We start from the raw sequence: 72,089 nt of genomic DNA on the forward strand, positions 1-72,089 counted from the left end.
TGCAGATATATCTTATACTGTTATTTATTTTTTAAGTGACAGGAAATCTCTTAACCGAGTGGACCTAATAGTCTTATTTGTAAATCCTCTAGCAAGGTAACATTTTGAATGAGTGTTTGAAATCCTTTGACAAAGTCACTTCTAACAAAGTGCAAGATTCTAACAAATCTGAGGGAAATCCCTTAACCGGGTCACATCTAGCATTGTGTTTATGTAATCTGTAACAGGATTGGCTTTTAACCGAGCATACTCTAGAAGGGTATATTTCTTAGTGGGTCCAAAATCCCACAGTGGTTTTTCCCTATTTAGGTTTCCACATTAAATCTGGTGTTAAATGTGTTATGATGTTTTAAGTGTATTTGTTTATGAGTTTGAATGATTTACGATTATAGTTGCATATCAGTAAAGGCTACCAAGGTTGAATCTGATGAGTACAATGATTATTGAGTTTCTATGATTCACCCCCCCTCTCATCTTACTAACAATTGGTATCAGAGCTTTGGACTCTGGAAGAAAAGTTTAAAGGTACTTGAGGAAAGATTCAAAGATGCATAAAAGGGATGCACCAAAGCTGAACAAGTCTAGTTTCTCCACATGGCAAAAAAGGATGAAGTTGCACTTATCAGGAATTGGAGAATATGCAACATACTATCTGGAGAATGATTACAGTGCACCTAGCACCTACCTAATGAAAATGGAAGAGATAAAGGAAAAGCAAGAACATATTCAAGCAATGATTGAAATAACATCATCATTAACCGACTCAGAGTTCAATGATCTAGAAGGTTGCATTGATGCCAAAGCAATGTGGAACAAGCTTATATCTGTGTATGGTGGTGATGAACATGTTCAAAGAGCAAAAGTAGACAGTCTAAGAGGTGAACTTGAATCCATGAGAATGAATGAAGGTGAGAACATAACCCAATATAGTACAAGGTTAAAGGAAACTGTCAATCAAATTAAAGGAGTAGGAGGAACTATTGAAGAAAAGGATGTAACAAGTAAGCTGCTTAGAACACTTCTACTTGCTTATGTCATTCAAGTCTCTGCAATCAATGAATTAAGGTCTGTACCAAACACGCCAGTCTATTTGGATGCTACTATCAGTAAGCTACATGCATTTGAGTTAAGTAATTTTGATAACAGTGGGTCTTCGGTAAATAAAGTTGAATCTGCATTCAATTCTTTTCATCTTGGTGAATCTGATGATTACAATGATAGAATGTATAAGTATACTGAAGGAAATCATAGTGGAGCAAGTGAGAGATTTCACAAAAACATGGAAGAGGTACACAAACTATATGAGGAAATCAGAAAGCAAGAAGAGTTTGAAGCATTATTAGCTAGAAGGTTACCAAGAGGCAAAGGTAAGTATAAAGGAAAGTTACCTTTAAAATGCCTTAACTGTGATAGAATAGGATATATCACTTCTAACTATCCTGACAAAGAATCTAGTGAAAAGAGAGAATACCGAGATGACAAACAGAAAGACAACCAATATAGAGGACACCGAGACTTCAGAAGCAGAGATAGTAAGACATGCCTAGTAGCTGACAACGAATCCAACGATGACAAATCTGATGGGACTAAGATAGACGAAGTTGTATATGTGGCTATCAAAGATGGATGAGATGAAGAAAGGTATGAGGAAAAAGCCTTGATATCTCACATAAATAAAAATGATTCTTGGATCATAGATAGTGGATGCTCACATCACATGATAGGTGATAAACACAAGTTTGTTAAATTAGAAGACTATGATGGAGGTTATGTAAGATTTAGTAATGATGCATCATGTCTGGTGAAAGCTAAAGGTTCTATCACACTTCTTGACAATGCTAAATGTAATGATGTATATTGGGTTGAAGGTTTGAAATACAATTTGTTGAGTGTAGCACAACTAAACAATACAGGATACCGAATAGAATTTCAGAAAGGAAGTGTCAAAGTTCATGAAAAACATGGAAAGTTGGCTACTACCGGGACACAAACAAAAGGTAATACATTTCATCTTGACTCAACTCGGAACAATTGTCTGTATGCTAAAATAGAAGATACTTGGTTATGGCACAAAAGGTTTTGTCATGTAAATTTTGATAACCTGATCAAAATAAGTAAGAAGCACCGAGTAAGAGGTCTACCGAGCTTGGAAAAACCTGAGAATGCAATATGCCGAGGATGCCAGATGGGTAAGATGACAAAGTCAAGCTTTACAAGTAAGTTCTACACTTCTAAAGGAATTTTAGATCTCGTGCACACTGATCTCTGTGGTCCTATGAAAGTTCAAAGTTATTTTGGTGATAAATACTTTATATTATTTGTGGATGATTACTCAAGGATGATGTTAGTTATGTTTTTAAAAGAAAAATCAGAAGCCTTTCAAATGTTCAAATGGTACAAGGCTAGAGTTGAAAAAGAAACAGGAAGACAGTTGAAATGTCTAAGATCTGACGAGGAGGAGAATTCATTTATGATGAATTTAACCTATTTTGCAATGATCATGGTATAAAGAGACAAGTATCTGCACTGAGAACACCTCAGCGAAATGGGATAGCTGAAAGAAGAAACAGATCAATTGTAGATTGTGCCAGAACCCTGATGATAGCAAAGAGGGTACCTCAAACATTTTGGAGAGAAGCGATCAGCACTGCAGTTTACACCCTGAATCGAGTACAACTAAAGAAAGGAACTTTGAAGACACCGTATGAAATCTGGTATGACAAGAAACCTAATGTAAGTTACTTTAAAATATTTGGAAGTAGATGCTATGTTCACAAAGATGACAGAAATGGAAAGTTTGATCAGAAAAGCGAGGAAGGAACATTTCCTAGTTATTCTTCTAGAAGTAAAGCATTTAAATGTCTGATCAAATCATCTAACAAAATAGTGGAAAGTGCAAATGTGAAAATTGATGAATTTGCAGAAAGAAATGATGAAGGAAATTCCAAAGAACCAGAAGATTATGAAGAGTTTGTTTATGTTCAACCGAGAAGTCCCATCGAGAAAGTTGATGAAGAAAATACCCAGTTACCGAGTGATGAAGAAGATCATACAGATCCTACTGAGCCTATATTAGCCAAGTGTGTCAGAAGAAATCATGCATCAAGTCAAATTATAGGAGATAAGGATGATCCAATGATGACAAGGAACAAACTGAGACAAAACACGTCTGATATCTGAATTTGAACTGAGAATAGTAAAAGAGGCATTTAGTAATGAAGATTGGGTAAATGCTATGACAAAAGAGATTGAACAAATCAAGAAGAATGAAACATGGACACTGGTCCCAAGACCAAATGAGAAAAATGTGATTGGTACAAAGTGGATTTTAAGAAACAAGATAAATGAAAAAGGAGAGGTCATTCAGAATAAAGCAAGACTAGTTTGCAAAGGTTATGCTCAAGAAGAAGGAATAGATTATGGTGAGACTTTTGCACCTGTGGCAAGACTTGAAGGAGTGAGAACATTGTTGGCATATGCTGCTTACAAAAATTTCAAGGTATATCAAATGGATGTTAAATCACATTTTTAAATGGTATACTAGAAGAAGAAGTTTATATTGAACAGCCTGAAGGATTTATTGAAGACAAGAATAAAGATTAGGTATGTAAGTTGAACAAAGAATTATATGGTCTAAAGCAAGCACCTATAGCATGGTATGAAAGACTGCACTCTTACTTAATCAAGATTGGATTTATAAGGACAAGTGAAAACAACAACATGTATATGAAGAATGATGAAGACAATGGAATACTGCTTTCAGCCATATTTGTTGATAATATTATTTTTTGTGGAAATGACTCTTTATGCAAGAACTTTGGAAATGAAATGTGTAAAGAATTTGAAATGTCATTAATCGGTGAAATAAAGTATTTTATAGGTTTACAGATACTGCAAATGAAAAATGAGATTTTCATTACTCAATCCAAGTATATAAAGGAAATCTTGAAGAAATTTGGAATGGAGGATTCTAAACCTATAAGTACTCCTATGACTACCAATTGCAAACTATCAAAGAGTGATGAATCTGCATCTATTGATGAGACACTTTATTGATCTATGATTGGAAAGTTGCAATATGTGGTTCACAGTAGGCCGGATATAGCACATGTAGTAGGTATAGTTGCAAGATTTTCTGCAGATCCCAAAGAAACCCATATGACAGCAATCAAGAGAATTTTCAGATACTTAAGAGGCACTGAAAATTATGGTTTAGTGTATAAAAAGAGGAATGATTTTGACTTAAAATTATACACTGATGTTGATTGGGCAGGGAACATTGATGATAGGAAAAGCACAAGAGGTGGAGCTTTCGGAGACAGACTAGTAAGTTGGCTTAGCAAGAAACAAGGATGCAGTTCACAGTCAACAACTGAAGTTGAATATGTCGCTGCAGCATTGAATTGTACCAATATTGCATGGATCAAACAACTGTTGGAAGGAATGAATGAGAAAGTTCCTAAGCCAGTAACTATATTATGTGATAATACTAGTGCCATTAACATTTCAAAGAATCTGGTAATGCATTCTAAGACAAAGCACATCTCTATAAAGTATCATTATCTTAGAGAAGAAGTTCAAGAGAAGAAAGTTGCGCTGAAATATATTAGTTCAAAGGAACAAATAGCAGACATTTTCACAAAGCCACTGCCAAAGGACACTTTTGAGTATCTCAGAAGTAAGTTAGGGGTCCTACCCCTATCTAGCACTCACTGACAGAGTTCGGTGAAAGCACCAATTCTATGAATTTATAGATTAACTATTTATGAGTTGATGCTGATTTACACACTTTAGGAGGTTACCTAAAGTTGTGCAGGCAATAATGATTGAAGACAAGTTGCTTTGACCAAGACTGAGATGATACATTTGTATTTTCAGCAAGCAAATTACTTCACAATGGAAGAAATCATGAATTAGTTTTACTTTTTGGCATTGTTGTCAAAGGGGATAAAACTAATTAGTGAAGATTAATAGGTGAAGATGGGAGAAGACTAATGACTAGGAGAGAATTCAAGGATAACAGGAGAAGATTATGAGCAATCCAAATCCGAATCAATTGAAATAAAATCAAGTTGGTATTGCCATTAAAAGTTGGTTTTTCCATCAATACCAAAGGGGGAGATTGTTAGCATTTTACAAAGGGAGATTGTTGGTATTCTAGTAAGTTTGTTGGTATGAGGATATTGAGAAGGTTGTTGAAGATTATGGATATAACTGAGAAAGGATGATTACTGTCTTAATAATATTATTTTGTCATTGATGTCAAGCAATTCATTTTCTAATTCAGTATGATGTTGCCATATCTTAATGACTATATTTTGATAAGTATAAAGATGTCGGTAAGTGACACAGAAAGAATGAAAATGAAGGGGAGTAATAAGTTATTCAATGGGAAACTATTATCGAGTAAGACAATGATGAGATTTTGTTGTTTTGACTGTTTTGATATCCTATATATGTGTACTCATTGACTAAATAAGAATAAGAAAAAGTTTCATTCAATAGATGAGTTAAGGTTTGATACTGTTCTATGTTACCAAGCAAAGAAGCTAGTTGGTAAACCCTAAGGTTATCAATATCGGTTAAAGAAGGCAGAATGTCTACCGAGTAAAGGTTCAGTATTTACCGAGTAACAACCAAGTAATAACAGAATGCATTGGATGAATAAAAGCATTATTAAATGAAGGATTCCAATGAGCTGGAGATGTATAGATGATTGGTATGTCGTGCAAGAAGTTTGTTGAGGATCTATGACAATGAAAATACAGGAGTTAGATCTACAGCGCAGATTCATTGGTCATAACCTAGCACAAGTTCCAAGGAAGGAATAAAAGTTACAAGGCGAGATAAAACATTTTTAGATCGAAGGATACAATGAACCTAGTCAAGTTTGAGGATCTGATGGCTAAGATTGATCATGGGAAATGTGATCAAGGAGATTAAGCAGTTAGGAATTGTTTATAAATAAGAAATTATTGATGAACAATAGATGCGGGCAAATAGAAGAACAGTGATACTACAACAGTGATCACCGAGCACAGAAGATTGAATATTTGATTAAAGAATAGATTGAGAAGCCCAGTAAGGAGCAAGATAAGTCTTATGACAAGATTATTTTGAGCACATAGAGTCTGCTTTAGCATTTCAGATGTGAAGTTGCAGAGATATCTTATACTGTTATTTATTTTGTAAGTGACGGGAAATCTCTTAACTGAGTGGACCTAACAGTCTTATTTGTAAATACTCTAGCAAGGTAACATTCTGAATGAGTGTTTGAAATCCTTTGACAAGGTCACTTCTAACAAAGTGCAAGATTCTAACAAATTTGAGGGAAATCCCTTAACCGGGTCACATCTATCAATGTGTTTATGTAATCTATAATAGGATTGGCTTTTAACCGAGCATACTCTAGAAGGGTATATTTCTTAGTGGGTCCGAAATTCCACAATGGTTTTTCCCTATTTGGGTTTCCACGTTAAATCTAGTGTTAAATGTGTTATGATGTTTAAAGTGTATCTGTTTATGAGTTTGAATGATTTACAGTCATAGTTGCATATCAGTAAAGGCTACCGAGGTTGAATCTGATGAATACAATGATTATTTAGTTTTATGATTCACCCCCCCCTCTCATCTTACTAACACGTCCTTGTTTATAATTCTTGCACTTTTCATATATTTAATGTATTATTCCTTAGGTGCTTTCAATGTTACTGTGCAAATGCCATCGTCACCTCATTAGAGGTTACCCTTACCTGTATTGCCGACTACAATGTCGGCAACACGTAGCATGCAAACATCCTCTAGTGCACATCATATTGGCCCACCCACTATTGGTAGATCCCTCTTTTGCTTTATCTTATGTCTTGTGTTTATTTCCCTTCAAGCATTCTTTCTTGAATTCTAATGCCATTTCATAGTGGATTCATTTTTTGCAGGAGGAGATGCACATGAGGATGTGCCAGAGGCGGCTACTACTGATAACATACCATCATTTCCTGGATCTTCTCGTATTGCTAGTATGGGAACGTTGCAAGCCAGATTGGTGGTGAGTGACGAAAAAATGATTCCCTTAAAGATACAAAAGGTTTGAGGTACTTTAAAATTATTATTATATATACTCTAACTATAATTTACTTCATGATCACTCATTTTGGACTAATGATCCCATGACTTTTTTGTAGGCAATGATATTTTCTATAAACATCTTAGTGACATTGCATTGCAGATATTTAGGCCCACCATACGTAAAAGGTGGTACATCATATGTGAACTAACCCTAATCCACTTTTGATTTCATATCATTGCTAGAATAGTTTTCCTTTGATCCATTTCTTGAAGTGTAATAAATGTAGCTTCAGTTCATTTCTGAATCTAACAGGTTTGTTTTTGCTTTAAAAGGTGGAATGACCAAGAAAAAGGTTAAAAGATGAATTGAAAAACCAAATTGTTGAGTGGTTTGGAAATGACACCTTTGACAAAACCAAACTCCTTGAAAAAGCTGGCACATATCTAAAGTATGTGAGGGACCAATACAGGACCCATTTGGAGAGGAACCTAAAGTACGAGCGTCCCCCCATGATTCCAGAGAGGGATTGGAAGGACCTGATTTTGGATGCCAAGGAGAAAATTGAAAGGAAAAAAGGAAATACACCATTAGATGCCAGAAGAAGGTACGGGATACTATTAAGAATGTAACTATGTACTAATTAATTACTCTTTATATTTATATAATCTAACATATTTCAAACTTTTTATAGACTGAGTGACACGTCAAAGGCAACCAAGGAAAGGCAAGAAAAGCACGGGCAACACAAACTCGGCTCTGGTGGTTACATGAAACTTGTTGTACAAATTGTAAGTATCTCATGTAAATGAAATATTGCATCAAAATATTAATAAATTACAAATGTTTTTTTTTATCAAACAATGCAAGCAAAATTCATGGTACCAAGCAAAAATGCAGGGCTCTGAATTCAATAGAGTGCCCACAGAAGATGATAAGATAATTTTGTACCAACAAAGCTATTCAGTCGTGGTTGATCAACTATGAGAATTAAGTGGGCATACACAACATTCAAGTGCATCCGTCACATAGGTAAATATGCTAAATGGAAGTTATTTCAAATTGAATACTTTACCAATAATCTAATTGATGTTGAGTTCCAACATAAAGTGACTATATTTATTTTAAATAAGCAAGCAATGATAACAATGTGCATGTCATTGGAATGCAACCTGCTAATTGTGAAACACCACCTGCACATGAGTCCGAATGTGCATCCCAGTAGTGGAGGTATTCATTTGCTATTAAAATTTATTTATTTAGCTATTAATACAATTAAATATCTTAATTTGTAATTAGAGTAGTAATTAATGTAACCTTTTTTGTTAATATTTTAGAGCATGTAGTCGGTGGTGAGCAAGTGGAGCATGATCTGGGTACACAACATCAAGAACGTGATGTTCCTCACTCAGGTAAAGAGGACCGCTGTTATTGCTTTAACAAATATAATTGCAATTGGTGTTCAACATTAATGTAACCTTTAGTATTTCAACTCCAAATGATCTAGAGCGTGTTCAGTATGTTGAGGTTGAGGCTACACAAAATGATGTGGCCCCATCAGGTAAAGAGCACAACAAATATGTTCTCTAAATTAATGAAATACTTGTAACAATAAATTTTTATTTTTTTTGAATTTAACCCATTTCTTTGTTATTGCAAAGGACCCCCCTTCGCTTCAGTGTCCTCGTCCTCAGTATTGGACTAGGCATACATCGAGATCACAAGCAGTTGGAGGAACATTTGCAGAGGGGGGAAATGATGAAGAAACCGATGTTCCACTTAGTCTTTTCATAGCTTCAAAGAAAAAACAAAGAAATAAATGATTGTAATCTAACTTATTTGATAATGACTAATTTTTATGTGTTAGTGAATGTAATTATGTGCTAATTAATGGTTATGGATTATATGTGTTAATTAATATTGATGAATGTAGTGTGTTAATTAATGTTAATCAATGTTATGTGTTAATGAACGTTATGTGATATTAATGAATGAATGCTATATTTTATTAATGGTAGAAAGAAAGAATGAATGAATGGTATAAGATGTTAACGGGGAATTTAGAGTGATGTTAGGGGGGGGAGGGGCCAAATGAGCTTCCACCTTCATGTGGTTGGCCCTGTTAAGTAGAGAATATTAAACTATTCTTGAAACCAAGCGAAGCTCAACAAGATAACACACTTTTCAATATTTCATTATGTTGCATGGATAATCTTATTGAATAATGTATATTGAATCTTAATTGCAGGGTCCAACAGAGCCAACATGAACAACAACACCACAAGTTGCTGGGTATAATGAACTCCCATATTGTCTTATATGTACACGAACAAGATGAGTTGCTTCTAGTGTTGATATCCAAGGTAGGACTGCAAAAGTTATGAATATGCCTCATCCTTGTAAGTTTTTTTATTACTTGTAAGTAATGAATATGCCTCATCCTTGTAAGTTTTTTTATTACTTGTAAGTCATGAATATTGCTCTTTAGTTGATTAAAATTAAATGAAAATCTTTAATGAATACACAAAACTATATACATATGTAGGCACACCATGGTTGAGATGGTCCAACTCCCTAGTCTCACTCTACGACTAAGCTCATGCCATATCTAAATCAAAGACATCTCAAATACATCGTCGGTTGAAAGCTGCAAAATGCCATTTTCATACATAAGCAAGACATACACAATTGGGCACAATCACCAAGAGAACGGTAAAAAGTGTGTTTGAGATTGTATCATGGATGCAAAAAATCTCTTCATTAATCCTTGACTCATGATTGCTATAATACTTCTTTAGACTTCTCATGTCATTTGTTGCACTTCTTCACTATGTTGGACTGAGTTTCAACTATATATTTGCCTTGACTTATGACTGTACCTATCTTTGTCCTATCTTTGTAAGCTTCCTCTTTGAATTGTGGTTGTAGCTTTGATAATACCTATTTAATGTTGCACTATTTGTAAGGAGGACAACTCCTAATGCATGTTGCAAATTATGTTCTAGTGACTGAGACTAACCTTTTTGTACTTGATGTTTTTGACTAGTTGTCATAACCTCTGACTTTGATGCTTGTGCCTTAATAGAACTAGATGTTTCTTGTATGCATACTTGGTCAAGGATTGCATTATGATGCTATAGGGCTAAAAATTAAGATTATTTATTGTATTGAGTTGCACATTTGACATGAGTTTCCCTATGACTGCTATTCCTCTTGAGGTTATAAGGTGTTGTTCTTGTCAAGTTTTGACAATGCTGCAACAATAATGTGTTATTTGTTGTTAAGGTTTGAAAAGACCTTTTAGAAACTTATACCCTTCTCTTTTTCACTCAGTAGACTTGATTACTGTCATTTTATTTGGTACTAGGTATGACTACCTACTGGCTTTACTGTAGACTGCAATCTCTCTACACTATATTTTTTGAGTGTTGTTGTTATATACTTGACCATCTATTAGGAAAACATAGCTTGAAATGTCCAAAACAATTAATGAATGACTGCACTATCACCAATCTATCTTGAAGATTTGACTACTCTTTAGCTTATGATTATGACTATCATGATATTTCATGAGACTGCTCTATCCCCATATGAAACCCTTTGTTCCCACAAATCAATGCTTTGAACTTGACTACAACTTTATAGTCATCATTGTCTTTGTACAGTAAGCTTGCTACTTTCTCAACTTTTGATTTATTGGAGGCTCCTAGGATAGTTTCTATCTTATAGTCACAATACCTTGCTATAATTTGCATTTCAGATCACTGCTCAATGATCATATGATGTCTTTGTCTTTTGAATTTGACTCTCGAGCTTGCTCTATTTCTTGACCTTTTGAATAATTTTGGGCCACTATTCATTACTTTTATTACCCTATATGTAAAAGACCTTGCTCACTGCTTTAGGTACTTGATCTTTATCTAGTTTGTGTCAATCCTACTATTGCACCTTTTCTATTTATGATTGAGATTTGTTTTGGGATTAAAAACTCTTGATGATTTCACTAAATGACTTTTGCATGACTGTACTTTCTAAGCTATCCTAGGGAACAAAAGAGACCTAGGGATTTGCTCACTTCAAGGAAAAAGAAAATCTAGCAAGATAATAAACCCTTTTAAATAATATGTGGAACCCTTATGGTGAGCAAGAAAGCATTGACAAACTTATAGATGTTGTCATAACACAAAGCTGAAACTATATTATTTTTATAGATAATCAGATTTCTCCTTTAACCCGACTTTTGCTTGAATCATTACTATAGGCGTATCCAATGCATGATTTAAACAATAAGATACTAAAAATTTTAAAATAGGGTTCTGAAAACCCTACCTCCAAATGTGGATATCTACTATTATGACTATGACAATTTCTCTCCAAAAGCTTTGATGCTAACTTCTATCATGCCTAAACTCTGCATGTGGTTTGCATGGTGCTGGCATGAGGTGCTTTGTAAATGTCCTTATGGATTCTCTTCATATTTTTATGAAACTCCTTCATCGAAGAGGCAAACCTCTCATTCAAACTTTGAAGTAACCCTTTGACTGTTGCATGCAGTCCTTTTCTTATAAACCTTCCTCCTTGTGGTGACATGCTAGGACATAAACTGAAGGTATAGCTTCTGGAACTTGTTGAGCATCAAATCTGAATTAAGTAGAATATCTTGATTTGAGAGATTAAATCATAGAAGCCATCTATCTTTGGAAGAAATCATCATTTTCATTGATACCGTAATAACCCATAAGTTATCGAACAAGTCTAATAGCATTCTATTGAAATATCCAAAATTCAAATAGCATCGATGAGACCTAGCGATGTCTCATTGATATAAAAAGGGTATCGAAGGAAAGGTAACACCGATGAACTCTAAAAGGGACTCATTGAAAGCAATGATTCCATCAAAAGAGGATATCGAAGAAAGCAAAGATGGTTTTCATCGACGGGAAAAGGCTTCCGAGGAAATAATACCATCAGTGCAACATGAAGGAAACTTACTGAAAGAAGTGTTCTTATCCAAAGAATGATATCAATCAAACAAAAGGAAGCTACATCGATAAAAGATATCGATAAGGATATGAGTTTCGAGGAGGCTAAAAGGCATGTTACTGATATGTGTGGTTTTACTGATGCAACTTTATCGAGGAAGATTACTAATGAGCTCATCGATGAAAGATGATAGTGGAAGCAAATCATCAAAAGAAAGATGGCCTCGATGAAACAATAGACCCATTCATTGAAGGAGTGTAGTGATGTTGATAGAAAAAGTGTTTCGATGGAAGGATAAAGGAAGTTACCGAAGCCCAAGGTTTCTTCGACATGAAACCCGGTGGACATCAGATATATATCGATGAGGAAATAGGTTTCGAGGAGGCTAAAAGGCATGTCTCCAATATGCGTTGTTTTGTCGATATAAATTTATTGGTGGAAGACAACAAGAGAGGATAAAGAAAGGCTTCGGTGAGACAATAGATCCATTCATCGACGGGGCATATAGTGATATCAATGGAAGAGGTATTTCGGTGGAAAAATAAAGGAGGTCACCGAAGACCAAGGTTTCTTCGACATAAAAACCTGATGGATATCAGATAGGTATCAGTGAGGGGACAGCCATAGTGACCGAATACAACATTTCAATGAAGGGAGAAAATACCTAGTCGAAGAAATGTTCGAAACAAAAGTGTTAGTTGACGGTTATATGTTGAAAAGCCACGACGCTTGGTGATGATGTATACTCTCATATAAAGGAGGGAGCTTTTGTAATATGGAGGAAATTTAGAGAAAGGGGTATATTATAGCCTCAGGCTTACCACTATACTATTTTGGTGAATATATATAATATAATCAGTTGTTTTTCGTTTGCATATGTGAACTTTTAGTAGTGGGGAAAGAAGGAGGAAACAAAGACTGTTCCAGATTCTCTTCTATGATAGTCGTGCAAATGTTGCATTCGAGGGGTATTTGCTTCCTCATTTCCTCTCACATTAGGTATGTATCTATTTCATATTTGACTGAAATGTAGAGGTTAATCATGTATCACTAATTGTCTGTGGAAATATTACTCATTAAAAGAAAAAGTAAAATGAATTGAAAAGAATCTTGCTCTGATAGCTGTGAACATACTATCATGCCTAACTATGATCATTATGTCTTGCATAGCCGTGTAAATTCTACCTTGAGTATCCGATGTATAGCTATTGCATGTTCATGATCTTTCTTGTTAAGATAAATTGTAGAGCCTAAATGATTTACTCATTCATTATCAAGTCTTGAACTTAAGGAAGATAAATTTATTCACAGATATAAATCATGACGATATTCTGTTACTTTCATTGAATACACTGTCTTACCTTATTCATAAAAAAATTGAATACTGCATTCATATCTTGTGCATAGTATGGCTGAGTAGCAACCTTAGAGAATTCACTATAGAATATGATTGCTAGCCCACGAGGGCATAATAGTCAAGTATTGCAACTATTCTATGTTTATTTGTTTTCCACTCTTAACTCATAGTTCAACCGAATATGGTTCATCTTGGAATCAATGCACATTAGTTATAATTAGATTATAACTAGTCTCCATGGTTGCAAGACCTGAAGAAGGATTCTTATCATTAATTAGATGCATACTTTTGGGAATATACAAAGAAAAAAAAATATATTAGAACCATATATTTTGTTGAGTCATAATATGATGTGTTAATTTAGCTAAATAAGGGAACCGATGTTGTATTAGGTTTAATTCCATGATGACAGTTGAAGCTTGTTAGAGATAGGAGATTTGTAGCAGTTGGCTTGTTAGGTTATGTCACAATCCCATGAAGGTCCCTGTAAACTGTTAGTGTCAGTAGACATGAGACTGTTATGTAATGAATTGGATCAGCTAAACCTAGAAGTTCTATAACCAATGAATCAACTGACTCAAGTGTATGTTAATTATCTTACGATGGTCAGTTATGACCATTATTCTTAGTAGACATTAAGCAGTTTGCTAGATAGTTGGTTAGTAAACCAGTGAGTTAGTTGGCTCAAGTGTATGCTATTTATCATATGATGGTCGTTAATAACCATTATTGTTAGTACACATTAAGTAGATGGCTTGTTTAGATGGTTGGTAACTAGTGAATTTGTTGAGCTCAAGAATTGGATGTGCAAGTCGAGCAAGGGAGGTGAACACTAACAACGCATTGGTGCTTGCAATGTTAAAACCTTGGCCAAGATGGTGATGCTTTATCTAAGTGATTGTTAGATCACATGAACTAGATACACCTACTAGTCAGATGGTCATAGTAGTTAGGGGTTACCTATAGTGTGTGACTGACTAGTTGCATGTACGTTTTGAACACCAAGATCAGATGGCTAGATGTAAAAGAGACCCAAACCTTAGAATGCACCCTCATGAAGGGTTGGGTCTCTTCCAATTGGAAGGGGCATGGGAGACTGGAAAGTCTATGATTGAATGGAGAAGACCTTGATGATGCTCTCCCTATTCCAAACTATGTTGAGGCTTGATACAAAAAGTTTTAGTTGGAAAGTTAAATGAATTGTAACATCTAAACCTTTATCTCTTCCCTCAAAAATGAAACTTGCCATTTTAATTCCTTTCTCATATTGATTAGCTTAATAATATTTGTTCAATGTTTTTATCGTTAAAAGATTACCTTCCTTTTAGATAAATTAGTTAGATTCTTATTATGTTGAAGAACATTTAGTTAGTTTTCTCCTTCAACTGAAGTAGTTATGTTTTATTTTGAAATGATCAATTTTTTATCTTAATATAGATCACAATTTATTTTCTTTAAGTATAGAATTAATGGAATATTACATATGGTATCAGAGCAACCAAGTTCGACATTGAACCTCAGGCTTTCCACCTGTAAACAATAAGGTAGAAAACTGAAATGAAGCATTTTAGTGAATCCTGGAAGTGGATTCGAACCATTGCGGATTATTGCATTTTTCTATAGGCAGTTGATTGTGATATTATCTAAAGGAGATAAGGTTATTTCTGTTCTTCCAGTAAAACTTTGTGTTTCATATTGTAGATTTGAATAAAAGATTTACTTGCGAATTGTAATTGTTCCTTGTATTTCTTCCTTGGATGGTCTCTTAAGGTTAGAGTTAAATTAATTCAAGCAATTTACAATAAAGACATTGAAGTAGAGCTCATAAGAAACAGTAATTGACAGACTCGTCGAGAGGGGGTGGGTTTAAAAATTGTCTCATAAGTTTACACAATAAGTCCTAAATAAATATAAAGACTATGTAGCCCAAACAACAAAGAAAGGCATTGGTCATCTATAAAACACAACCCATCAATTCATACTTTCACATAAAGAATAATAGGAGTAGTTGAGTAGGAATTCTAGGGTAAATTAGCAATAGTGTATATATAAATTTCAAGCACCAAGATCGAATAGATTCTACTACAACAATCTTGAACTCGTCTGCTATATCTCCATTCTAGGAACTGATGCCATTCTGAGATAGGGGGAAGTCAGATGAAGACACTAAATCTGCTATAAAAAGCATTAGTTGAAGGAACAACTAGTGAGTAGGTATACCCGCTTAGGTCCTGCAGAACCCTAAAGTGAGAGAGTTAGTAACCAAATACATTCACTCTATAAGTTGGCCAACTCAATTGGAGGGTTTGATCATAGGAGTTAGCATTTCCTTATAACCTATCCAATCTGTTGATTTGAGACCCAACAGAACCCTAGCATAACTTCTAAAAATTGAATATAAATGGTTCTTTTCATTTGAAACAGAATGCAAACCCTAAAATCACATGAAAGCTTATACTTTTAGCTTTCTATTTCCCTCCAAGCTATAAATGAAATTGATTTTCTTCATAATCACATGGAAGGAGGCCTTTAGAAAACTTTTGTAAATAAATAAAGAATTTTATTTGTCTTTACATCTTTTGAATTAAAATGCCTTTTCCAGTGAATTATTTTCCCTCCAAACCTTGCATTGTGAAATCTCATCCTTTTAAATAAGCTCAACCTTATAGACACCTTCAAGGTATTTAATAAATCCTTTCTCTAAAATTTCCTAAATTCATGATAAGACATGAGGTATATAATAATTCTATTTTTTATCTCTTGAAGTCAAAAAATTGGTAACAAAGTCACGTCTTCAAACCTTAATTTTTAGATAGTTAAATGTCCATTTTACATTTCTAAAAAAATTGGAGGTCTTATGATATTCCACATGATGGCTACATGTTGACAAAGTTACCCCTCACAACTATTGGTCCCTCTCCCTAATAGGGTATTTGCATGAAAGCCCAAGTCCAGCTATGTCAAACCTGAGTTTGGCTCCTTCAGACTCAAGTTAATCATTGGTCACATGTAGAACATGCATTTGAAGACTTGAATGACCTTCCCTCCAAAGTATTTTCTTTTGGAAAAAACGTTTTCTTTCATGAAGTCACATGAATGTGCTTCTTTTCTAAATTTTTTACAATATAATCATAAGAATATAGCCCTTCTTTTCATTTATAAGGTACATTTGAAACCTTTTGGAGCCTTTTAATGAGATTTACAAAACAACAAGGACCTAGGACCTTAGAAAAGACTGGAATAAGCTTCAGGATATTAAAATTTAGACTCAAAGCATGAAGATGCTAACAAAAAAAAAACCCCTATTAAATGCAATTGACATATAAATGAAAATTGGATAACAAAAATAAATAGGGATATAACATTAGGTATTATAATAATATCATATGTGAAAATAACCAATAATAAAATCAAACCAAATGATATATAGGATTTAGTCATATATGTATATGTAGATATATAGATATATACATATTATGTATATGTATATGATGCTCTACAAAAAGAAGGATAGTTAGAAAAACCTATTTGATTGCTACACACATAAAGAGAAGCACAAGAAACAAATGTTAGTCATTAGGGTTAGCAAATCAAAGATTAAACACTATCCTAATCAAGTATATCAAGAAAGACACTACACAACAAATAAAAAGCTTAATGAATCTAAGAAAAGCTAAACTCTATGGTCTAACTACTAGAGATAGCAAGAAACTCTCCAACCAAAGTAGGGGAGACAAAACCAACAATCTCTGCTTAGGGATGAGCTCTAGACCCCAAATCTGAAGAAAGAAATAGAGCTAAAGTAAGTGAATTGGATAACAACAAGAATGTAAAGTGCACCCCTGATTTGCTAACCAAAATGCTCAAAATTAAATGAAAATCTTTAATGAATACACAAAACTATATACATATGCAGGCGCACCATGGCTGAGATGGTCCAACTCCCTAGTCTCACTCTACGACTAAACTCATGCCATATCTAAATCAAAGACATCTCAAATACATCATCGGTGGAAAGCTGCAAAATGCCATTTTCATACATAAGCAAGACATACACAATTGGGCACAATCACCAAGAGAACAAAGTGTGTTTGAGATCATTGTCCTAATTGTGGTGTGGTCACGAGGAGGTTGACAAATTTATGGTGATCTCTTCGTGACCACTGTAGACATATAAAAATGACCATATTCCTAAATGAATATTTTATGTTCATTTCTCTATTTAATTAAATCTAATTTAATTGAATCACCCACATTCTTCTATTTAAATTAAGTAAATTACTCAATTTCTTTAAATTAAATTCACTAGACTTCTTTTTACCATTTAATGAATAAATCATTTTATTCAATTAAATCCCGTCTATCCACTTTTAATTAAATTCAAATTTAATTAAACAGTTATCCTAAATTGAATAAATCTAATTTATTTAATTTCCCCAAATTGCAACCAAATTGAAGTAAATTCATTTTATTTCAATTAAATCCTATTATCCCTCCATCCACTTGCAAAATCCTACATCTCCCACTTGCCTCCTAAACCCTATTCCTAACCCCCTTCTAGACTCTTCTAAACACTTCTAATTAGCCTAACCCATCTACTAAACTTTTTCACATCCCTAAGCAAGGGGAGGTCACTTCTCAAATCCTCAAAGTCTTTGAAAACCTTTAAAGGCTTCAACCACTTAATTTTCCAAGTCTCCCAAACCATTAATGGTTAACTCAACCCTCTAGCATGATTAGAGACTTTCTCTAAACTTAACCTCCATGTAACCCAAGGGTCTCATCAAGCCTTCAATGCTTTGACCATGGTTATCCCTTAATCTTTTGCACAAAATTTTATCCTTAGGGTTAAAGCTTGATCCAATGGGTAATCCTAGCTTAAACTTTAACCCTTACTCCTAGGATAACCATGAGGTCTTCTTAGGCATTTAATGCCTCCAACCCCTTTTCTCAACCCAACCCTATGTTGACATTTCTCACCATTTCATTGGTGCCAATTACAAACATGGATTCCCAACTTTCAAACTTGGCCCTTGATTATATCTTTCAATCCTAACCATCCATTGCCCTATTTTTGCTATAAATAGAGCTCTCATTCCTCCATTTTAAAAATCCAAGTCTTTAGTATCATACTTATGCTCAAATACATTCAAGCTTTCATATTTCATATATGCTCATCATTTAGCCTCTCTTTTCAATAGGAATTAATCGAAATTTGCATGTTTAGAGTATTTTCCTTATCATTTAGCTTAATCATAGACTAGTATATCATGCTGGGATAGTCTTGTTACTAATCTTGTCATCTTATAATCTAGTTTATTGCATTTTTAGGATCATACATAGCTTAGGATATAGTTCATTCTAAAATCTATCAAAACATCCCTCATTCTTGCATTTGTCATCCCTAAACCATTTTGCTCAATGATCTAAGAGAAAAAATATTGGTGAGGGACCTTGTGAGATAGAGAACCACAAAACCAACCTTGGGAAGCTGAGCCATACTTCATGACTCCATAGCTTGCACCAAGAAGTTATGTGGGTGTGTGGACAAGTCTCCTTAGAACTCCATTTTTCACATTTTTAGTTCTATACACCCGATTTTCCCACATACAACCACACCACAATTAGGACAATGATCTCAAACACACTTTTTACCGTTCTCTTGGTGATTGTGTTCAATTATGTATGTCTTGCTTATGTATGAAAATGGCATTTTGCAGCTTTCCACCAACGATGTATTTGAGATGTCTTTGATTTAGATATGGCATGATCTTAGTCGTAGAGTGAGACTAGGGAGTTGGACCATCTCAACCATGGTGCGCCTGATCATATTAGCTTGAAACCATGTGCCTCATATTAGCCTCAAACCTATGCCCCTACTGTTAGGTGGTGGGGATAGAATATAATTCATTGTACATATCAATGACTGGATAATAATAAAAAAAATTTGATAAAAATTATCATCGTCGGAATTACGATGAATACCAAGCTTTTGACCGATGATGTAATCGGCGGACATATAGCATTCTCATCGGTGAAATGTTCTGAAGTCATCACACTTCCAACTCAAACCACACAAACATCTGATGAGGATGTTGTACGTGCGACAACACTTCATAGTCGGATGGTCGTCGATGTCTCCGAATGGACGGACGACACAAGCATTGGATAAACAACATCACCGTCGTCGTCTTTGCGATGAAATCTACTGATTCCAATGACTTCTTTGAGCATCGACAGAGTCCATTGGATTTTCATATTTCCAATGGGCATGGAATCGTCGACCAATCCGATGCCGAGTTTTTGACAGTTTATTTTGTCGGCACTTCAACGAAAATGTGTCGCAATTCCAACAAACGGTCGTCGGAAATCAGCTCCGAATGTACTAGTGATGGATTCACAAGATGCAAGCAATTCCTTCTACATATCATCAATGTGTGAAATTTCCTTATGAAGGACAAGAGATCACTATAATTGCAGATTCTAGTCAATATTGCAATAATTTGAAGCAACCACAAGATACAAGAGTTTCACATAACAGAGAATCAGTATATCCTACCAAATAAATTCAAGCAAAGTTATGGGAAACTTTTGAGGAAAAGCTCAAATTAAATGATGAAGGAATGGGAAAATTTTCTTTGCATAATTTTCCACTTTCCCCTAAGTCATATGGAAAGCCTATAGATATTCTATCAAATACATCAGAAAAATAAAAACATATGTTTAAAGGGACATTTCTTAGTGCTGGAACTCTTGAACAAGAAAATGAAGGCAAAGACATTCTTGGTTGGTTGTACAAGGATGAAGATAAAACTATAGCAATAGCAGCAGAAGTCAATATTCCCATAAAACAATATGGCAAAGGCTATGAAATCATGTAAAAAATGGGATATGAAGGAAAAGGACCAATTGGTAAGCAACATCGAGGTATTTCAGAACCTATTTGTCCACACTCGCAATCCAAAGAAGATAAATCCGGGCTTGGATATCTAAAATCCAATCAAAAGCAACATAATCATCCACAACAAAAGTGGAAAAAGAAATCAGTTTCTAAAGAAGAAAATTGGCAAGAAAAGCTACATCAAGCGACATAAATAGTAACAAATAAACAAAAGAAGCAAGAAGAACATGATAAGCAAGACAAGGAGATTACCATCAAGGGTAAAGAGAAATCTTGTCAACAAGTTTTGGACATACAAAAAAAGCAAAATCTAAACAAGATATTCCAGCAGCGGTAAAAATAGAGATGGTGGAAATCAAAGAACTTTTTGCACCATGTAACATTCTTGTATGGTATAATGGAGTAGTCCTAGATCATGATTCAAAGACAAATTCAAATGAGTATGATGATGAATACTAAGAGAGGGGGGTGAATTAGTATACAAATAATTACTGAACTTAAACACTTAAATAGTTTAGCAGTCAATCGGTATAACAGATTTACTAACAAACCGGTTAAGACAAATGCAAACCAAACAACAAATAAGGCATTCACCCACAAGAGCACAATCACCATAACACAAGATGTTTTGACGTGGAAACCCAAATGGGAAAAACCATGGTGAGTAAAAACTCACAAGTAACTATCTGTAGAATAGAAACCAGACCGGTTAAGGCCAGACCGGTTAAGGTCATACAAAGTTCTTCACTGGAATAGATCCTGTTAGGAATCTAGATCTTTGTTAGGAGATAAGTCTGAGTAAAGACTACCTTGTAAGAGGATTTCAGATTCATAGTTGTGAACCACCTTGTTATAGGATTTACAAAGGCTTTTCTGGGCCTACCCGGTTAAGGGTTTCAAACTTGTCGAAGATGTGAGTAATCAACAAGTGAGTGATCTAGCGAATAGCACAATCTGCTTGGTTAGATCCTTGATAGCTCATTGTTAATGCATTTCAGCATTACTTCAGACTTCAATATTTCCACACTTTGTTTCTTCACACAGATCTATCTCTTCTATGATCGCACATACAAAGAAAACTCATCAATCACCTTAAAACCATAACCACCCTAAAACCCTAGACATGATGTCCTTATAAAGGAATCTGATTTCATGTCAGTCCAATAGGATTACTTTGCAAGTTCCTAGGTTCAGTGCATCTGGACACATTTGGTAACAAAACACAAAATCACCGCCAGAGTGTCGGTGGAAGATAACTCATCACAAAAATACCAGTTGGTAAGTCATCACAAAGTAATACTGGTTCATACATTTAACCGATTACCGGTTGTCAAAATGAAGACTGGGAAAAATGATAACTGCCACTTTATTCCTTCATTCCGCTTGAGATCCTCGAACCGCTTGAGGTCTTCATACCGCTTGGGTCTTCATACTGCTTGAGATAGGTAAACACTTTCTGCAAACACTGATAGTCTAAAGACTATAATACATAATATCGGTTGGAACAAATACCGGTTGAGCATAACTCATACATACAAAAAGTGATCTCAAAGCAAGTGTGTGTCCATCAATGACAATCACAACATCATCAAAATGCCAACAATCTCCCCCTTTGGCATTGATGGCAACACTTAGGAAAATTTTGACATCTAAGTGTTTTACAACAAAATATGCCATAATCAAAATTACTCCCCCTAAGCATATACACTATCCCTTTTTGCAAAAAATACAATGTATACTACTCCCTTAAAGAGATAACATGAAAGTCTACATAACATTCATCAAAATTTTAACTACAAAATACTACTCCCCCTTTGCCAACAATGACAAAGTACTGCAGAATAACCCCTGTTTCTCATTGTCATTAGAATAATAAATGTTTATGACAATAATGAGTGAAACTTATCAAAAACCGATTTAAAATCCTGCATAAAAGTCTTCATGGATAATGACCATGACTCAATTAATGAGGTAGCATCCTCACTTTCTGTCTGTAATTGAGAGATATGTTCTTTCATGGCATCAATTGTGCTCATCTCTTGAGTGAGCGTTAATGCTTACAGATTAAGAAAGCACTTCTAAAGAATTTGCAGTCTGGGTAGTAAAACCAGTTGAAGTTCATGCAAATCTCTGGTTTGGTTGCTAATCTCCAACTCTATCCTGGCATACTGGAGCTGAAACCGATGAACAATTTTCCCATATGTAGTGAATGAATCATAGGGCATCTTAAAGGTGCTTATGTATGCCTACAAATCAGATTGCAATTTTTCCTTCTGTGCAAGCACATCATCACAAAATAGATGGGGTTGGCTGATTTTGCTTAACAATAGATTTCCCTCATCCATAACATCTCTTATGTTCTTCTATTGTCTTAGAAGTTCAGACTGGAGCTCATTCAGTTTCTTCACCAAGGCAGTGTTTAGTGCCTTTTGATGCTTCTTCTATGCATTAGCTTCAGCAACCTCTTCTAGACATTGTACTTGGTCCTCTACAACTGTACATAGAAGTTTTAGTTGGGCCAAAGAGGAATCGGTATTGGGGAGGTTAGTACTGGGAATCAAACTGGTAAGAGTTTCCACCGTAGTTTGAATAACATCTTGCTCCTTTTTCCTCCTTAATGCTTCTAGATGCACTTGTGCAATCTTAATGCTTTGGAGAAGCTCCAATTCATTTGCAGATTGGAGATCAATAGGACTTGTGATGTCAGCCGGTTTGGCTTGACCATCGGTTGCCATTAGGGTCTCCACTTGTGTGCTCTGTGCTACTTCCTTCTTCTCTTCGACTCTTTGATTTTCCTGTTCCATCTTCTTTTTCTCCTCTTCTTCTTTCTTTTTCTTTTCTTCTTCCTTCTTCCTTTCTTCTTCTTTCTTCTTCTCCTCATTCTTCCTTTTCTCTTCTTCTTTCCTTTTCTCTTCCTCTTTATTCCTCTCCTCCTATTTCTTCTTTTCTTCCTCTTTCCTCTTTTCCTCTTCCTTCTTCTCCTCCTCTTTCTTCTTCTCCTCCTCTTTGTTCTTCTCTTCTTCTTTCCTCTTTTCCTCTTCTTTTCTCTTCTCCTCTATTTGTTTCCTCTTCTCTTCCTCTTGTTTCCTCTTCTCTCCCTCTTTCTCTTTGTCAGCTTTCTTCTTCTCCTTTTTCTCCTTTTCTGTATCCAGAGTGATATCATCACCATCCAGTGCGTCCACATCAATAGTGTCCACCTGTTCTGTGGCTTGTTCTTCCTCATCATCTAATGCCTTAACCGGGTTTCCAATTTCTAGTTCCTGTTTAGCCTTACTATTGGCTCCAGCTAATTGGTGCATTTTCAGAGTGGCTTTGGCATGGACGTGTGTATCTTTCACCACTTCAGAGACTTTGCCTTCGAGTAACAAGAGTCTTCTTCTTCTCATAAAGAAGAGGTCTTTGTACCGGTTCACAACTTCAAACAATTCGAAGTTAGAAGCATCGAGAAAATATTCTGCAAAAATCTTATCTCTTATCTCCTGTTCTTTCTTGATGGCAATGCGCCATTTATTATCTAAAGAATTATATAAAGAATCTGGTGTCTCAGATCTAATGTCAGAAGGTGACCGGTCACAAACACATAGATAATTGACAATTTCCCGCTCTGCTTCTTCTCTCTCATTATCACTAAAATCATCAAAATATTCTTTCAAATCACTAAGAAATTTTCTTTTAATGTTCTTAATAGTCCTCTGACAATGTGTCATCGGCTTATAAGAAGACATATCAATATTTACCGGTGTTGATGAGGTAGGTTCATTGTCAGTTGTCTTTGCCTTCTTCCTTGTTTTCCTAGTCTTCTTAGGTTGTACTTCAGGTTCTGTATCCTCAGAATCTGGTGAGTTGCTTTTGGTCTTCCGCTTCCTTTTAAAAACTTTAGTGGGAGCAACTTCTGGTTTCTTCTTGGTAGGTGACCGCTTAGTCACTGTAGGACTTACTGAGGTAACCAGTGCCGATACTGATGGCACTATCTTTCCCTTCTTCACTGAAGGATCTTCAACTAGTTTTATCCTTTCCAATTAGGTGCTGGTTCTCTTCTTCTTCGGATCAAGAGGCGAGACAAGTAGGGTAGAGGCATACCCATCTAGCATGTCCTACATCACCTCATATCCCATGGGTTTAACTTTTTCTTTTTTGGGCTCCACCGCCTCCATTATGCACTCATATACTCTGATGGTAAAGCAGATGCCCTCTTCATACTTCTTAACAATATTGCCAGATATCATCATCCGCTGGCTCATCTTCCGCTTCAATTCATCAAAATATTTATTCAAGACTTCAGGATATCCGGTTCCCATTGCTTGAATACTTTCTCTAATTTGTTTGGTAACCGGTTGGTCAGTAGACCATTGAATATCACCGACTCCCAGAAAATGGCCTTGAAAGTAGAAAAATAGACCTACCAGAAGTTGTCCAAATTTGAATCTTAGGGCACTGTCCTGTTTGATAGACTTCAAGTTTATTAGAAGTTTTTTCTTCATACAAGTGCATAGATCAAATGACGCATCTTCTATGATCATTTTGTAGGTGGCATTCATCGTAGCTGCAGAGACAGAGTTTATTCTGCTAGCATAGAATGTCTGATACCCGATAACCATGCAAGCATACTTGACCAAATCATCCTTGATGGTGTTGACGGTCATTCCCCGTTGGTCACTCATAGAACCAGTGAGCTTAGTCATTTCAGTTTTGATGGCTTTTCTTAGGGTTGGCACCTCACGAGTGTTGCAGAAACCGGTGATGGCATGAATGGCTTCAGGCGTAATGTCATGTGTCCTTTCAAGATACATCTTTTCACCATGAACTCTGCTCAGGATGATGCGAATGTGATCTTTCATAAATTATTCAAGAAACTATACCGCATTGTGAAGTTTCTTCCTCTCTAGGATGTTGTATTCTGGTTTGATCTTTTTGTCATCCCTGCAGAACAGACCTAGTTGGGAATGGATCACTAGAGATCCTAGGTCTTCCAATTTACAATCAATGTACCCTGAAATATCACCTTCCACTATAACTCCAGCGGGTATCTGGGATAGGGCATTGTATTTCATCTTCCGTTGGATAAAATCCACTGAATCAATAGGTGCACTAGAACTGGAGTGCGATGCAGAAGCCATGATTAATTGATAAACAAGAGTTTCAATAAATACCTTTAGAATTTCAAAAATTAGGGTTTGTCAATACAATGAACACTTCACCACTTTGATTGTTTGAATACCGCTTTGTGTTCTTCACTTGACTGATTGTCACTATCTCCGAATTCTACTGCAAAGTTTTGAAATGTCTATAAGTCGCAAGTCGAATCACCTTTTGTCGCTCTACTCTTGAAAAATTCTTCGCTCGCAAACTGATAAGTGAAAATGAATTGAAAATCCTATTTAAATGAATTCTTCACCTACCATAATAAATGCTCCACCATTAGGGTATAAACCCTAATTTTTCCTTTTACCATTTCCTATCTTCTCCCAATTGACATGTAACACATACTGGTTAAGGTCTTTTACCGATATAGACCAGGGGTTTGATACATTTCACTAATTTGTTCCCCCTAAGCTTTTCTGAAGCTCACTTTGCCAGTTTAGAGACTTCTACACTAGGTGCAGAAACCGGTTCTTCCTGTGACACTTCTTCAGGTTTCTTCTTCCATGTTTTCTTCATATCCACTTGAACAGATTTAACATCAATATTTCCTTCCAAAGTGACCGGTATTTCATCCAATATGTTCTTTCTCATCTTGCAGATTCTGGTTGTGTGACCTAGTTTGTTGTAGTGATAGCATACCATTCCAGGTGCTCTCCATGGTCCATTGTTAATGTTTCCATTCTTCCTTTTGCATGTTGTAGTAGTGTGACTACTACCATGATAGATCATATAGGTTGCTCTCCAATCGGTTGCAGTTTGATAGCCACCACCACCTGACTGATGGTCATAGGCATTATACCAGTTTGGATTCTAGTTCATAGAGGATTCGAGAGAAACTCCTTGACTCCTTTGAGGATATCTTCCAGTGTTGTGTATAATAGACCTGCATTCAAATTCTCTATGCCCAAACTTGTTGCATGCATAACAGTTACCATTGAATCTATTGGTTCTAGGCTTATTGTTTAGAAAGTAAGGAAAATTATTTTAAGCCTCATTTCTACATACATTAGTAGTATGTCCTTGAGACAATTAAAGCAAACAGGTTTAAACTTTTTCTTACCTTTATCCTTTGGTGTCGGTTGCTTCTTTGGTGCTCCATCTTTTTTCCCAGATGTTTCACCTTCCTCATAATCAGAGAAACCAAGTCCATTGGTATTCTTTACCAGTTTAGCTAATTCAAGCTTTTGCTCTAGCTTAACAGTGCTCTTATTGAATTTGGCAAGTATTTCCTCTATCTCAGTGAGTTCCTTGGTAATAGAAACATTGGATTCCTTCAAGGTTTCATTCTTAAAGATAGCCATGTTTAGTTCACCTTACATTTCTTCTTTTTTCACTTTACTCTCTTGGAGATGAGCGTTAAGTGCACTGATTTCTTGCTCTTGGCACATCCTGATAGTCAGTCCTTCCAGTTCCTTTCTCAGGTTGGCATTAGACTCATTCAGTTTTTCAACTTCTTCAACTAGGGCTTCCATGTCCACTTCATCAAAAGAACTATTTTCAGTAAGCTCCATCAGTTTCTTAGCATGCTCTCTTCTTTTTTCCAAAGAGGCTTTATATTTGACTTTGAGTTCATCATAGACTTTCTCAGTCTGAGTGAGCCGATGAGTAAGTTCCCTCACAATGTATTTGGTGCAGGGGCACTAGGCATGAAGACAACTTGGAGGACACCATGGAAGCATGACAAGGAGGTGTATGGGTCTAATAGACTCAATTATGATGTCTTGAAGCCAATTATGGCATTTTATTGTAATGATCCTAATGTAATGATTAATTGTCCTAATGGACCTAATAAGGCCATAGGACCAAATATAGGATTTCATGGGTATAGAATTGGTAAGGGTCTCAAAGGTGTTTAGAAGTATTTGATAAATCATTTTTATCCTTTAGAAGTCATTAGGTTGGGGTAGAAGTCCATTTCATAAGAGTTTTAAATTCAAAAATTTGAAAATAGTGGCTAGTGTCATTTTTGGGGGAAAAGCTAAGAACTTGTTTGTTAAGAATTTTAATCATGAATAACTGATGGATTTTGGTTTGGGAAGTTAGGGGAAGGTATTATAAAACCTTGGAATTCCATTTTGGTGGGGTTGGATGATATAGTACGGATGTTTTACGGATTTAACAGAAAAAGTGAATAAAACCTTCATTTTCTTGCAATTTCTTGTGTTTTGTTGCTTGAAAGTGATTGATCTTTCATGGTATAAGCCTTGGGAAATCATTGAGCATTGTAATAAGTGTTTTTTAATGCTTTTGTAGAGGTTTTTGATCAGATTTTTCTATTTATTGTTGACTGTACTTAAATTTCTGGGTTTTGCCATTGGCATTGAAGACACAAAATGCAACTTGGAGCCATTCCTTGAATGTAGGAATCTGATACTCATGGAATGGGCTCCCTATAACTTTTACATTATTATTCTAACAATATAACTTGCAGGAAGAGTGAGTTTGTAGGTGATCACCGTGAGTTGGATGAAGGAGAAGTGAGTAGCAAGCATAGCAAGCCTATAGCAGCAGAAGATCTACCTTAACAAAGGGGTAGTTTAATGGTTGGATATATCTAATATGGTATAGGAGAAGGTGTATGAACCTTGATTAAGTTGCAGTAGTGCTGGGAGAGTGATTAATCAAGAAACCCTTGGTTTTGGGAGACTATTGGTGAGGGCTTTGGGGTTTGCACATTAAACAAGATCATAGAACCTAAACAATTGGATTTTCCTTGGTTTGGAGTCATAAGAAACTACTGTTGAGAGTTTAAAGGTTGGGGGATAAGTATTTTATATACTTGCTTTGTAAAAGTGTGGGTTTTTGCATCAAAAAATAGTCTAAGTCTTAGGACAGCAAAGGCATGGTCCAAAACAACCATACCTAATTTTTATATATGTTGTAGTAAGCTGAAAAGGGTATCAAAAAAGCTTTTTTTTTGTGGAAGTTATTTGGGAAAAATTGGAGAAACTGAATTAATTCAGCCTCAAGTGGGCTAATTGGGGCTCTAGGGCTAGTAGCAGGCATAGTGGGATTTAAGAGCATGGAGAAGTCTTGAAACCTTAAAACTAATTGAAACTTGTTTAATTGGGTTGGAATAAGTTGTTGAAGACACTAGGAGTCATAGTGGAGAGTTGGGTATTGATTTGCCCCTTTGAAGCCTTAAGGTGCCTTGGAAACACTAGGCAAATGCAAGGAGTGTGAAGCACTTGAAAACATATTTTATTGAAGTCACCTAAAACCCCTGAACCTCTGCATCAGATTGATATCAGAGTAGTGAGTAGATATTTTGGGAAGGTTTTGACAAGATGGCACCGAAGAATCAAATGGGTAGGGAAATTGAAGAGTTGAAGGAAGCCCTTGAAAGAGAGAAGAGGGAAAAGAGGGAACTTGAAGCAGCAAGGGAGAGAGAGGATAGACAGCAGAGAAGGGAGAGATTGCAACTACTAGCAAGGATTGAAGCCTTAGAGAAGAAAAGGGAACAACCTAGGATGGAAGAAAACAATGAGAATCTTGAAGCACACAATGAAGGTGGTGAACATGAAGAGACTAGGAGGGATGAAGAAGATCCTGAAGAGAGGAGGTTAGTGAGACTACTAAAGGCAGTCCAAGGTGGTGGAATAAAAGGTCATGTTGATTTACCTATATACCAGGGAAGAATGGACAGTGAGGAAGTGCTAGGGTGGATAGAGGCCTTAGAAAACTACTTTGAGTTGGAAGATACTGATGATGATAAGAAGGTGAGATTTGCAAAGGCTAAGTTGAGAGGTACTGCTTTAACATGGTGGAGTGGTGTGCACGCTGAGAGGACAGAAAGAGGATTGAATAAGATTACAAGTTGGGAAAGGATGAAAGCAATGATGAAGGCACAATTTCTACCATCTGATTTTGCTATACAAACAAAGAGGATGAGACAAAACTTGAAATAAAGAGACATGGATGTGATGACATACACAGAGCAATTTCATAAACTGAGCATTAGAGGAGGAGTAGAGGATGAAGATGAAAAGGTAGCAAGGTATTTGAATGGGCTGAGATATAATTTGTAGGATGAGATTGGGTTGAATGTTCCACAAACATTGGGAGATTGTTTTCAACTTGCAATAAGGGCTGAGGAGAAGTTGAAAAGAAAACAAGAGAGGCAAGGAGGCACAAGCGGTAGAGGATCCATGAGAGGAAGAGGAGGAAGGTCTGCAAATGAATCACAAGGACAAGACAATAAGGACAAAGAGTCTACATTAGAACAAAGAGGTGGTTATAGTTATAGAGGAGGAGGTAGATTTGGTAGTGGAAGAGGATCACATGTATTCACAGGCAGATGTTTCCATTATAATGAAGTTGGGCACCACTCTTTCAAATGTCCTAAATGGGATGAAGGAGACAGAGGCAAAGATAGAAGACTACACTTAGCATATGAAGAAAAAGACAAGAATGAAGACAAAGAACCATTGAAAGTCTATCCTATAACAGAGGGAGACTTTCTTATGATCAGAAGAGGTAAATTGCAGCAGCAAACATCAGATTAGGTATCCATCTTCAGGACACAATGCTTGAGTAAGGGTAAGATATGTAAGTTGATCATTGATTCTGGCTCACATGATAATCTTGTTTCATTTGATATGGTTTCTAAGTTGGGATTGCAAACATTTGATCATCCTAATCCTTATAATGCCACTTGGGTTAGTCAAGAGCAGCATGTAATGATTAGTCAGAGGGCTTATGTTGATTTCTCAATTGGTCCATATCATGATCATGTTTTATGTGATGTTATACCTATGACTTGTGGCCATATCATATTAGGTAGACCATGGCAATATTTAAGGAGGACAATCCATGATGGATATACAAATACATATTTGGTTCATAAGGACAGCAAAAGATATAGTTTAACACCTTTACCTTGTAAGGAGAAGAATGAACATAATGTAATCTGTTTTGGAGACAAAATTAGGATGTGTGTGCAGGGTAGTGAGGTCAAGGATACTGGTTGGATGAATCAAACTAAGTTGCAACAGAACAACAGTCCTAAGGAGCAGCAAGATTGGGACTTTAAGAGCATAAAATTTGGGGATGTTGATTGTCCTATGATTGAGCAGAGAGATGTGGTTAAACCTTTGAGTTTGCAGATGGTATCAGATCAGAACAGTGATATGAGAAGGCAAGAAGAGGTGAAGACACAAGGTCCTAGACAAAGGACTCAAAATCAGCTTTTTGATACTAATGCTTTTGGTAAAGTGAATGCAGGTTGTAGCAGGAGGAAGATTACCTTTGGAGAGTACCTTTTCCCTATTGAAAATCAGAAGACATCATCATTAGGTGGTTGACACAAGACTGGTCACTCTTGGGACAAGAGTTCTTTGTTTGGTGGGGAGTATGGTGCAGGGGCACTAGGCATGAAGACAACTTGGAGGACACCATGGAAGCATGACAAAGAGGTGTATGGGTCTAATAGACTCAATTATGATGTCTTGAAGCCAATTATGGAATTTTATTGTAATGATCCTAATGTAATGATTAATTGTCCTAATGGACCTAATAAGGCCATAGGACCAAATATAGGATTTCATGGGTATAGAATTGGTAAGGGTCTCAAAGGTGTTTAGAACTATTTGATAAATCATTTTGATCCTTTAGAAGTCATTAGGTTGGGGTAGAAGTCCATTTCATAAGAGTTTTAAATTCAAAAATTTGAAAATAGTGGCTAGTGTCATTTTTGGGGGAAAAGCTAAAAACTTGTTTGTTAAGAATTTTAATCATGAATAACTGATGGATTTTGGTTTGGGAAGTTAGGGGAAGGTATTATAAAACCTTGGAATTCCATTCTTGCAATTTCTTGTGTTTTGTTTCTTGAAAGTGATTGATCTTTCATGGTATAAGCCTTGGGCAATCATTCAGAATTGTAATAAGTGTTTTTTAATGCTTTTGTAGAGGTTTTTGATCAGATTTTTCTATTTATTGTTGACTGTACTTAAATTTCTGGGTTTTGCCATTGGCATTGAAGACACAAAATGCAACTTGGAGCCATTCCTTGAATGTAGGAATCTGATACTCATGGAATGGGCTCCCTATAACTTTTAAATTATTATTCTAACAATATAACTTGCAGGAAGAGTGGGTTTGTAGGTGATCACCGTGAGTTGGATGAAGGAGAAGTGAGTAGGAAGCATAGCAAGCCTATAGCAGCAGAAGATCTACCTTAACAAAGGGGTAGTTTAATGATTGGATATATCTAATATGGTCTAGGAGAAGGTTTATGAACCTTGATTAAGTTGCAGCAGTGCTGGGAGAGTGATTAATCAAGAAACCCTTGGTTTTGGGAGCCTATTGGTGAGGGCTTTGGGGTTTGCACATTAAACAAGATCACAGAACCTAAACAATTGGATTTTCCTTGGTTTGGAGTCATAAGAAACTACTGTTGAGAGTTTAAAGGTTGGGGGATAAGTATTTTATATACTTGCTTTGTAAAAGTGTGGGTTTTTGCATAAAAAATAGTCTAAGTCTTAGGACAGCAAAGGCCTGGTCCAAAACAACCATACCTAATTTTGATATATGTTGTAGTAAGCTGAAAAGGGTATCAAAAAAGATATTTTTTTTTGGAAGTTATTTGGGAAAAATTGGAGAAACTAAATTAATTCAGCCTCAAGTGGGCTAATTGGGGCTCTAGGGCTAGTAGCAGGCATAGTGGGGTTTAAGAGCATGGAGAAGTCTTGAAACCTTAAAACTAATTGAAACTTATTTAATTGGGTTGGAATAAGTTGTTGAAGACACTAGGAGTCATAGTGGAGAGTTGGGTATTGATTTGCCCCTTTGAAGCCTTAAGGTGCCTTGGAAACACTAGGCAAATGCAAGGAGTGTGAAGCACTTGAAAACATATTTTATTGAACTCACCTAAAACCCTTGAACCTCTGCATCAGTATTCCTGCATATCTCCTTCCAAGTGGTTAGACTTATAGAAAGGTTGGCTCTGATACCAATTGATGAATACTAAGAGGGGGGGTGAATTAGTATACAAATAATTACTGAACTTAAACACTTAAACAGTTTAGCAGTCAACTGGTATAACAGATTTACTAACAAACCAGTTAAGACAAATGCAAACCAAACAAAAAATAAGGCATTCACCCACAAGAGCATAATCACAATAACACAAGATGTTTTGATGTGGAAACCCAAATAAGAAAAACCACGTTGAGCAAAAACTCACAAGTAACTATCTGGAGAATAGAAACCAAACCAGTTAAGGCTAGACCGGTTAAGGTCATACAATGTTCTTCACCAGAACAGATTCTGTTAGGAATCAAGATCTTTGTTAGGAGATAAGTCTGATTAAAGACTACCCTATGAGAGGATTTCAGATTCATAGTTGTGAACCACCTTGTTATAGGATTTACAAAGGCTTTTCTGGGCCTACCCGGTTAAGGGTTTTAAGCTTGTCGAAGATGTGAGTAATCAACAAGTGAGTGATCTAGCAAATAGCATAGTCTGCTTGGTTAGATCCTTGATAGCTCATTGTTAATGCATTTCAGCATTACTTCAGTCTTCAATATTTCCACACTTTGTTTTTTCACACAGATCTATCTCTTCTATGATCACACATACAAAGAAAACTCATCAATCACCTGAAAACCTTAACCACCTTAAAACCCTAAACATGATGTCCTTATAAAGGAATCTGATTTCATTTCAGTCCAATAGGATTCCTAGGTTCAGTGCATCTAGACACATTTGGTAACACGACACAAAATCACCACCAAAGTAACTCATCACAAAAATACCGGTTGGTAACTCATCACAGAGTAATACCGGTTCATACATTTAACCAATTACCGGTTGTCAAAATCAAGACTGGGAAAAATGATAACTACCGCTTTATTCCTTCGTTCCGCTTGAGATCCTCAAACCGCTTGAGGTCTTCATACCACTTGGGTCTGTAGGTCCCGTAGACAACTGAGAGGCGGGGGGGTGAATCAGTTGTCAAATAAATTCAAACCAAAATCTTATTAACCAACTTAATGCTTAATACCGGTAAGACAGTTAAGTATGCCGGTAAACAGTGTTAACAAAAAATTGCTATACCGGTAAGAATTAATACATGAAACATAAGCACAAAGTCATCCACAACACATGACACCAATATTTGTACGTGGAAACCCTGTAAGGGGAAAAACCACGATGGGAAACCTTACCCACAATTAGATGATACTACTGCAGATAGTAAGTGTACAAAGAGGGGTCTGCACATGTAGAAAGGCCAATAGCCTAGAGCTCACTGCTCAATCACAAATGGGAGTCACACTAACTACAGTTGGATGGTTAAATCTAATAAGAATGTACTACACAAAATAGCATCTTCATATGCTGGATTCAGTACCGGTGTAATGCTGATATGCTTCTACAAAAACCTAACTTCACCTTCAAATGATGTCTTTGTGTATATCCCTGCTTGATCTCGCATATACCCTTCCTTAAATCTTTTTCGCCTTCCACACTTGATCTTACAAATAAGATCTTACATTTATACCATACCCTAAGACCAATTTTAGTAGATCGGCTCTACAAGATATAACAATAAAAACATTTTACAAATAATACAATATCCGATGCAATAACTGATTGAACATGTCAGCTTAATGCATTTACAACCATAATAAATCATCTCCATAGCGTGCCATGCTGATCTGGAAAAGATAAACCTGTCGGTGTAATCCTAGATAACCTGGACCTATTTGCCGGTAAAAGCAAATATGCAAATGAGAATATACCAATGATTATTACTTCAATGTAAAGTGTCCACATGATGTCTTCGACATTACCAAGTGTCTTCCATGTCATTGCAGGTACTGGTGAACATTATATCCTTCCGGTTAACCATATACCAGTAACTGTTTGCACAGTTTACTGTTTACCGGTGAATGTTGCTGGATCTCCAAAGTGGGTGTATTTAGTAGGTGTTGACATCAATGACAAAACCATACCAATATACCAACAATCTCCCCCTTTGGCATTGATGGCAACACAAGATGGAAAAACCATCAAAGTGCCAAAACAAAAATGCCAAGTACAAAAACCAACAATCTCCATTTCTCCCCCTAGGAGTAATATGTGTTTATACCAAACTCTCATACCAATCTCTCCTCAAAAAGATAATGCCTTTTTCATACATCTCTCCCTAATGTTTTTCCATATATCTCTCCCCCTTTGACATCAAATGCCAAAGTCACAAAAAGTCAAGTTCATACAAAATACCAATCAATTCAATATACCAACTACTCCCCCTGGGAGGTAGCTTCCTCATCAAATACCAGAATAAAAGATTTGTCCATTTAATTCTGTCAATTGATGACAATCATCAACTGTCTAAGTCTCTACCGGTGGAGGTAAGACTCTGAGCTGATCTTTGAGATACTCAAAAGTTTCCTTAGGCAAAGGTTTTGTGAAAATATCTGCAAGCTGTTCTTTAGTATTCACATAAACTAGTTTTATCTCCTTTTCTTCAACTTTTTCCCTTAGAAAATTCAGTTTGATAGAAACATGTTTTGTTTTAGAATGTAATATTGGATTCTTAGATATATCAATTGCTGCAGTGTTATCACAATATATAGTAATAGGTTCCTTGCATTTTACCTTTATGTCTTTCAACATTTGCTTAAGCCAAAGTACCTGTGTACAGTTTGTTGTTGCTGTAACATATTCTGATTCTGTTGTTGATAAGGATGTACAACTCTGTTTCTTACTTAACCAAGAAACTAATCTCTTTCCAAGAAAGAATGCTCCTCCAGTGGTGCTTTTTCTATCATCCACATCTCCTGCCCAATTTGCATCTGTGTATGCATATAAATCAAAATTTTCATCTTTAGGATACCATAATCCAAGATTTGTTGTGCCTTGTAAGTACTGGAAAATCTTTTTTACTATTGATTCATGATTTTCCCTAGGATTACTCTGAAATCTAGAAACTATACATACTACATTCATAATATCAGGTCTGGTTTGTGTCAAATACAGTAAACCTCCTATCATAGATTTGTATCTAGTTGGATTGAGAGGTGTAGATTCATCCCTTTGAGATAATTTGTCATTTGTAGTAGGTGTGCTTACCGGTTTAGAGTTTTCCATCCCAAATTTCTTAAGTAGTTCTTTCAAGTACTTAGATTGACTCAAAAATATGCCTTTATCAGTCTGTAAAATCTGCAATCCTAAAAAGAATTTTATTTCTCCAATCATAGACATTTCAAATTCATGCTGCATTTCAAGAGAAAATTCTTTGCATAATCCATCTTCTCCTCCAAAGATTATATCATCAACAAATACTTCCATAATCAAGATGTCATCATTAGTTACTTTGTAATATAAATTGCTATCTGCATTTCCTTTAGTAAAACCAATTTTTAAAAGATACTTATCCAATCTTGCATACTAGGCTCTTGGAGCTTGTTTTAATCCATACAGAGCTTTTCTTAATCTACAAACTATATCATTGTCATCTGTCAAAGAAAATCCATCAGGTTGTTCAATATAGACTTCCTCTTCAAGATCTCCATTCAAAAATGCACATTTAATATCCATTTGATAAACTTTGTAATCCTTGTGAGCTGCAAAGGCCAAGAATAATCTAACTGCCTCAATTCTGGCTACCGATGCAAAGGTTTCATTGTAATCAACTCCTTCTTTCTGAGAATATCCCTTACACACTAGTCTTGCTTTATTTCTGACAACCTTACCATCTTCATTGAGTTTGTTTCTAAATACCCATTTGGTTCCAATTACATTTTTATTTTTAGGCTGGGGAACTAATGTCCAAGTATTATTTTTCTCAATTTGTCCTAATTCTTCTTCCATAGCTTTAATCCAAAATTTATCTTCACATGTCTCATTGATAGATAATGGTTCAATTTGAGAAATAAGACATACCACTTCATTTGCCAATCTTCCTCTTGTCATGACTCCTTTAAATTTGCTTCCAATTATCTGATCTTCAGAATGATTCAGTCTTACATACCGGGGTGTCTTAGTCTGTTGTTGTTCTTCAATTACTATGGAATCCTCTGATGATACCGGAGTAACTGGATCATCATTCTGTACCGGTGGATTTACTGTAGGTTCATTTGTCATAATTTCTGTTACCGGTTCAGAGTCTATATACCTTGAAGTTCCTTTGAATTGTTCATCAATCTTTACATTTGTACTCTCAACAATTTTTTGTAATCTTTTATTAAAACATCTATATGCTTTACTCTTAGATGAATAACCAAGAAATATTCCTTCATCACTTCTAGGATCAAACTTGCCAATATACTCGTCTCTTCTAATATAACATTTACTTCTAAAAATTCTGAAATACTTAAGAGTAGGAGTATTACCAAACCATAGTTCATGAGGGGTCTTACCGGTTTCACCTTTGATGTGAACTTTGTTGAATGTATAGATAGCAGTGCTTACTGCCTCTAACTAGTACACATGTGGTAGATTTGCTTCCGATAACATACTTCTTGCTGCATCCAAAATAGTTCTATTTTTCCTTTCAACAACTCCATTCTGTTGTGGTGTCCGAGGTGCTGATAATTGTCTTTTGATTCCATTTACTTCACAGAATGTATTAAAATCTCTATATGTGAATTCTCCTCCTTGATCTGATCTTAAACATTTAATTTTCTTACCGGTTTCATTTACAACCATTGCTTTGAATAGTTTGAACTTCCCAAGTGCTTCTGACTTTTCTCTGAGAAAAGTAACCCAACACATTCTAGAATAATCATCAATAATTAGCATGAAATATCTATCACCTTGTAAACTTTTACTTCTAGCTGGACCACATAAATCAGTGTGAATTAAATCAAGAGCATTATTGGATTTTTCTGGAATACTTTTGAAACTAGCTCTAACTTGTTTTCCAAATTGACATTCCTTGCAAATTGTATTATGAGGTTTCACAATTTTAGGTAGATCTCTAACTGCCTTAGAAGTACTGATTTTTACCATGCAATCAAAATTTACATGACATAGTCTTTTATGCCATAGCCAAATTTCATCTATATGTGCAATTAAGCAAACCTTTTCACTGTTATTCAAATGAAAGATATTACCTCTAGTCTGATTATGTTTTAATCCTTCAACACTTAAAACCTTTCTCAACTAATTGACCAACACTTAAAAGATTATGTTTTAATCCTTCAACATAGTAGACATTGTCAGTGTTATGTTTACCATCAAGAGATATTGAACCCTTACCTTTGATTGAACAGGCTTTGTCATCTCCGAATCTTACTAAACCTCCATTGTATTCTTGAAAGTTCAAGAATTTACCTTTGTCTCCAGTCATGTGATGTGAGCATCCTAAGTCAATAATCCATTCATCCTTTGATTCAACTTTAGCTGCTAGAGCTTGTTCTACCGGTTGAGCAATAGGTACCAGTTGATCTTCTATTATAGCAACAAAGACCCATCCATTTTCTGCTGGATCCTCATCAGAATCATCAGTCACACCTTCATCAGCAATGTAACAAGATTTATCTTTGTTTTTCTTAAATCTGTATCTCTGATATTCAGGATTAGGTTTGTATGTCCTTCTAGCTTCTTCTCTTAGTCTAGCATGTCTATCAGGGCATCTTGAAGCCATATGACCAATCTTATTGCAATTGAAACATTTAAAGGGTGCTTTACCTTCATACTTACTTCCAATTGGACCTTTTGGCATTTTTCTTGCAAATAGTGCTTCAAGTTCTTCAAGCTCTTCATTCTCCTTCCTGGTTTCTTCAAGTTATCTTGCATAAAAGGCTCTCCAGTTTGATTTGTCAAAAGATGGAGCAGATGATGTTGATTCTTTGAAGGCCAAATCAGTTTTTATAGTAGTAACAAGACCAAATTCCTCAATTTCAAAAGCTGAAAGTTTTCCAATCAATGTATCCCTAGTTACTGATGTATTAGGCATTGTTCTCAACTCATTTATAGTAGTAACCTTCATTTTATATGCCGGTGGCAAACCTCTTAAGATTTTTGAAACAATCTCATCTTCACTCAAGGTTCCTCCACAACATTTGATACCCAAAACAATTTCATTTACTCTTTCCATAAAAGAAGAAATCCTTTCATCTTCTTCCATTTTCAGATTTCATACCTGACTCGGAAGCTTTCAAGTTTTGCAATTTTGACTGTGGAATCCCCTTCATTCAGTGTTTCCAAATGATCCCAAATAGCTTTTGCAGTGGATCTATCTAATAATCCCATGATTTGTTGATCTGATAATGCACTCAAAAGTGCTTCTCTTGCTTTGCAATCATTTTCTTCATCTTTAGCTAAAGTGATGTCTTTACCAATGCAATTCAGATGTGTCTCCATTCTAATTTTCCATATCCCATAGTTGGTTCCATCATGTTTAGGACTATCCTTTCTGAAATAATTAGTAGACATTGGATCTCCTCAAGTTGTTAAACTTTTGCAAAAAGAGGTCTAGGCTCTGATACCAATTGTAGGTCCCGGAGACAACAGAGAGGGGGGGGGGGGGGTGAATCAGTTGTCAAATAAATTCAAACCAAAATCTTATTAACCAACTTAATGCTTAATACCGGTAAGATAGTTAAGTATGTCGGTAAACAGTGTTAATAGAAAATTGTTATACCGGTAAGAATTAATACATGAAACATAAGCATAAAGTCATCCACAACACATGACACCAATATTTGTACGTGGAAACCCTGTAAGGGGAAAAACCACAGTGGGAAACCTTACCCACAATTAGATGATACTACTGTAGATAGTAAGTGTACAAAGAGGGGTCTGCACATGTAGAAAGGCCAACAACCTAGAGCTCACTGCTCAATCACAAATGGGAGTCACACTGACTACAGTTGGATGGTTAAATCCAATAAGAATTTACTGCACAAAATAGCATCTTCATATGCTGGATTCAGTACCGTTGTAATGCTGATATGCTTCTACAAAAACCTAACTTCACCTTCAAATGATGTCTTCGTGTATATCCCTACTTGATCTCGCATATACCCTTTCTTAAATCTTTTTCGCCTTCCACACTTGATCTTACAAATAAGATCTTACATTTATACCATACCCTAAGACCAATTTTAGTAGGTCGGCTCTACAAGATATAACAATAAAAATATTTTACAAATAATACAATATCCGATGCAATAACTGATTGAACATGTCAGCTTAATGCATTTACAACAATAATAAATCATCTCCATAGCGTGCCATGCTGATCTGGAAAAGATAAACCTGCCGGTGTAACCCTAGATAACCTGGACCTATTTGCCGGTAAAAGCAAATATGCAAATGAGAATATACCAATGATTATTACTTCAAAGTAAAGTGTCCACATGATGTCTTCGACATTACCAAGTGTTTTCCATGTCATTGCAGGTACCGGTGAACATTATATCCTGCCGGTTAACCATATACCGGTAACTGTTTGCATAGTTTACTGTTTGTCGGTGAATGTTGCTGGATCTCCAAAGTGGGTGTATTTAGCAGGTGTTGACATCAATGACAAAACCATACCAAAATACCAACAGGGTCTTCATACCGCTTGAGATCGGTAAACACTTTCTGCAAAACACCGATAGTCTAAATACTATAATACATAATACCGGTTGGAACAAATACTGGTTGAGCATAGCTCATACATACAAAAAGTGATCTCAAAGCAAGTGTGTGTCCATCAATGGCAATCACAACATCATCAAAATTCCAACATATGAATGAGGTCCAAATGTCTTATCTACTACATCAAGTATGGAACACAATGAATACCAAGAAGCTATCACAAAAGAGGACTTGTCTATTGCAAAACAAAAGATGGAGTTAGAAACAAGACAAGAAAAACTCAAAATTCAGAGAAAAGAGGCATATGCAAAAAGGAAAGGGAATGACAAATACAAAGAAGTAATGCCACAAGAAGTACAAACAAGGATAGATCAAGCATTTGAAAATACAAGATTTTCATCAAAAGAGAAACAAGATATATCCAGATATGGCAGAACCATAGAAGAATTAAGAGATAGTCAAGTTGGATTGACTATTAGTCCAGAAGAAGCTGATTTTGAAAGGAGACCAAATCTAGTAAAAGAATCCTCTTTATCATGTACACAAGTATGTCAACTCCAAAATGCAAATAAGGTCAATCAAGAAGGAATTTGCAGTATTAAAGATGTGTGTGTTGATATGAATCATTCATTTAAGGGACAAACGTTAATTGAAGAATCACTTGAGTGTGAACTACACAATGCTAATATTGATTTTGTTGAAACTAATTTGGTGATGCTTGGGAAAGGCAATTCTCAAAAACATTTAATCTATGACAATACCTATTCTATGCCAAGTTTTGATCATTATGTCATGAACATTGAAACACCTAATGATGACACTGATTATAATTTACCCCTTATTCATCTTGAACTAATTGATTGGGATAATTTAGACAACCCCAAACTGAATGTCTTTTCCAATGATCATGACTTAGCCATGTACCTTAACGTTGTTGAACCCATCCCACCTAAGATATCTTCCATTGCAGAATCAAGTGATCTTTCATAGTCAGGAGAATGCCAAACTTTCCAGTCACAAAAGTGAAATAAAACAAGGAAAGAGACCTTTTGTTGAAAACCATTTTATGGAAACACTAGATCAATCAAAAGGGAAAACAAAGGATGTATCTGATGGTGAAAACCTCTTTGAGGTGCTAGAAGATGGAAAGTTTGACATTCTTCCTACATATTTTTAGTAGAGATCTGCTATTCTGATAGAACCAATAGAAGCAATAAACATTGGTACATCAAATAATCCTAAAATACTTCATTATGTTGCCTCATTATCAGAAAAAGAGAGGAAAGAATACATGGAATTCTTTAAGCAAAGAAAAGTAAATTTTGCTTGGTCATATACAGATATGCCAAGAATTAATCTAGATCTTATCATGCATCATCTTAATGTGGATTTAAAAGAAAAACTAGTTAAGTAGAAGCTAAGAAAGATGCATCCGCACATTACTCTTCTTGTAAAAACTAAGCTGAATAAACTATTAGAAGTGGGTTTTATAAGACCTGATGCTTATCCAGAATGGGTTTCAAGTATTGTACCAGTATCAAAACCAAATAAAAGCATAAGGATCTATATAGATTTCAGAGATCTGAATAAAGCATGTCCAAAAGATGATTTACCGCTACCAAACATTGATATCATAGTAGACTTATCAACAGGGCATGAGATGTTTTCATTAATGGATGGCTTCTCAGGATATAATCAAATAAGAATTGCACGTAAAGATCAAGAAAAGATAGCTTTCACCTATGCATGGGGAACATATTGCTGGAATGTTATGCCATTTGGGCTTAAGAATGCATGAGCAACTTATCAAAGGGCTATGACAATAGTTTTCCATGATTTGATGCATGCATTTATGAAAGATTATGTTGACGACATACTTGCAAAATCTCATACAAGACAAGAACATTTGAACATTTTAAGCAAAAATTTTGACAGGTTGGAAGGATATCAATTGAGATTAAATCCAAAGAAATGTGCATTTGGGGTAACCTCTAGAAAACTCCTTGGCTACATTATATCAGCTCGTGGAATTGAAGTAGATCCTGAAAAAGTCAAAGCTATCATGGAGATGGAGTCACCTAGGAACACAAGTCAATTATGATCTTTACAAGGAAGATTGCAATCAATCGGGAGATTTGTTTCTCAGTTAGTAGATAGATGTCTTCCATTTACCCATCTTCTACATAAAAATGTTCCATTCAAATGGGATATAAAATGTGAAGAAGCTTTTTTGCAAATAAAAGAATATCTTATGAGTCCTCTAGTATTGTTATCACCAACCAAAGGGAAACCATTATTGCTCTATATCTCAGCAACAAATGTATCATTAGGAGCCCTCCTAGCCCAACATGATGATGAAGGAAAAGAAAGAGAAGTTTATTATATCAGTAGAACGCTTGTTGGCTATGAATTAAATTATTCCTAAATAGAAAAGACATGTCTAGCAGTTGTATTGGCAACATAGAAGCTACGACGTTACATGTTGATTCATTCTGTAAAACTAATAGCAAAGATAGATCCTCTCAAATATTTGTTGAGTAAGTCAACATTGACAGGGAGACTAGCCAAATGGGTTATGATACTGAGTGAATTTGATATAGAGTATGCTGATTGGAAAGCTATCAAGGTGTTGGCAATATTGCATTATAATAGACAATGAAAGACTGTTGGCATTTCATAAGGATATTGAGAAGGTTGTTGATGATTATGGATATAACTGATTAAAGATGTTTACTATCTTGATATTATTATTTTGTCAATGATGTCAAGAAATTGATTTTCTAATTCAATATGATGTTGCCATATCTTGAGAAGTATGATATGAAGATTATAAAGATGTTGGTAAAAGACACAGGAAAGAATATGATGAATAAGGGGATGAATAAGGTATTCAATGGGAAACTACTACCGAGTCAAACAATGATGAGATCATGATGTTTTAGATTGTTTTAACATCATACATATGTTGTAAAATGTAAAAGTTAATACTATACTATCTTATCAAGCAAAGAACCTAGTCGGTAAACCCTAAGGTTATCGCTATCGGTTAATGAAGGTGGAATGTCTACCGAGTGAATTTTAATATTCACCAAGTTGTTACCAAGTTGTAACCAAGCTATAACAGAATGCATTAAATGTTTACATGCGGTCTTTAATGAAGGAAGCTGATGAGCTGGAATTGATCAAATGATTGGTGAGCCGTGAATGAAGTTTGTTAACGAATCTAAGGCAATGAAAAGTTGACATGAAGATCTACAGCTCAGATTGAACTGCAATACCTTGGCACAAGTTCCAAGGCAGGGTAAAACATTTTCAGATCGAAAGATACATTGAACCTGCACAAGATAGAAGATCTGATGGCTATGATTGATCATGGGAAATGTGATCAAGGAGATTAAGTGGTTACCTAATTGTTTATAAATAGGAAATTGTTGATAAACAATGTATGCGGACAAGTGTATGCATAGGGATGCTACATAGTGATTACTGAGCATAGAATCTTAAAGACCTGTTAGAATAACAAAGTATAGAAGCCCAGCAGATAGACAAGATTAGTTCTATGTCTAGATTGTATTGAACAAATAGGAATCTGCTTTAGCATTTTAGATGTGAAGTTGCAGATAGATTTTATTACTGTTGTTTGTGAAAGTGACAGAAAATCTCTTAACCGAGTGGACTTAACAGTCTTATTTGTAAAACCCTCTAGCAAGGTGACATTCTGATTGAGAGTTTGAAATCCTTTAACAAGGTCACTTCTAACAAGGTGAAGATCCTAACAGATCTGAGGGAAATCCCTTAACTGGGTCACATCTAGCAATGCGTTTGTAATCTTTAACATGATTTTCTTTTAACCGAGCATACTCTAGAAGAGTATATTTCTTAGTGGGTCTGAAATCCCACAGTGGTTTTTCCCTATTTGGGTTTCCACGTTAAATCTAGTGTTATGAGGTTTATGATGATTATATGCTTTTGAGTTTGCATGTTTAACAGTTTTGGTTATATTTCAGAAGTATATGTTACCGAGGTTGAATCTGATGTTTTTATGGATGATTAAGTTTGTATGATTCACCCCCCCCCTCTCATCTTGTTGGCTATTGGATCTGTACTTATATTAAGTACCAGAACTATCAATTGGCATTAGAGATTTGGACTTCGGAAGGAAAGCTTAAAGGCACTTGAGTTCAAGATCCAAAGATGTATAAGAGGGATACACCAAAGCTAAACAAGTCAAGTTTCTCTACATGGCAGAAAAGGATGAAGCTACATCTATCAGAAGTTGGAGAATATGTTGTATACTATCTAGAGAATGATTTTGTTACATCGAGCACCTATCCATTGACTATGGAAGAGATAAAGGTGAAGCAAGAACATATTCAAGCAATGATTGAAATAACATCTCCATTGATTGATTCAGAGTTTAATGATCTAGAAGGCTGCAATGATGCAAAGGCAATGTGGGATAAGCTCATATCAGTATATGGAGGAGATGAACATGTTCAAAGAGAAAAAGTAGATATTCTAAGAGGACAACTTGAATCTATGAGGATGAATGAAGGTGAAAACATAACTCAGTACAGTACAAGACTAAAGGAGATTGTCAATCAAATCAAAGGAGCAGGTGGAACTATTGAAGAAAAGGATATAACAAGTAAGTTGTTGAGAACCCTTCTACCAGCTTATGTAATCTGAGTCTCTGAAATCAATGAATTGAGGTCTATACCTAATATGCCAGTTTCCTTAGATGCTACTATTGGTAAGTTACATACATTTGAGTTAAGTAACTTTGATAACAGTGGATCTTTGGTAAATAAAGTTGAATCTGCATTTAGTTCTTTTCATCTTGATGAATCTAATGATTACAATGAAAGAAAGTATAAGTACTCTGAAGGAGATCACAGTGAAGCAAGTGAAAGATTTCGCAAGAACATGGAGGCAGTACACAAACTGTATGAGGAAATCAGAAAGCAAGAAGAGTTTGAAGCACTATTGGCCAAAAGGTTACCAAGAGGCAAAGGTAAGTATAAAGGAAAACTACCTTTGAAATGTTTCAATTGTGATAAGATAGGACATATGGCTTCTAATTATCCTGACAAAGATTTTACTGAAAAGAGAGATTACCGAGATGATAGACAGAAAGATAATCATTACAGAGGACACCGAGACTTCAGAAGAAGAGATAGAAACACATGCTTTATTGCTGATGAGGAATCTAACAATGATAAATCAGATGAGACTGATACAGAGGAAGTAGTTATGTGGCTATCAAAGATGGATCAGATGAAGAAAGGTATGAAGAAAAAGCCCTAATATCTCACATAAACACTAATGATTCTTGGATTATAGATAGTTGATGCTCACATCATATGACAAGAGATAAACACAAGTTTGTTACATTAGAAGATTATGATGGAGGCTATGTTAGATTTGGTAGTGATGCACCATGTCCGGTGAGAGGTAAAGGATCTATAACACTTATTGATAATGCAAGATGCAATGATGTTTATTGGGTTGAAGGTTTGAAATACAATTTGTTGAGTGTAGCACAGCTAAACAATACAAGTTACTGAATAGAATTTCAGAAAGGAATTGTCAAATTTCATGACAAGAATGGAAAATTAGCTGCTACTGGGACACAAACAAAATGTAATACATTTCACCTTGACTCAACTCAGAATAAGTGTTTGCATGCAAAGATTGATGATACCTGGTTATGGCATAAAAGGTTTTGTCATGTAAATTTTGATAATCTGATCAAAATAAGCAAGAAGCACCGAGTAAGAGGTCTATCGAGTCTTGAAAAACCTGAGAATGCTATGTGTTAAGGATGTCAGATGGGTAAGATGACAAGATCAAGATTTACAAGTAAGTCTTACACTTCTAAGGGAATTTTAGATCTAGTGCACACTGATCTTTGTGGTCCTATGAAAGTTCAAAGTTATTATGGTGATAAATATTTCATATTATTTGTGGATGACTATTCAAGGATGATGTCAGTAATGTTTTTAAAGGAAAAATCAGAAGCTTTTCAAATGTTTAAATAGTACAAGGCAAGAGTTGAAAATGAAACAAGAAGAGAACTGAAATGTCTTAGATCAGATAGAGGAGGAGAGTTCACATCTGATGAGTTCAACTTATTTTGCAATGATCATGGTATTAAAAGACAAGTCTTTGCACCGAGAACTCCACAGCATAATGGAATAGCTGAGAGAAGAAATGGATCTATTGTGGATTGTGCTAGAACACTGATGATTGAAAAGAAGGTTCCACAAACATTTTGGAGAGAAGCAATAAGCACAGTTGTTTACACCTTGAACAGAGTTCAATTGAAGAAAGGTACTTTGAAGACACCATATGAAATCTGGTATGATAAGAAACCTAATGTAAGTTATTTTAAAATCTTTGGAAGTAGATGCTATGTTCATAAAGATGATAGAAATGGCAAGTTTGATCAAAAAAGTGAAGAAGGAACATTTCTAGGTTATTCTTCTAGAAGCAAAGCATTTAAATGTCTGATCAAATCATCTAACAAAATAGTAGAAAGTGCAAATGTGAAAATTGATAAATTTGTAGAAAGAAATGATGAAGGAAATTCCAAGGAACCAGAAGACTATGATGAATTTGTCTATGTTCAACCGAGAAGTCCTACCGAGAAGACTATTGAAGATAATGAAGAGAATATCTAGTTACCGAGTGATGAAGAAGATCATATAGAGCCTACCGAGCCTGTATTAGCCAAGTATGTCAGAAGACATCATGCACCAAGTCAGATTATAGGAGATAAGGATGATCCAGTGATGACAAGGAACAAACAGAGACAGAACACATGTTTGATATCTGAATTTGAACTGAGAATAGTGAAAGAGGCATTTAACAGTGAAGATTGGATAAATGCTATGACAGAAGAGATTGATCAAATCAAGAAGAATGACACATGGACACTAATCCCAAGACCAAAGGACAAAAATGTACTTGGTACGAAGTGGATTTTCAGAAAAAAGCTAAATGAAAAAGGAGAGGTCATTCGAAACAAAACAAGACTAATTTGCAAAGGTTATGCTCAAGAAGAAGGAATTGATTATGGTAAAAATTTTGCACCTGTTGTTAGACTTGAAGGAGTAAGAACATTATTGGCCTATGCTGCTTTCAAGAACTTCAAGGTATATCAAATGGATGTCAAATCTGCATTTCTGAATGGAATATTAGAAGAAGTTTTCATTGAACAACTTGAAGGATTTGTTGAAGACAATAATAAAGATCAATTATGTAAATTGAACAAAGCTTTATATGGTTTGAATCAAGAAACTAGAGCATGGTATGAAAGATTGCACTCTTATTTGATTAAGATTGGTTTTATAAGGACAAGTGAGAACAACAACATGTACTTGAAGAATGATAAAAATGGAATATTGATCTCAGCCATATTTGTTGATGATATTATATTTTATAAAAATGACTCTTTATGCAAGAACTTTGGGAATGAAATGAGCAAAGAATTTGAGATGTCATTAATCGGTGAGATAAAGTATTTTATAGGTTTATAGATACTGCAAATGAAAAATGAGATTTTCATTACTCAATCCAAGTACATAAAGGAAATCTTGAAGAAATTTGGAATGGAGGATTCAAAACCAGTAAGTACTCCTATGACTACCAACTGTAAATTGTCAAAGAATGATGAATCTGCATCTATTGATGAGACACTTTACCGATCCATGATTGGAAAGCTACAATATGTTGTTCACAGTAGACTAGATATAGCACATGCAGTAGGTATAATTGCAAGATTCTCTACAGATCCTAAGGAAACACACATGACAGCAATCAAAAGAATTTTTAGATACTTGAAAGGCACTGAGGATTATGGCTTAGTATATCAGAAAGGAAATGATTTTGATTTAAAAGTTTATATTGATGCTGATTGGGCAGGCAACATTGATGACAGAAAAAGCACAAGTGGAGGAGCTTTCTTTTTAGGAGAAAGACTAGTGAGTTGGCTTAGCAAGAAACAAGGATGTGTTTCACAGTCAACAGCAGAAGCTGAATACGTTGCTACAGCACTGAATTGTACCAACATTGCATGGATCAAACAACTATTGGAAGGTATAAATGAGAAGGTTACCGAGCCAATCACTATATTCTGTGACAATACTAGTGCCATTAATATTTCAAAGAATCTTGTTATGCACTCTAAGACAAAGCACATCTTTGTCAAATATCATTATCTTAGAGAAGAAGCTCAAGAGAAGAAAGTGGTGTTGGAGTATGTTAGCACAAAGGAACAAATAGCAGATATCTTCAGCAAGCCACTACCAAGGGACACTTTTGAATATCTCAGAAGTAATTTAGGGGTTCTACCCCTATCTTCTACAAACTGACCGAGTTTGGTGAAAGCATCAATCCGATGACTCTATTGAATATCTTTTGGGAGTTGATTCTAATTTATACACTTTAGGATGTTTTCTAAAGGTGTACAGGAATATTACAGGGAACAGGAATTGAAGACAAAATGCTCTGACCGAGACTCAGTTGATACACAACAACAGGAAATAACTTCTTACAGAAAGTAATTATGTTTTAGTTCTTTACTTTTTGGCATTGTTGTCAAAGGGGGAGAATACCTACAAAGGGGGAGAAGACTACTATAAAGGAGAGAAGATTGAGAGAAGACCTCTCAGGGGAGAAGACTAAAAGAAAACTAAGCAGACTATAGATTGGAAAGAAGACTGAAAATAGGAGAAGACTAATGTATGGGGGAGAGCATTTCAGCATTTCAGAATCACAGCAATCTGAATCTTTTAAGGTCAAATAAATTGGTTTTGCCATCAATGCCAAAGGGGGAGATTGTTGGCAATATTGCATTATAACAGACAATGAAAGACTGTTGGCATTTCATAAGGATATTGAGAAGTTTGTTGATGATTATGGAAATAACTGATTAAAGATGTTTACTATCTTGATAATATTATTTTGTCATTGATGTCAAGAAACTGATTTTCTAATTCAGTATGATGTTGCCATATCTTGAGAAGTATGATATGAAGATTATAAAGATGTTGGTAAAAGACACAGGAAAGAATATGATGAATAAGGGGATGAATAAGGTATTCAATGGGCAACTACTACCGAGTTAGACAATGATGAGATCATGATGTTTTAGATTCTTTTAACATCATACATATGTTGTAAAATGTAAAAGTTAATACTATACTATGTTATCAAGCAAAGAACCTAGTCGGTAAACCCTAAGGTTATCGCTGTTGGTTAATGAAGGCGGAATGTCTACCGAGTGAAGTTTAGTATTCACCAAGTTGTAACTGAGCTATAACAGAATGCATTAAATGTTTACATGCGGTCTTTAATGAAGGAAGCTGATGAGCTGGAATTGATTAAATGATTGGTGAGCCATGAATGAAGTTTGTTAACGAATCTAAGGCAATGAAAAGTTGGCATGAAGATCTACAGCTCAGATTGAACCGCAATACCCTGGCACAAGTTCCAAGACTAATATGCAAGTTCCAAGGTGGGGTAAAACATTTTCAGATCAAAAGATGCATTGAGCCTGGACAAGATAGAAGAGCTGATGGCTATGATTGATCATGGGAAATGTGATCAAGGAGATTAAGTGGTTACCTAATTGTTTATAAATAGGAAACTGTTGATAAACAATGTATGCAGGCAAGTGTATGCACAGGGATGCTACATAGTGATTACTGAGCACAGAAGCTTGAAGACCTATTAGAATAACAGAGTATAGAGGCCCAACAGATAGACAAAATTAGTTCTATGTCTAGATTGTATTGAACAAATAGGAATCTACTTTAGCATTTTAGATGTGAAGTTGCAGATAGATTTTATTACTGTTATTTGTGAAAGTGACAGAAAATATCTTAACCGAGTGGACTTAACAGTCTTATTTGTAAAACCCTCTAGCAAGGTGACATTCTGATTGAGTGTTTGAAATCCTTTAACAAGGTCACTTCTAACAAGGTGAAGATCCTAACAGATCTGAGGGAAATCCCTTAACTGGGTCACATCTAGCAATGTGTTTTTAATCTTTAACAAGATTTGCTTTTAACCGAGCATACTCTAGAAGAGTACATTTCTTAGTGGGTCTGAAATCCCATAGTGGTTTTTCCCTATTTGGGTTTCCACATTAAATCTAGTGTTATGAGGTTTATGATGATTATATATTTTTGAGTTTGCATGTTTAACAGTTTTGGTTATATTTCAAAAGTATATGTTACCGAGGTTGAATCTGATGTTTTTATGGATGATTAAGTTTGTATGATTCACCTCCCCCCCTCTCATCTTGTTGGCTATTGGATCTATACTTATTTAAGTATCAGAACTATCACAAGGGACAAGTTATCACTGATCAATTGGTTGATGCACCTTTACAAAGTAACATGCCTTTGCACATCGAATTTCTTGATGCAGATATCTTGACAGTAAGTACAAACTTTTGGGAATTGTAATTTGATGGTTCTTATACACAATATGGATTAAGTGCAAGAATCTTTTTCATCATATCTCAGGGCCACACAATTTTGAAATCATATAGACTGTGGTTTCCATGCACCAATAATACTGCAAAGTATGAAGCATTGGCTATTGGGCTTAAAATGGCCATTGAATGGAACGTCAAAGAACTACATGTCTATGGTGATTCACAACTTATCATCAACCAAGTAAATGATGAATATCAAACAAAGGATGATAAGCTTATGCCATACAAACAGCTGGTAGAGAAGTTTAAAGAACACTTTAAAGAAATATCATTCACCCAAATTCCAAGAAATGAGAATAAAGCAGCAGATGCAATGGCTACAATAGCATCTCTCTTGCAAAATAATGAGAATAAAAAATGTTACGAATTTCTTGTGAAAGATATCTTAACCCCTACCATTCAATCCCATCATACCTACCGAATTTTTCATATATCAGGAACCAATCAATCCTCATATGGTCAAACTTATCAGTATTTAAAAGAACATATCCTTCCTCTTGACTTATCTAGTAATCAAAAAAGGAATTTTATCCGCCAGTCCTCTCGCTATACTATAATTTCTAATATCCCATATAGGTGTGGTCTAGATGGTACTTTATTAAGATGTCTTGAATAAGAAGAATCTGAAAAAGTTCTTGACAAAGTTCATGCAGGTATTTATGGCACACACTCAAGTGGTTTAACATTGGCTAAGAAACTTCTTCGTATGGGTTACTTTTGGCCTACTATGGAGAGAGATTCATTCACATATGCTAGAAAATGAAAACAATGTCAAATCCATGGGAATCTCATTCATGCACCAGCACAAGAGTTATATACTATGATAGGATCATGGTCATTTTCACAATGGGGCCTTGATTTGGGAGGAAAGATCAATCCCTCATCTTCTAATGAACATAAGTTTATTCTGATTGCTACTAAATATTTTACTAAATGTATTGAAGCAGTGCCTTTAACAATAGTGACGGGAAAGAAAATATCATCATTTATTTTGAATTATATAATCTGTCGCTATGGAGTTCCTATGACCATTATTACTGATAATGGAAGACCATTCAAAAATCAAGATGTGAAGGAGCTATGTGAACAATTTCATATCAAATATAGGTTTTCTACTCCATATTATCCACAGGGAAATGGTCAAGTTGAGGCATCAAACAAAACTATCTTGAAAATCTTGAAGAAAACAGTCAATGAAGTTGGAAAAGACTGGCACGTTCAGCTAAATCTTGCTCTTTGGGCATACCAAACTAGCATCCACACTCCAACAGGGGCAACTCCATATTGTTTGGTCTATGGATCGGAAGATATATTATCTATAGAAGTAGAGATGCCTTCTCTACGAGTATCCTTGCAAGGTCTTATGCTAGAAGAAGAACAATGAGTCTCTCGACTCTAGGAACGTTGCCAAAATGCAATAGATCATTTTAAAGTTTATCAACAAAGAATGGAAAGAAGCTATAACCATAGATTCAAGCCGTGCATTATTCATATTGGAGATATAGTTCTAAGGGAGAATCCAAGAAATCAACAAGATCAAGAAAAGAAGGGAAAATTTGAACCAAATTGGCTAGGACCTTTTGTCATAGTAGAAGCATATAGATCAGGAGCATACAAGTTATCTACCCTTGAAGGTGATTGGTTTGATGAACCTATCAATTCTATCCATCTTAAGAAATTCTATGCTTGAGATATAAAGTCCTAAAAAAAATCAAAAAGCATATAAAATCCCCAAAAAATCAAAATATGGAAAAAATGCAATAAATTTATTTAGTTAAAACTTGGTAAACAGGCGCTATCTAAGAAGTGAGTTCCTCCATCTATGAGATCACTTTGTGCACCTATCTACTCCATCCTATCGCATCTATCGATTTCATATATCTTAGCTTATCCATTCCATCTTTCGCATGCATTGCTCTGAACCATTAGCAGAAAATATGCAGCTTAACAACAGTTATCAATCTTTGACATACTTGTCATAGTCACTGTCTTAGATTTTATCAGAATCAATCAATCTGCATTTGTATCCCTCCATGGTTTGGATCTTGATCAATTCATACATCCATAATAAATTTTTGTTTCCACTGGGGGAAAAATCCTAATTCATTTTGCTAAGGTGATCTTTTGAATCTTTGAAAATAAAAAACATTCAGAAAACTTAGAAAAACCAAAAAACACCTAGGGTTTTGAAACAGATAATGAGCAACAAAGCAACGAAAATCAAAGTATTTCATGAACAGCTGAATCGTAAACTCAGGAAATGAAGAATCAATTAGCAAGTAATAAAGGATTATCAAAGATCATTCATCACAATGCTTATATCATTTAATGACCATAAGAGAATGTGAATGACATACAAGATTCATGTATTATGTTTCAATTTTTTTACTAATCATGTACTCTATGCAACTCAAGGATGTCCATGACTAGAGAAGATATGATGAGGCATGATTATTTTCTTTGATTACTGTCTATGGTTTATCTCTTACTACGGTATGAACTTGTCTCCAGATATGATCGGCAAAAGATCAAGGAGGACGTTCCAAGTCATGCATGAAAGGAGATAATCCTTGTCTATTTTGCAAGCAATACTCAGGTCAACTTGATCCATTATATCAAGTTGCTTGTATTAACTTGCTATATCAAAATCCATGTAAGGAATACTCAGGTCATCTTGAATCATTATGTCAAGTTGCTTGTATTTTCTTACAACATTTTAAAGCTCAATGATGAAATCAAAGAATTGTTACAAAGATCGCATATGAAGAATGGCAATATCATTTTTAGTTAGATCATTTTTCATTAGCTCATTATTCATCTGCATTATAAGCATTCATTGTTAGTTACATTATAAGAATTTCATTTCATTAAAAAATCAACAGTCATAAATAAAGATTGAGTATACTTGGACAAACAAAAACAATTTGCATTTGATCATTGTAGGTGCATTCATTTTTAGCATCATTTTAATCATCATCCATTTCATTTAGTTGCATTTAAATTATTGCATTAATTTGCATTCAATTAAGTGCATTTCATTCATCATGTAGTGTATCATCATTATTATTTGCATTATCATTCCATTAAGGATCATTTAGTTGCATCTTTGCACATAGATTCATAAACATTACATATAAAATCAAAAACATTTCATATAGATCATTTGCATAATCATAAGCATTAAAGAAATAATTCATTTGCATTTCCATATAGATCATTACATTTGTATCATTTGCATATCATTTAAGTTAGTAATCATTTTCATTTACATCCAAGATCATCAAAATCGAAAATCAAACAGAAGCATTTATCATGGCATCATCATATAAAGAATAATCATCAAATAAAGTAACATGCATAAAGATCATTATCCATCTAATCATTGCATCCATGTAATCAATGCATATAAATCATCATCATAAAATAGAGTAACATGCATATAAGAAAGATCATCATCATATAGAGTCCATGTCTACATATAGGTCATCATAAAACAATAAAAGTCCAAGTATACCATGATATCAAATAAACAATACAAGTGCCTCAAATCAAGTCATGACTGTCCTGTACCACTACCACCTGACTCTGTCCATCTCTATAGTTGTGGGTGAGAAGATCCTCCAGATGCCTATCTCCCATGATCACCACTCCTCTAAGGAGGTCCTATGACCCCACCACTACTAGTATCCATCAACACGGTGGTATGATAACTACCTTCTCTCTGGCTCTCTGCAACTACCTCCTCATATCGTCATCACCAGTGGGAAGTCTACTTCCCAGCTTGAACTAGTGCTCTAACAGTGTCAGCCGAGAGAGTACCTGATCCAACCTGCTGGATATGATCAAGAAGGCCCTCAGTATCCTCCTATCTCCTAACAGCTCTATCCCTCTCAGCCATAAGAGTCTGCAATTGTGCTCAAAGCTGATCAATCTGTGCTCTAAGACTATCAATGGTCTCCTGCTCTGGTACATCATGCTGTGGTGCATCTTGCTCTAGCATATCATGCATTGGTGTATCCTGCTCTGGCAAATGCTGCTATGGTGCATGAACCCCAATCTCCTCCTCACCACCAACCTATCCAACTGTTGGAATATCAGTCCGAGTAACTCTCCAAACCCATCGTCTAATAAGGGGAACATGATCCTCAGGATCCTCATCATCTCCACCATGAGCTGCAATAACCCTAGGGTTTGGCTGAATCTAACCAAAATCAATGCCTCTTCCACAACCCCCATCTAGTCCAGTCACCCTGCCTTCTCCTATCAATGGCAACCCTCTCGATGATCTCATACCTGCCCTACCATGCTCCCTCTCAATCTATCCAACATCCCTCCCACCCATAGGACATGGTCTCCCAATCCTGCCAATCGGTCCAAATGGTCCCCCACGGACTCTCAAGTGACCTCCCCTCCATCCAGGTCTCCTACGACCACCACCTCCATACCCACTTGTTAGGTCTTACTTGGAAGGATAATGTACTGAGAGGGGAGGGGTGAATCAGTACTTCAAAACTTTTCTTGAAAAACAATTTTACTGATAAACATAGACTATGTATTCCTGATCTCAAATATATGTAATACTAAAACATAATTATAGAAATAACATACATCAAAATATCACTCCATAACACAAAGATTTTTGGTCATGCAGAAACTCTTGGATAGAGAGAAATTACTGCGGTGGGGATGGCACCCACAACTTCACTACTGCAGTAATCAAGATTGCTCGGTTAGAGCTACATGTTTAGCCATTTCTGATAGCTTACCCTGTTAGGAGTATAAAGATCTTTAGATCTACCTTGCTAAAGGATTTTACAAACACTTCTATAAAATGTTGTACCTGGTTAAAGGCTTTACAATTTATAGACTTTATTAGAGTCTTTTACCCTATTAAAGGTTTCTATTATAACTTAAAATTTTAGTCAAAAATCTTTACAAAATATCTGTAACTTCACATTTTAAATGTTATAGTAGACTCTATGTGCTCAATATAAAATTGCCTTGCTCATAGCATTCCTCGGTAATTGATAAATCAACTCGGTAACCACTTTTGTATACTCTGTCCTCTTAAATTGTTCTCTGAAATCTTCTCGGTAACCTATGATTATCTCTATCAATCTTCTTTCTTCATACTAAACTATGTCATTCCTTTGTGTCTCTTTTCTTGATTGACTTTTCATATCATTTCATGTACTCAAATTATTCTATTTATATAGATCTCTGAGATGATGATCTGTTCATGCTTCGATCATACAAACATGTTTTATTGAATGAATAAACATAGAAATTATTTCATTGGATATTCTTCCTTAAAATAATACAAAATCTTTAAATGCAATTTCCTATGTAGTAATGATTTCATCTTCTCTAATTATGTAACATGTTTCACATGTGTGTCTAGGTTCATTTAATCTGGTAACACGTTTTCACATGGTTCAGATTAACTCGGTATACCTCCTTTGCTGCTCAGTAAACATATAAACCTTACACTTGGATACTCTGTATACTCAGATATTCATGCTCGGTGATGTGTTCAGTACACTCCCCCTTTTTGACAAACATCAAAACTAGTTACCATTTGGTGGGGGCAACTAAGCAAAAATATATTTATACTTTGTACGAACTTCTGTAAGAGTGTTCTTAAGTGCATCCTTGACACTTTCCAGTATTGTAATCTGAGCTGTAATATCAGCTAACAGTGTGATCAAACCATCTAAAGTGCTTCCCTCGACTTGAGTTGACAACTGGGTAGCTCGGTTGATCTGCTCTTGAACTGATGACAAATGGGGAATAAATAATGTTTGAAGAGTCATGATATCCATCCTTATTTTATGCTCTTCATTATGAAGTTCTAACTGTTGAGCCATAAGTGTTTCTAGCCTTGAATAAAAGTTCTGAAGAGAATTTGGCTCGGTAGTCAATTTATTTGAGAGATCAATGATCTCCTTTTCAATGACTTCAGTCTTATTCTTGATATCTTTGATGAAGAATGAAAATGTAAATAACTTTTGGAATAAATAGATAATATGCTTGAGTTGAGAGGACAACTCAGCAATGAATTCAATAAGCTTTATTTTACCTATAGCAATTGCTTTCTGCATTTCTTCAATCATCTTGGTAGTTAGCTCTTTTTCCTTCAATTTGCTAAGGTATTCTGATGCTTCTACTCTAGATTCCTCCAATTGAGTGAGTAGTCCATCCAGTTGCACATGGATGATAGCATCTTTATTGATGGTAGCTTTAGGTATCATTTCTATCAATAATGTTTTGACCTTCTGAAGTACTCGGTTCTTTTGTTGAATAGCTATTTGTCTTTCCTTCTCTACTTTGGCTTTACAAAGCTCACCGAATTCTATCAGTGCTTGCCCCTTCAATTTTGTTAGGTCAACATTCGGTAGCACAATAGGCTTTGACAAATCTACCTTAAAACTGTGTCATTTTGCTTTCTTCTCCTTTGATGATTCCTTTGCCAATTGAATGGGTACAATGGCTTTGGAGACTTGTCCTTCCTCGGTATGTTACTCAGTAGAGGCAACACTTTTATCAGTTCCTGTAGCCTCTATTGTATCCTTCGGTGTTTCCTTGCTTAGAGTTTCAGTGGCAATTGTCTTAGTGCTTGAAGGAACTTGTGAAGTTTTCTCGTCGGTGGCCTGAGAGGTAGGTTCATCTAGTTTATCCTTTGGAGCCTTTGTGCCTTCATCTATGTCCTGAGGTTTCTCAGCTAAGACTTGTTGGGTGATCAAAGGATAAGGCTTAAACTATTCCAAAACTGATTCACTGGACACCAGTTTGGCATAGGTGCTTCCTTCTATCATCTCTCCTTCATGTGCTTCAGTGTCTATGACATCCTCATCTATCTGAATAGTGGAAGTAGGATCTTGCTCAGTGATGTCAACTATTTCTTCTTCACCTTTTGTCTCTTTGGTCTGAATCCTAAATATCTTCTTCCATTTCTCTTTGGTTTCATTTTCAACTTCAAGATATAGTCCATTCATCATTTTTAAGGCCCTTTGTTTTACTTGAAAATTTGTCTAGTAGTTTTTCAAGTGATCTCTTATTCATCTACCAACATATCTGGAAAGAGATGTACCAAAAATCTTTCTCTTATTTGCTTTTCCGAGTCCATAGCATATTTCCATCTATTATCAATATGTGAGTATAATGCTTTTGGAAGAAAACTAGTCACTTCCAATGGAACTACTCGGAACTTGAGAAGTGTACTAATTACAGTCTCTTCTATTTGCCTCTTCTCTTCCTCTATTCTAGTATCATATTTTACATATCTAAATGACCCAAATCCACCATATTCCTTCAATTTTGCACAAAAATTGTCGACACTATGTACATTTTCCTTTGTGTGTTTTACAATTTGAAGTTTATTTACATCTTCTGACTCTGTGTCACTTTCCAAAATTAGTCTTTTGTTCTTCTTTCTATAAGTTTTTGTAACCTTAGGCATTTCTACATTCATTTTCTTCTTACCGGGTGACACAATAGATGATCTAGTGTTCGGTCACTTCACTGGCGAGGTCGGTAATACCTTGGTTACATCTTGTTTCTTTCTTTTCAAAATTTTGCCCTTTGGCAACTCGGTGCTCAGTGTAATTGCTGCTTCTTGAGCTTCAGATTCTTCCTTGACTGAAAGTTGATCACTCTTAGTAGGAGTGGAGGTAGAACCTTCTCCAAACTTTTCAGTTAAGTCCTTGATCATTCTGGTGGCTTTTCTAGCAGCCTTTGGAACAACAATGCTCATTTTTACTTTCTCTTTCACCTCTTCATAGGTGCCATATCTTTTCTCGGTAGCATGCCTTGGAAGTGCTAAAAAGGCATCTATCTGTTGTTGAACAATGTCAAAATCTATCTCATAACCCATAGGCGGTAATGATTGAGTCCTGGGTTCTACTGCATTGACATAACAATTTTCTGTATCCAATTCAAAACATATAGTATCCTTGTATTTTTCCACTAGCTGAGGTGGAATCCTGTACTTGATATGCATCTTTTCCTAGAATTTGTTGAAGTAGTTATCCATTATCATATTGAAATTATCACCTAGCTGATTGATGAAATCATTTATTTGATGGGTGATAGGTCAGTGTAATTCCCAAACAACGTTACTGACTGATGGAAATAATTTTTGGAAATAGAAGAACATACACACTAAGAGTGACCCAAACTTTAGTGTGTTAGTAGTATTATTCTTCTTCGGTTTCCTTATTGTATTTAGATTTTCCAAAAGATTCTTCAACAACACTTCACATAAATCAATTTGCATACCCTTTTTAACAATTTAATAGGCCAAATCTACAGCTGCACACAGTACACTGTTTTCTCTTGCCGACTAGAAGAAACAATAACCAATAACTCTAATAGAAAAATTAAGTTCTGCATCTGTCACATTTTTCAACTTAAGACCTCTGCTATCAGACAACACCAATTAATGTTATCAATTCCTTCTGTGAAATCATCTTCTGTGCTCGGGCATGGTCAAATATAGGGTATCCGGTTATTATGTGAATAATCTCCTTGGTGATCTTGAAAGGTTGATCCTCTAGCCACAAAAAATCGTCATGTACTTAGCTTAAGACAAATTTAACCCATTGGGGTTTGAAGACTCGAGGATAGGTTAGGGCTTTGGTTAATCCCTTGACTTTGATATGCTCAAACTTGCTATCCAGATTTCCATCGGTGCACAATTTATCATACATATCCTTAATCTTAGTATGACCTAGCTCATCAACTCTGCACTTGGTATAAAATCTAACATCTTCTATCAATAGGACCCTATCCGGAATAAGAGAAAATGCAGTTTTCTCATCGCGTTCGGAAGCCACTTTGGGAGGTAAGGTGTATTTCAGTGTAGGCTTCTCAATGGTTTCTACTACAATGGGTTTCTGAACTTTGGGGGCCATTTCAAACTAAAATTCTACTTACGAAGTAGCTTAGGGTTTCAAATAACCAGAAAATGCTTCCAACTTAGTAAATACTTCACAAATATTCACAACTTGACTTGATCGGTTAACTGCTAAAAAATGCAATTTTAGATTTGCTAAATACCTTGAATTCACTCTTGGAAATGTTTGATCGCCTTTTGATTCGCTCTGCTCTGCACTTTGAAAACTGGTAAGTAAAAAAAAATGACTGCGCTCAATACTTTAAATATCTCCTTTTGACCTTATTGGGATTCATGTGGTTAGGTTAAATAGGCATTAAATGCACTTGATTTTACTTTACCAACTAACTCTCTTATAACCTTTTACCGACTAGACATGTTTAATACTTTTACCAACTTCTCTGGTAAATCAAAAGACTGGATAATTTTTTGAACTTTCTATTGCATCTTAGCTATGCAGATTTTGGAATTAAGTGCATAAATATATAGGAACTATTAAGATCTAACCTTTGAAAATGCAGTCCCTCCATACCTTTATTGACTAATTTGAAGTAAATGCACCTAACTCGGTAGGTAAGGTGCTTCCTTCATTAGTTGACACATTTTCCTTCTTTTTCCAAAATTTCTGCAATTTGCTTCTTATCTCCTCAGTATCTCCTCTCGCTTGGTCTATGCAGTCTTTAGCTATGTGTCCAACTTTGTGAGAATGAAAACATGCTATTCATGGATTTCTCCATGATCTCTGGTTGTTCATTCCAAACCTTATCATACAGTTCGCACTTATATGTCCATATCTTCCACAACATTCACACCAAATTCTTGTATTTTTAATCCCATGGTACTGAAGTATATTATTGATTGAGATTTGTGTGAGTTCGGTAGCTTCTAGTGTTTGCTCAGTGTGGAGTCCACATATAGTTTTTCTGCTTAAACCAACATTTCTCGGTATTGTGTCCATATCTATTGCAATGTTTGCAAAACCCTTTGTATTTTGCCTTTTGATAATTGTTGACAGACTTTTTTCTACATTGCTTAGATGTGTGACCATACTTATTGCAATTGTTACAATAACCATAAAACCTAGTAACATCCAGTTGCTTACCTTTTCTGATCCGGCAAACGTTGGTAGTATGTCCTTGTTTTCCACAGTAGTTGCAAATAGGCTTCTTGTCCTTGATGTTCTCTTTGTTTCCAACTTGCTTTGATGATTCTCCTTTCTCAGTTTTCTCATATTCAGTTGCCCATCTAACATTCTTGATGCTTCATGGCTTTTCCTCAATATTTCTTTTGATTTCTTTTCTGCTTCTAGTTCATCGGTCAATCTTGATATTTCAAGTTTCAATGCTTGGTTCTCATTTTCTTTTAGTGTAGCTTCATGATGTGAATAGTTCAATTGATAAGACAGATTATGTTGAACTACAGTCATCCTTGATATTTCCTCATTCTTTGCAGATACCATTGCTTCTAGTTGTTGTTTTTCTCCTTCTATAAATCGCTTATTATCTTCAGCTGTTCTTAATGCATCAAGATTTTCAATCATCTGTGTGCTAAAATACTCATGTTCCCTTCTCATTGCTTTTAGCTATTCATTAAGTGCTTTGTTCTTTTCTTTTAGTTCTGCAATCATTTCTTCAGATTCTTCTGATATGCTATTCTTAGATGATGTCTCAATTTGTTCCACCAACTCTTGTGAGTCCTGTAAATCATCAGACAACCTTCTTCTGACTTTCAGTGATCTTTGCATTTGCCTCTGCATATCCGCAATCATTTGATTAGCATGATCCAATTCTTCTTGAAGATTCACAATCCTGCGAGATTGCTTATAGCCTTCCATTGATAGGATCTTTCTCTTTACGCTGTTAGACCCTTTACCAAGAATATAGCTCTGATACCAATTGTTAGGTCTTACTTGGAAGGCTAATGTACTAAGAGGGGAGGGGTGAATCAGTACTTCAAAACTTTTCTTGAAAAACAATTTTACTGATAAACACAAACTATGTATTGTTGATCTCAAAGATATGTAATACTAAAACATAATCATAGAAATAACATACATCAAAATATCACTCCATAACACAAAGATTTTTGGTCATGCAGAAACTCCTGGTTAGAGAGAAAAACTGCGGTGGGGATGGCACCCACAACTTCACTACTGTAGTAATCAAGATTGCTCGGTTAGAGCTACATGTTTAGCCATTTCTGATAGCTTCCCCTGTTAGGAGTATAAAGATCTTTAGATCTACCTTGCTAAAGGATTTTACAAACACTTCTACAAAATGTTGTACCTGGTTAAAGTCTTTACAATTTATAGACTTTATTAGAGTCTTTTACCCTGTTAAAGGTTTCTATTATAACTTAAAATTTTAGTGAAAAATCTTTACAAAATATCTGCAACTTCACATCTGAAATGTTATAGCAGACTCTATGTGCTCAATATAAAATTACCTTGCTCATAGAATTCCTCGGTAATTGATAAATCAACTCGGTAACCACTTTTGTATACTCTGTCCTCTTAAATTGTTCTCTGAAATCTTCTTGGTAACCTATGATTATCTCTATCAATCTTCTTTCTTCATACTGAACTATGGCATTCCTTTGTGTCTCTTTTCTTGATTGACTTTTCATATCATTTCATGTACTCAAATTATTCTATTTATATAGATCTCTGAGATGATGATCTGTTCATGTTTCGATCATACAAACATGTTTTATTGAATGAATAAATGTAGAAATTATTTCATTGGATATTCTTCCTTAAAATAATACAAAATCTTTAAATGCAATTTCCTATGTAGTAATGATTTCATCTTCTCTAATTATGTAACACGTTTCACATGTGTGTCTAGGTTCATTTAATCTGGTAACACGTTTTCACACGGTTCAGATTAACTCGGTATACCTCCTTTGCTGCTCAGTAAACATATAAACCTTACTCGGTAGACAATCTCCATATGTCTCGGTTCATAGCTCGGTGTGTATCATATCGGTGACTTGTCTTTCTTTTGTAACCAACACCGATGACCTTGGTGTTTACCGACTAGACTTTTCAGTAGTATTAACCGACTAGAGTATATAGAATGACTTTGGGCATAAAACTAATGACAACTTAGTAAATAGCAACACCACCCTCATCTCCATCTCCCCCAGCTTCCTGAGCAGCTCTAAGCTCTCATCTCTGTCTACGTCTCCTCACACCTGGATCATCTAAATCATCATCATCATCTCCTGAGCTGGGAGGAGGATTTGCTAGATCAGTAATGCGAGGAAATGGATGAGCTAGTATATAGTGAGCATTCTTTGCAGTAACCCTAGGATCATAAGCCACTCTCAAAGTAGCAAGAAACTTTGTGCGAGCAATCTCAAATGACAAGGAAGGTCCCTAATCTCATCTATCTATGTACCACCGAGCATATATCGTCACACTAGTAGGCATAGGCTGGATGATACCAAACTGTCTAAGAATGGGACTAATCAACTATCGCTCGACAATGTAAGGAGTCTGACCAATGAGATATCTAATCTGCATGATAAATGGTAATGTTCGTGCATCATCCATCCATGGCTCACAATCAACATATGGTCTCCAAGTAATGCTATCCAATGAATCAAGCACCCAATGCCAATACTCCATCTTACCTAGCTTATGTTGAGTAAGGATACCTGCATAAAAATACACATATGGTTGCCTCTCTCCACAAACTCTGTGATGGATAGGCTGAGTAATAGCAATGTGCTCCCAGCACCAGATCTACAATAAAGTGCATCCTATAGACAAACTAGCACTCTCATCATACACCACCTGATGAAGATCATGATATAAATGTGTAAGCATGCAAACATCCCAAGCATATTGAGTACGATGTTGCATCATACTCAGGAGAATCTCACCCTATCCAACAACAAAACCTAGTGATTGCCTATCAGGACAAATAAATCCTCCAATCAAACCAGCAAGAATCACAGGAAGAGTCTCATAATACATCACCATATCCTCCTAGTGGTTCTCTCCTCTAGAGATGCTCTCATCAACAAAAATGACTCTGCAAGCCATTGTCCCAACACGATCTTGAAAATCATACTGCACTAGCTCGCTAGTCACTGGGATGTGTAGAATCATATAGACATCCTCGAGTGTCACACTAATCTCACCAGTGGGCAAGTGGAAAGTGTTATGCTCACTAACGTCATCAACAATCCTCTATTATGTGTAATATCAGACATATACAACAGATGGCGTAAAGCATAGGCATCTATATGTCTAACCTCTGCCTGTGTTAGCTCTGGCACTAAATATCGTACTGCTGGTAATTTCTTTCGACACTGGAGAACATCAAGTTTCTCCTATTTATCAAGAGAATTCAATCAATCATCAACTATCTATCTATCACATGAAAGCGATCGCTAATCTATCAAATCAAACTGAAGTAATCTATGCTATCAAATCTATCAAATCACACTGAAGCAATCTATGCTATCAAATCTATCAAATCAAATTGAAGCAACTTAAGCTATCAAATCATTTTAAAACCTATCAATCATGGTTTTCAATCAATCTATCAATCAACAATCAAGCAATCAATCACTCAATCAATCTATCTATCCAACAACATCACGCAATAACTCAATCAAGTCCCTATTCAGCATCAATGCGTATTAAACACGTTAAATTTAATCATCAAAGTGATTTTTAGCTTTTGCACTTATCAAAAACATCAATTTTGAGCATTTGTGCTATCCTATTGAGCAAAAGCACTAAACTACAACTAATGTGCTAAATCTAAATGTAAATGTGCTAAACTCAAGCATATGCGCTACCTTTTTCTGCAAATGCGCTAAACCTACGAACATATGCTTAAAATAAAGCAAAAGCGCTAACTTTGGCTGCAAAAGCACAAACAAACAATTCACAACTTCTATCCTATGCAAAAGTACTAACATCCTTAACATATGCGCTATTATAACAAGCATATGTGCTAATTTGAACAAATGCGCTAAACCTAATTGCATATGCACTAAAACTAAATGCAAAAGCGCTAATTTAAAACCGAAAATCGCAAAAAAAGTTTAAAATTCAAAAACACGCCTAAAAACATGAAAATTTACACGACAAGTTGAAAACAAAGATCGGGATAAGATACATACCGGATACCCATACTCGGGAGGTCGCTGATATCATCAAACACGCTCAAAATGATGGTTCTCCATAGGAAACACCATTTCGCCACCTCATCAAGAATATTTTCTTCACAAGCTGACAAGGATAACAATGAAATTAAAATTAGCCTTGGTTAATTTTATATTTACTATTTGAAGAGTAATTAATGCTATTCAATGGGCCAATTTAATTTGTTTTTTACAAGTGAATTTAATTGACTGAATTTTTATCAATTATCATGAGATCAATCATTCAACCCAAAGTTTTCAACAAATTCACGATTAATCTCCTAAGGGGGCACACAATCAGGATTTTCAATCTCCATCAGGCGCATTATCAAGAGACTTGATTTAATCTTTGAAACAATGTTATCTCGACATCATTTCAAAGAGGGGCAAAATGTATACACATAAAAATGGCTATGAGCAAGTAAATAAATATTTTATATTTATTTAATGATTATTCTTCTATTAAATAGTTAATTTGAAAAGATTAATTTATTTAATTCATTTTCATGTCTTTCTATTAATTAATATTTTATTAATTAATTCACCTATCCTATTCTTCTAATTAATTAAATATGTAATATTTAATTATCCTTTTAATCAAGTTAATTAAATATCTAATATTTAACTATCTTCTCCAAACAATTAAATATCTAACATTTAATAGTTATTATCTTATCCTATAGTCTCAAATATTAATTCTTAAATTATTTAATTCCTCTTATCCAACTCATCCTTCCATCTCCACTTCATCTTCCCTTTGCCAAACATGTGGCTAAGGAAATTAATATTTTTTAAATATTAATTCATCATTTATCTTCAACCTCCAAATTTAATGAATATTGTGTATGTACACATATTTCATAACCATTTTCTATATTCTCTCCAACACCCCCTGTTGGCATTTTTAATGTTTATGTTGTGATTGTCATTGATGGACACACACTTGCATTGAGATCCCCTTTATATATATGAGCTAGAGCTCAATCGGTATCCGTTCCAACTGGTATGTTGTATTCTAGTCTTTAGACTATTGGTGATTTTGCAGAATGTGTTTCCCAATCTTAAGCGGCATGTCGACCCCAAGAGGTTCATAGATTTCAAGCGGTACGAGGGAGTAAAGCGGAATAACACATTCTTACCAGTCTTCATTTTTGTCAAACCAGCAACCAATATTTTGTATGAACCGGTAATACTCTGTGATAAGTTATCAACCGGCATTTTGTGATGAGTTACCGATCCACCGACTGTTTGACGGTGCCGACACACTGGCGGTGCTTCTTGTGTCGTGTTACTGAGTATGTCTAGATTCATTGAACCTAGGAAATTGAAATGTAATCCTATTGGACCGACATGAAATCAGAACTCCTTTAAAAGGACATCATGTCTAGGGTTTTAAGTTGTTGCTGAAAGGGTTTATGTTGTGACTAGGGTTTAAGGTGGTTGATAAGTTGTTGTAAGAGTGACCTTATCTGTGAAGATGAAGTTGTAACTGAGTGAGAGACATAGAAGACTGAAGTAATGCTGGAATGCATTAACTGTGAGCTATACTGGATCTAACCAAGCAATCTGTGCGATTAGATAGATCAAACACTTGCTAATTACTCACATCTTTGACAAGTTTATAGCCCTTAACCAGGAAGGCCCAAAAGCCTTTTGTAAAATCCTCTAACAAGGTGGTTCACCTCTGTGAATCTAAAATCCTCTAGCAAGGTAGTCTTTAATCGGACTTATCTTCTAACAGAGATTGAGGTTCCTAACAGGATCTGTTCTGGTGAATAACATTATAAGACCTTAACCGGTCTGACCTTAACCGGTCTGGTTTCTATTCTGCAGATAGTAACTTGTGAGTTCCATCTCACCATGGTTTTTCCCATTTGGGTTTCCACATCAAATATCTTGTGTTATAGTTGTATTGCTTTTGTGGGTGAATGATTTATTTGCATTTTGGTTTGCATGTGTGATAACCGGTCTATCTATTAAACTGTTTTACCGGTTTATCTTCAGACTATTTAGTGCAGTGATTTTTGGCATACTAATTCACCCCTCCCTCTTAGTATTCATCAATTGGTATCAGAGCCAACCTTTCTATAAGTTTAACTACTTGGTAGGAGATATGGGGGAATACACCTTGAGGGAACTCACTCAATGAATCACTTAGTTTGAGCAAGCCTATGATGATCTTATGGTCAAATACAAGGCATCTCAAGCAAAAAGGAGAGAACATGCAGAAAAGATGATGGAGCTATCTGAAAATAGTTCTGCAGATGAAGCAGACATGGAAGCCATGATAGCAGAAGTAAATAAACTGAATGAATCAAACTCCAACCTGAGAAAAGAATTGGAAGGATTGACTATCCGGATGTGTCAAGAGCTTGAGAACCAGAGAAAAACTGAAGACCTAGTGAAAGAAAGAGATTGTGAGATCTCCAAGTTGAAACAAGAGATGAATGCCCTAAATGCTCAACTCCATGCAAGCAAGATGGAAAAGGATGACATGCAAGGAGAACTGAACACTGCCATCTCTGAGAATGAAAACCTATTGGAAACAAATGCTGCTATTTTCAAAGAACTCTCTGAGTCAAAGGAAGTACTTGCTAATTTCAACAAGAGCACTGTCAAGCTAGAGCAAAAGCTTAAATCTACCAAACCGGTCAAGAATACGGATGGACTTGGCTATACCATTCATGAGGAAGGTGAAACCTCTGGTACAAATGCTAGAACATCAAAGAAACAACTGGCATCAAAGGATAAAGGTAAACAAAAGTTTAAACCTGTTTGTTTCAATTGTCTTAAAGAAGGACATACTGCAAATGTGTGTAGAAGTAAGGCTTACAACAATTTTCCTTATTTTCTAAATGATAAGCCTAGAGCCTATAGATTTGATGGTAACTGTTATGCATGCAACAAGTATGGGCATAAAGCATTTGAATGCAGGTCTGTTATGAATAACACTGGAAGATATCCTCAAAGGATCCAAGGAGTTGGTCCCGAACCTTTTGTGAATCGAAACCACAACCGGTTTAATGTCTTCAATCATTAGCCAAGAAACAGTGGCTATCAAGCAGCAACCGGATGGAGAGAAAACTATATGGTATCTCATGGTCATGGTCACACTGCTGCAACATGCAGAAGGAAGAATGGAAACATGAACAATGGACCTTGGAGAGCACCTAGATTGGTTTGCTACCACTGCAACAAACTGGGTCACATTGCAAGATTCTGCAGAAGTAGAAATAGTATATCTGATGATATACCGATCACTCCGAAAGGAGAAATTGATGTTGAAATAGTTCAAGCAGACATGAACAAAACCTGGAGGAAGAAACCAACAATGTTGGAAGAGGAACCAGTTTTTGCACCTAGCATGGAAATATCGAAACCGACAAACTAAGTTTCAAAAGGCTTAGGGGGAGCAAAACGGCGAAATGTTTTCGAACCCTCGGTTTACATCAGTAAAAGACCTTAACCGGTATGTGATACCTGTTGCTTGGCAGAAGACCGAAAATGGTAAAAAGGCAAATTAGGGTTTACACCCTAATAGAGGAGCATTAATGGCGGTAGGTGAGAGACATGTATAAAAGCATTTTTCAAATCATTTCTCACTATTTGTTTTCAAGTGAAGAAAAGTTTTTTCAAAGAGCAGAGCGAAAAAAAGGCGATTTGAGCTGAGATTTCAAGAAATTGACAAATCACAAAGGAGATTCAAATTCAAATTGCAAATGGTCAAGTGGAGAACACAAAGTGGTGATTCAGTAACCGACGGAGTGTGGAGTGAAGGAGAATCAGAAAGCCCTAAATTCGCATTTTAAAGGTAATTTTTGAGTTCTTAAAATATTCTACAATGGCTTTCGCATCTCATACCAGTTCTAGTACATCTATTGAGTCTAAAAGTTTCATTCAAAGGAAGTCAAAGTATAATGCCCTATCACAAGTTCCGGCTAGAGTGATAGTAGAAGAGGGAATTTCTGACTATATTGATTGCAAGATTGAAGACCTAGGGTCTCTAGTCATCCACTCTCAACTAGGTTTGTTTTGTGGAAAGGACAAGAAAATCAAACCGGAATATAGTATCTTAGAGAAGAAGAAACTTCATAATGCAGTATACTTTCTGGAAGACTTTACAGAGGATCATATTAGGATCATTTTGAGTAGAGTCCATCGTGACAAGATGTACCTGGAGAGGACGCATGATATCATGTTGTGGGCAATTCATGCAGTCACCGGTTTCTGCAACACAGGGGAAGTGCCAGCCCTAAGAACGGTAAACAAAACTGAAATGGCCAAGCTCACCTGTTCAATAAGCGATTTACAAGGCATGACAGTCAAATCCATCAAGGATGATCTTGTTAAGTATGCTTGCATGGTGATAGGCTACAGAACATTCTCTGCTAGCAGAATTAACTTTGTATCTGTTGCAGCGGTAAATGCCACTTACCGGATGATTAAAGAGGATGCATCATTTGACCTGTGTACTGATATGCAGAGGCGACTCCTGTCTAATCTGAAGTCAATCAAACAGGATAATGCACTGAGATTCAAGTTCGGACAACTATTGGTTGGGTTGTTCTTCTATTTCCAAAGCTACTTTCCTGGAGTAGGAGATGTCCAGTGGTCTCCTGACCAACCGGTAACCAAGCAGATCAAGGAAAGCATTCAAGAAATCGGAACCAGTTACCCTGATGTGCTGAACAAGTATTTTGATGAGTTCAGATGGAAAATGAGTCAAAGGATGAGGATCTTAGGTGACATCGTCAAGAAATATGAAGATGACATTTGTTTCACCATCCAAGTGGACAAATGCTTAATGGAGGCTGTTGAGCCTAGAATGGAAGAAGTGGAGCCAATGGGCTATGAGGTGATGTACGATATGCTGGAAGGGTATGTGTCAACCCTTATTGCCTCGCCTCTTGATCCTAAGGCAAAGAGGACCGGAACCTATCTGGAAAGGATCGCACCAGTCAAGGAACACTCTGTTAAGAAAGGAAAAGAACCGGTAGCAAAGAAGGCAAAGGCAGTGCCTGTAGCGTCGGCACCGGCCACTACTACAACTCTGAGAGTGACCAAGCGGTCACCTGCAAAGAAGAAACCAGAAGTGGCACTGGCAAAAGTATTTGAAAGAAAAAGGAAGACTAAAACAAATGAATTGGACTCTGAAGAGACTGAGTTTGAGGAGATGCCAAAGAAGACCAGTCAGATGAAGAAGATGAAGAAGAATGAACCGGCAGCGTCTGCATCGATAAATATTGATATCTCCTCATATAAACCTTTTGTTGGTGTAAATAATTATTCATCTTGGATATTATTACACCTTACTTAAGTTTACTTAGGAAATGCATTTCATAGTAGTTTGGGTATGAGACACTTGGGTGTTTGTGCCACACTGGGATAGTGTGTGTAGGAGAATTTCCACCTTTTATGGTGTTGATCTTGTTGTTACACTCCACATTCAGTGGGTGATCCACCTCATGTGGACTATTATATTATTTCTCCTACCTACCCACACCTATTTCCTACCTACCCTTATTTCTTATTGAGCCACATGTCATGTTTGTGTGCTCACATATCCATATAGCCTTACCTATATAAGAAGGCTTATATTCATTGTATGTAACGAACGCTTAATGATCCAGTTGATCAGTACTTTCTCTTGATAGAATACAGTTTATTTCTATCATCTATTTTGTCTCTCTTATTTGTGCTTTCCATTGCCTCTTGATCTTGGCAAAATCTCACATGGTATCAAAGCTAGTCCATGTCTCAGACCTTTGACACATTGTCAAAGAACAATAAAGAATATTAGGAGAAAAATACTTCATGACTTAGTAGATTATTATGATGATTTTAGTGATGAGGAGAAAGAAGAAGTACTACAGGAAATTATTATTTATTTGTGTAAAAATGACCGGTCGCCATCAGAGATTAAATCTCAGACACCGGATTCCTTATATAAGGCATTAGATAATAAATGGTGCATTGCCATAGAAAAAGAATGGGAGATTAGGGAGAAAGTCTTTGCACAGTACTTTCCCAACCTCTCAAACTCAGAATTATTTGATGTTTTGGACCAAAATAAAGGACTCTTCTTCATAAGGAGAAGAAGACTCTGGCTGTTAGAGGGAAGACTTGATGATGTTGAAAAAGACACTCATCAGCATATGAATCATGCTATCCATGCTCACAAAGCATGTATGGCCAACCTGCAAGCAGAAAAAGAACCGGTTATATCCAAACTGGATGAAGTTTTTGATGAAGAAGGAAACCCGGTTGAAGAACCAATCGACACTATTGATGTCGATGCCCTGGACATAGAAGATGCCACTCAGGACATACCTTCTGAGGGAACAGAATAGGTGCAACAGGCTAAACAGGGCAGTGAGCAAGCCGAGGATAGACAGGAAGCGGCTAAGGAATAGGAAGAGAAGAAGAAGAGGGATGAAGATGAGAAAAAGAGAAAAGAGGAAGAGGAGAAAAGAAAAGATGAAGAGAAAAAGAAGCAAGAAGATGAGAGGAAAAAGAAAGAAGAAGAGGATAAGGAAGAAAAGAAGAAGAAGGAAGAAGAAAAGAAGAAGAAGGAAGAGGAAGATAAAGAAAAGGAAAAGCGGAAGGAAGAAGAAAAGAAGAAGAAGGAAGAGGAAGAGAAAGAAGAAGAGAAGAGGAAGGAAACTGAGAGGAAAAAGAAAGAAGAGGAAGACAAGGAACAAGAAAGGAAGAAGGAAGCAGAGAAAAAGAAGAAGGAAGAAGAAGACAAGGCAGGGGAGAAAAGCAAAGTGGACAAGGTAGCGGAAGTGATGAAGAGCACACAGATGGAGACTCCGAAGGAAATCGGGAGTCAAGCCAAACCGGTTGATATCACTAGTCCTATCAATCTCCAGTCTACAAGTGAATCTAAGCTAATGCAGAGCATAAAGGTTGCTCAAGAGCACCTTGAAATAATTCAAAGAAAAAGGAGCAAGATATAATTCAAGCGGTTGTAGACACCCTTACCGGTTTGATCCCTGGTACCAATCTTCCCAACACTGAATCATCACTAACACAGCTTAAGCTACTATGTACTATAGTGGATGATCAGGTGTAGAGCCTGGAAGAAGTAGCTAAGGCAAATGTCAAGAAAGAGCATCAAAAGGCTCTTAACATTGCTCTGGTGAAGAAGTTGAATGAACTCCGGTTTGAACTGCTGAAAGACCAAAAGGATATAAGGGACGCTTTGGATGAGGGAAATCTGCTACTAAGAAAAATCTGTCAACCCCATCTATTCTACGATGATGTGCTAGCCTAGAAGCAAAAGCTTCAAATGGACTTATAGTATTACTTAAGCACATTTAAGCCACCTTATGATTCCTTTGCAACTTATGGGAAAACCGTTCACCGGTTTTAGATCTAGTCAGCCAAAATGGAGCAAGAGATTAGTACACGGTCTAGAGATTTATAGGAGCTACAACTGGTTTTACTTCCACATCTGCAAATTCTTTAGAAGTGTTATCTGAACTTGGATGCTTTGATAGTTATACAGGAGATGAGCATAGTTGATGCCATGGAAGAATA

The sequence above is a fragment of the Cryptomeria japonica genome, chromosome 2 (genome assembly GCF_030272615.1).
Source record: "Cryptomeria japonica chromosome 2, Sugi_1.0, whole genome shotgun sequence".
NCBI classification, from domain to species: domain Eukaryota; kingdom Viridiplantae; phylum Streptophyta; class Pinopsida; order Cupressales; family Cupressaceae; genus Cryptomeria; species Cryptomeria japonica.